This window comes from Sesamum indicum, linkage group LG4 (assembly GCF_026168435.1).
Source record: "Sesamum indicum cultivar Baizhima isolate 11 linkage group LG4, ASM2616843v1, whole genome shotgun sequence".
Classification (NCBI taxonomy): Eukaryota; Viridiplantae; Streptophyta; class Magnoliopsida; order Lamiales; family Pedaliaceae; genus Sesamum; species Sesamum indicum.
This window is the reverse complement of record NC_142660.1, coordinates 4,528,387-4,595,636: the sequence shown is the minus strand read 5'-3', so window position 1 is coordinate 4,595,636 and position 67,250 is coordinate 4,528,387. Positions and strand designations below refer to the sequence as shown.

The window sequence follows — 67,250 nt, the reverse complement described above, 5'->3', positions numbered from 1 at the left end:
TATTATGTCGCCAACAGAGGAAGGTGGAGAATTGCATGTAAGGTTGACGTAGAATACGAGTGGCTGCCCCCTAAATGCACCACTTGCATATACCTTAGACATGCCACGAAGGATTGCCCTTCCATGAAAGTACCTAAACTGCCGATCAATGTTTATGTGCAGAAGGCATGAGTGCAACCGCCCATAGCTGAATCGGGTAAGGCTGTGGAGGAAGACAAGAATAACTCATGTGGAGATATTAATCAGCAGCCTATTGTATCTGAGACTTCGAGTACCCCTGTCGCACAAGGAGTCAACGAAGGAAGGAACAAGGATAAGGAGTTAGTCATCTTTAATACTTTTGATTCACTTAACTCCCTTGATGATGCAGATGATACCATTCGGGGTCCTAACATAAGCAGCCCCGCCACGGGTGATCCATTTTGAACGCTGCTATATGGAACGTGCGTGGCCTGAACAAAAGGGACCATCAGCTGGCACTAAAAGACTTAGCAACTGAGTTCATTAACCACTAGTGCTATATGGGGATCGACAACAACAACTGGGAGGTATGTTTAGATCTGATAATTACCTTACTCTTTCACCAGATTTTATTCCCAGTGTGCAGAATGTCTGGCAACACGACATTATTGGAGTGCCTATGTACGCGATTACGCAGAAACTAAAAGCTTTAGAGCCAGTATTCAGACAACAACGGTGCAATAAAGGATATCTTTTGGAGAATGTACGCCTGGCTAAAGGATTCCTTAAGGAAGCATAGATCTTGGTTAGCGCTGAAGATAAAGTACCTGGACCTGATGGGTTCTCATCGGTTTTTCATAAAGCTGCCTGGCCAATCGTTGGTCCGGAGGTTATGAAGGCAATCTTGGAGTTCTTTACCATCAGGAAACATTGAAGCAAATCAACACCACACTTCTGGCACTTATCCCTAAGGTACATGCCCCCATGATGGTAACAGATTTTCTCCCTATTTCGTGTTGTAATGTTTTAGATAAGATTATTGTCAAACTAATTGTGCAAAAGTTGAGTATGGTGTTGGATAAGTTGATAAGCCCTTATCAGGCTGCCTTTATTACTGGTCGTAGTATTGGAGACAATATACTATTAGCACAGGAACTATTCACAGGCTACAATCAGGCACGCCTACCTCCTAGTGTGCACTGAAAGTGGATATCCAAAAAGCTTATGACACGGTAGAATGAGATTTTCTACTTGCAGTGTTACACCTATTTGGATTCCTGACTACGTTCATTAGGTGGATAGAGGAGTGTGTCACGACACCCTCGTTTTTCGTCGGGCTGAATGGGAAACCTCAGGGTTTCTTTCAGGATCGAGAGGGTTATGGCAGGGGGATACTTTATCACGATATCTGTTTGTTCTCGTAATGGAGGTTCTGCATTTGATTCTTCTGCAGATGATTGATCAGGATATGCATTTTTCCTTTCATTGGAAATGTAAACCTTCTCGATTATTTTAGCTTGGATTTGCAAATGAACTGTTGCTACTCTGCAAAGCAGATATGGACTCTATAGGGGTTTTTAAGCAAGGGTTGGACCTATTCGCCTCCTGGTCAGATAAGAGCCATCTTATCATCTCTTGATCTGCACAAGGGATACGGGAGCAACTGTTACTGATGCTCGGCTTCCAAGAAGGGCACCTTCTGATGACGTACTTGGGAGTTTCTCTTCTTTCTTCTAAAAAATCGTTAACAAACTGCTAGCTTTTATTATTGAAAATTGATCAACGCATTAAAGGTTGGGAAGGAATGAGATTATCATATGCTGGGAGGGTACATATTATTAAATTTGTTCTTATGGCGTTAAGTATATATTGGGCTTCTGCGTTCATCCTACCTAAAGGTGTTATGAGGGAGATTGAGAAGCGTCTGAGAGCTTTTGTGTGGAAGGGCACAACGACCAGTGGATATGCCAAAGTAGCATAGAGGGATGTATGTAGACCGGCATCGGAGAGGGGTCAGGGCCTAAGGGACATTGCTACTTTAAACGGTGCGTTGATGAGCAAGAAGCTGTGTAATGTTATTCGATGTGATAGAACATCAATCTGGGTAGAATGATTATATAACGGGCGACTACATGATAAATCTGTATGGACGGTCACTGACAATGGGAGTTCATTGGGCTTGGGATAGCGGACAAGCTCAGCAGTGTTATTATGGAGGGGCAATGGCACTGGCCTCTCATTACGGGCATTGAGTGCTTGGAGATTTTGCATGCATTGCTAATAATTCATGGCGAGACAGATCACATTATTTGGCGATTCGAGATGGGATGACCCACATTTTTATCTCCTTATAGGCTATTAGACCCACCGGGACCTAAGGTAGGTTGGTCTTCACTAGTTTGGGGTTTCCTGAAGATCCCCAGGAATAACTTCATCCTATAGCTTGCGATTTTGGGGAAACTATCCATAGCTGATGAACCATGGCTATCATACCTTGGCGCCTGTAAATTATGTGATGAGGGCGCAATGGAGACACATACTCATCTATTCTTTTGATGTCGTTAACAGCGATTCAGCTGCTTGTTCGATTTGAATGGCCTAATAGAGAGTGGCCACATAATGTTGAGAGGGCTGCAAGGAAATGGAGAGGAAAACATATCATTAACTTGGCTTATCATGCACTCCTTGTTGCTTGCATTTACCACATTTGGAGGGAACGAAATTTGAGACGCTTTGAGCATACGGAGCGACCACCGAGCATCATAGCCACCATCATTGTGGAACTAGACAAGGATTATCAGTGTTAATTTATCTCGTTCTGTTAGTTTATGTGCGTTATATAGATTATGGCGTATCCCTTGGCCTGTCGAGGGAGAAACCACCAGTTGAGCAATGTTGTACTATCCGATCTTGTTTTATTAATAAAATTTATATTTACAAAAAAAAAATAGATAAACTCCCTCATACATCTAAAAGATTACATATTTGGTCTAAACCTTTTACAAGAACACGTGTTTTGATATTTTTTCCCAATTAGGTGGAATAATTAAGGTTTAAGTTATTTCTATTAATAATAGTTTAACAAATATATAAAGCATTAAGTTCTTTCCCACTCACATATTCAGATTTTCTAAAATATATAAAGCATTAGTATATTCACATTAAACTAACGACTACATAGAGTGTATTTATCCTTAGTTTTTACTCCATTAAAGGAAAAATAATGAAAGCAATGCAAGCGGAAATTAAATTGAATTTAAAATCCAATTAAGAGAGCGTACTTCTTGATTTTTCGGGCATTCCATACTTAAAAACACAAATAATAAATAAAAATATGCATAAATAATTTTTGTGGCTTAAGGTAGAAAGAAAAAACTAATAAAAATCTAACCACGAAATTATACCATTTTGATTTTGTCCGAATCTGCTTTGCTCGTTGTTCCTTCTCCAGATCTGCGTTCACGCAAAGATCAACTTAGACCTCCTCTTCCTTCATCCACATCACACATCCGAAGCATAATTTTCAATACCACTGTTAGATGACTTGAGTTCTGACAGTAGAAACTATTTTTATTGAACAAAATGGATTCAATTCTCACTCTCAAATTAGTGAATCGAATTTAATTAACTTTTTCTTGAAACTTGTTCAAGAAGAACTTGATGGAGAAGGGAAGAGAGAGTAGTGGATGGATTGTGAGAGATGTGGAGTAGAGAGAAAAAGCTAATTTTTCGAAACACAAAGATGAGAGATGTCGAGAAAAACAATACACTTGGTGTGTTATACATCATCATGGCCGAGTGGGGTCTGTAGAGGAGGAGTCTCAACTCCTCTTTTGACCTAGTCACTCACTAGGACTTTATTTAGGTGGATCGAGTTTGGTTTAATTCAACAACTAAATCAATTCAAGCCCAACAAAGATCCATCTGATTTTTAAATTGACCTAATTAATTTTAAGGCCCAATAGGAATCGAATAAATTTCTTTAATCAAATTAAATAAACTAAAGTTCGAGTCCAATATTTAATTAATATAATTAACTACTTGAATTAAGCTCAATTAAATTAATCAAACAAATTAAATTGTGCTAAGCCCCAACTTTTTTTGAGGGAAAAAGCGGTTGGAATATATATTGCTAGCAAAAACAATGTTTGTACTAGGCAACAAGACAAGCAATAAAACTAGAAAAAGGAAGTCAATAATACTAATGCCCTAGTTAACAATCCAAGCTGCTAAGCCCAAATTTAATTAATTCAATTAATTAAATTCAGACTACACTTCTCAAGACATATAATAACCAAATTAAAGACACGGTCATCTTTTATCAAGCCTAAGATGCATCCATTACATGCATGTGATTATTATGGTTCCTCAAGTCTAAGTACTAAATCCAATACTATCGAGGCCGAGGGATGTAAGTCATATGTACCGTTGTCAACTATCCACTACATCAAAAAATTTATGTTCATACAATCCAAGATAAATAAAGTCCTAAAAAACAAAAGATTCAATATTGAAAGTCGAAAATGGACGTCATACACTATTACAATGATACGCTTTACAATAAGCTTTATTGTAATTTTAGTCATATAATTATAGATATTTGGCATATTTGTAAGATTTATAATTTGCGATTTGATTCATTAATTTTGTAAATTTTATGATTTGAGGATACATTTCGCCAAAAATTTGAAAATTAGTTGAAAACTACATGTGCAAATCACGAATATATCCTCAAATTTACATCAACACACAAATTGCAAGTGCTAATCTTCATCAAATTTAGAAATTTCGAGCAAAAAATGTGCTATAAAATCGCAAAACTTTTACGAAGATAATACATCAAATTATAAGTTTCATTGTTTTTAAGGTCCAAAACGCCAATTACCTCTAATTATAGGACAAAAATTTTCAATAGAGCCTTTATAATATGTAATTCAAAATGATGCCATTAATCAAACTTATTATCTGAAGGTAATACGATTTTAATCTAGAATTATTCCTTTTAAAGAAGTTTATGTATCATTTCAAACATAAAAAGTAGAAAATTACAGGATTTAAACTTTCGAAATAGTATTTACACAACAGAGAATTCACAAAATAAAAAAACTAATTTATCATGCACTGGTTTAGCGAAGTTAATCATTAGAGGCTTCCCGTGAAGAACGTGGTCTTGCACACCCTACCTCGCCAGCTTCGTGCCCTCGATTTCTTTAAAGTGAACAAAGGCGTAGTGATGCGGAAAATAGAGATTTTAACTCAAAATCTGTCACTTCTGGTGACAAATTGCCGATTGCAACTTGTTGGATGGATGAATCTCCTGCTGCAAATCTTTCACGGTCGGATAGTGATTTTGTGTAGCTTCTGCCACTGATTTAACATGTGATGCCATCAAACGGGTCAAGTACACAGAATAAGAATAATAATGGACCGATGGAGTTTCCCATGTGGATAAAGAGATTTGTGTGCAATGGGGATGTGGTGGAGTGAGGTTTTGTAAGTGTACGAGCGGGGTTGTTACTGCAATATTTTGTTGGATTTGTCTGAATTTAATGAAATTTACTGGCTCTTGGTTGTATAGTGCATTATTTGGAAATATGATAACTTTTTTCCTGAATTAAATTAAAATTCTAAATTGGTTCTATTATTTAATAATATTTATTAGACTTGTCCTCTATAAACACTAAGAAATATTAGTATGGCATTACATTATAGGGTTTAATGCAATTTCCATCCTATGGTATTGTACTAGAGTAAATTACCCCTCTATGATAAAAAATCAAATTACCTCCCTATATGTTTTAAAAATAAAGCAATTTATATCTGTGTCTAAAGAGGTAAATTATTTCATTTTAAAAACTATAAGGAGGTACTTTGCTATTTCTTTTTACAAGAAATAATTTATTCATTTGCTATAATAATTACAGGAGGTTGCTTTCATTTTTTTCTCATTATTATAAACTTTCTAGTATTTTTAATCTTAAATTGTTGATTTTTGAAGCAATTTTATCTTGAAATTTCTTTACACACTAAAGTTAATGCTATCATTTTTGCATACTTAGTGTTCAATTTTTTTCTTATCATTATATTTTATAAAATCAAACTTTGAAATTTTAAAATTATTTATTAATTGCAAGCTCTTGATATGATAAAGTTTATATCCATACTTTTCGATTGTTTATGATAATTTTATTACTCTTTTTACTATAATTATTACTCTTCTTGTTATATATTGCAAGAGCCGATTAATTCTATGCGATTTACTGCTTAAAATCTTTCATTGTTCTATTAATTTTATGGAACTTTATATATAGTAGATTCCTCCTAAAAATTTTCAAAAATATGAATTAATTTCCCAACAATTTTTGCGTTGTTTGACAATTTTTAAATTTCACTAATTGATGGATGGGTTCTTGTTTATAAAGAGATTAGTGTTATTTTAGTTGTTTGGCATTTGGGTCCATTAAGAATTAGAATTTGTGACTTGGCCCATTACTTTTTCATATTTCATGATTTGAGGACACATTTTGCCAAAAAGTTAAAAATTAGCTGGAAAAACACATGTGCAAGTCATGAATATGTTATCAAATTTATGCTAGCACATGACTTGCACGTGCTATTTTCGACAAATTTAGAAATTTCTAGTAAAAAACGTGTTAGCAAATCATAAAATTTACTAAGATAAGCTTAACTTTTTGAAGGTCCAAAACGCCAAACACCTTTAATTATAGGACCAAAATTTAATAGACTTTATAATATTCAATTCAAAATGAAGCCATTAATCAAAATTATTATCTAAAGTTAACATGATTTCAATCTAGAATTACATGATAACTAAACATTCAACTTGCTCCACAAATATTTATAAATATTCTGTATGTGTTTTTAGATATTAGTGCTTAATAATCTCATTTGATATGCAATATTTCTTTAAAAGAAGTTTATTTTCAGACGTGGAAAGTGGAAAAAAAATAGAGAAATCAAAAAATTAAAAATAAAAAATTACCAACCGGTTTAGTAAAGTTAATCATTAGAGTCTTTTCGTGAACAATGTGGCCTTGCCGACCCTGCCACTCCAACTTTGCGCACTCGATTGTAACTCAGAAAGACGTACAGACACAAGGGGAATGAGTTAATGCGCATCACTTCTCCATGAGTTGCAGACAAAGATTGTAACTCAGAATCTATCACTTTTGGTGGCAAATTACCGATCCACAAGTTGTTGGATGGATGAATCTCCCGCTGCAAATCTTTGATAGTGACATCGTGATTTTGTGTAGCTTGCGCCGCGGATTTTACATGCGGTACCATTAAACGGGTCAAGTACAAAAACAAGATAAATGATGGGTCGTTAGAGATTCCGATATGAATGAAAGTTGAATAGAAATAGATTTGTGTGCAATGGGGCTGTGGTATTTGTAGTATGCATATGGGTGTTGTGGTTGTTGTAGTATTTTGTTGAATTTGTTTGAATTGAATGGCATTTGGTGGCTCCTAGTTATACTATGTATTATTTGAAAATATTATAACTTTCACCCTAAAATTAAATTAAATTTCTAAATTGGTCCTACTACTTTTAATGATACTTATTAGACTTGTTCTCTGTAAACACTAAGAAAGATTGGTCTAGTTTTATATTATAGGATTTCATGTAATTTACCTCATGTGATATTGTAGTTGTTCAAATTATTCCTTAAGAGAAAAAAAATCAAATTACCTTCCTATATTTTTTTTTTTAAATAGAGCAATTTTTACGTTCCTTTCTGAAAAGGTAAATTACTTCATTTCAAAACATATAGTGAAGTATTTTGCTATTTTTTTTATAAAGAATAATTTGTTCATTTGCAATATTACTTATAGCAGGTTGCGTGCATTCGTGTGTAATTAATCTTTATTTATTGATTTGTTAAGCAATTTTGTCTTGGGATTTCTTTAGACACTAAAGTTAATGCTTTCATTTTTGCATTACTTAGTGTTCAGTTTTTATTCTTTTCATTGTATTTTATACTTTGAAATTTTAAAATTATTTATTAATTACATGCTATTGATATGATAAAGGTTATGTCCTCATTTTATGATTGTATATATTATGATAATTTTATTACACTTTCTACTATCATTATTACTGATTAAAATCCTTCATTGTTTAATTGATTTTATGCAAGTTGCCACTTTAAATTCCTCATAAAATCTCTTATTATAGCATAAATCACGTCAAATTTTAAATTCCTAACTAACTTCTAAACTTAGCCTATCACTTATAGATGATCTAGGTTTCATGAACAAGCCTAAGATGATGGGTTCAACTTCCATTATATTTGACTTACTTTATGTGGGTTTATTATATTCTATTTCATTATTCTTTGTATCCATATATGAATTGAATATCGATATAATTTCAAACTAATGCATTGCGATCAATTTAGTAAGATATTATTATTACCATCTAATTACTATTTCAATATATATATATATAAAACAAAAGGTTCACCCAAAAATTTTCAAGATATGAATTAATTTCCAGTCAATATATGCATTATTTGACAATTTTTAAATTTCATTAATTGATGTATTAAAATTTCTATATGTATAAATACAGGATGAAATTTAATGCTAATAATTGTACCAAAAATTTAGATTATTTTCTTATAAAGAGATTTTGTGTACGTACCGACCAAAGGATGGTGATGGCACGAGTGTGGATGATTGTATTGGTGCGTTGGATACTGTAATTTGGATTTATTTGAATTTAATTTAGTGTGGTGCCCTCCAACTATACTATGGATTATTTAAAAATTTGGTGATTTTCGTCCTAAATTAGAACTTGCGATTTGGTCCATTAATTTTACAAATTTCATAATTCTATGACATATTTTCCCAGATATTTAAAAATTAGTTGGAAAATCACATGTGCAAGTCATGTATATTCTTAAATTTAAGCCAACAAAAAAATTGCATGTGCTAATTTTGGACAAATATAGAAACTTCTGTCAAAATTTGTTAGAAAATCGAAAAATTTACTAAGATGATAGATTAAATTGTAAGTTCCACTTTTGAAGGTCTAAAACGCCGCACACCTCTAATTATAGGACAAAAAATTTACAATAGTGCCTTTATAATGTTCAAATCAAAATGATGCCACTAATTAACCTTATTATCCAAAGGTAACACGATCTTAATCTAGAATTCCTTGATAACTAAACATTCAGCTTTCAGTCCACAAATATTTGTAAACATTAATCGGTTTAGCGATGTTAATCATTAAAGGCTTCCCATGAAGAACGTGGCCTTGCAGACCTTGCCTCGGCAACTTCGTGCGCTCGATTTCTTTAAAGTACACAAAGGCGTAGAGATGGAAGGGGAAGTTAATGCTGATCACTTCTCCCTGAGCGACAAACTGAGATTTAAACTCATAATCTGTCACTTTTAGTGATAAAATGCCGGTCCACAAGTTGTTGGATGGATGGATCACCCTCTGAGAATCTTTGACGGTGCATCATGGTTCTGTGTAGCTCCATTCGTTGATTTTATACGTGATGCCATTAAATGGGTCATGTACAGAAAATAAGATAAATGATAGGTCGTCGGAGGTTCCGATGTGACTGAAAACCGAAATAGAAAGAGATTAGTGTGCAATGGGGAGATGGTGGAGTGAGGTTTTGTAAATATTTAAAAATATCATAACTTTCACTATGAATTAAATTAAAATTGTAAATTGGTCCTATATGTTACTTATTAAAAACATTCTTGTGTTTCTAATCTAACTTTGTTGATTTTTCAAGCAAATTTCTCTTGGAATTTCTTTTGATACCAAAGTTAATTTTTTTATTTTTGCATTATTTAGTATTCAAATTTTTTCTTGTCACTGTATTTTATAAAAACAAACCATGCTAATGACATGATAAGTTTATGTCCTCACTTTATGATTGTGTAATGATAATTTTACTACTCTTTCTATTATTATTAGTACTATTTTTGGTTATATATTGCAAAAGTCGATCATTTTTATACAAAAATTTACTGCTTAAAATTATTCATTGTTTTATTGATTTTATGCAACTTGCCCCTAAAAAATCCTCCTAAAATCTATTAATATAGTCAACATCATATCAAATTTTGAATTCCTGATTAACATCCTAACTTTCGGTCGACGATATCTTCAAATTCACACCTGCACATGACTTGCACGTGCCAATTTCTAACGAATTCGAAAAATTTTATCAAAATGTGTTAGTAAATATAAACATTTTGTATGTGTTTTTTGATATTAGTGCTTAATAATCTCATTTGATATGCGTATGAGTCATTCAAACATGGAAACAAGCATTATTGTTGAACAAAAAATAGCCTTAAAAAAATGTATTAACACTAACCAAAAATAAAAAAAGAAGTAGAGAAATTGCAAAATAAAAAAATCACGAAATTACCAACCTACTTAGCGAAGTTAACCATTAGAGGCTTCTTGTGAAGAATGTGGCCTTGCAGACCCTGGCTCGCCAACTTCATGCCTTCGATTTCTTTAAAGAGGACATAGTAATAGTGATGAAAGGAGAATGAGTTAATGTTGATCTCTTCTTTATGAGCTGCAAACAGAGATTTTAACTCAAAATCTGTCACTTTTGTGATAAATTGTCGATCCACAAGTTGTTAGATGGATGAATCTCCCACTGCAAATCCTTGACAGCCGCATCGTGGTATTGTGTGTTTTCCACTGCTGATTTTATAGGTGGTGCCATTAAACAGGTCAAGTACAGAGAACAAGATAAATGATGGGTCATCGGAGGTTTTGATGTGAATGAATAGTTGAATAGAAATAGATTTATGTGCAATGGGGATGTGGTGGTGTGAGGTTCTGTAAGTGTATGGGGGTTGGTTATTGCAGTCTTTTGTAAGATTTGTTTGAATTTAATGGCATTTGGTGGCTCTTGATTGTACTCTGTTATTCACTCAAAATTAAATTAAAATTCCAAATTGGACCTATATTTATTCTTGTGTTTCTAATTTTAATTTGTCGATTTTTCAAGCAATTTTATCTTGGAATTTCTTGACTCTAAAGTTAATGCTTTCATTTTTGCATTGCTTAGTCTTTATTTTTTTTTTCTTATCATTATATTTTATAACGTCAAGCTTTGAAATCTTAAAATGATTTATTAATTCCATGTTATTGATATTATAAAGTTTATGTTTTCACTGTTATGATTGTATTATGATAATTTTATTACTCTTTCTATTATCATTGTTACTCTTTTTTGTTATGTATTGCAGGAGTCGACCAAATTTTTACAATTTACTGCTTAAAAATTCTTCATTGTTTTATTGATGTGATGCAACTTGTCCATGAAAAATCCTCCTAAAATCTCATATTATAGCCAACATCATGTCAAATTTCGAATTCATGACTAACTTCTAAACATTTAATCATCGATATCCTCAAATTTACGCACGTGCTAATTTCAATCAAATTTGGAAATTTCTTTGAAAATGTGTTAGCAACAACAAATTTACTAAAATAATAGATCAAATTATAACTTTCACTTTTTAAAGGTCTAAAACGCCGAATACCTCTTATTATAGGACAAAAAAAATTCAATAGAGCCTTTATAATATTCAAATAAAAATGATCTAAAGGTAACATGATCTGAATTTCTTGATAACTAAATATTCGGCTGAGTCCACAAATATTTATAAATCTTTTGTGTGTTTTTTTCGATATTAGTGCTTAAAAAGCTCATTTGATTTGCGACATTCCTTTTAAAGAAGTTTATATGTCATTTCAGACATGGAATGCATTGAAATTACAGAACAAATAATATATTTAAGCCTTCAAAAACAGTATTTACACTAAGAAAAAACAATAGAGAAATCATGAAATAAAAAAATTAATAATCACCAACCTGTTTACGAAGAATGTGGCCTTGCAGGCCCTGCCTCACCATCTTTGCGCCCTTGATTTCTTTAAAGTGGACAAAGGCTTAGTGATGAGAGGAGAATGAATTAATGCCGATCACTTCTCCATGAGCAGCAAATGGAGATTTTAACTCAAAATCTATCACTTTTAGTGACAAATTGCCGATCCATAAGTTGTTGGATGGATGAATCCCCAGCTGCAAATCTTTCACGGCTGCATTGTGGTTCTATGTACCTTTCGCCACTAATTTTACAGGTGGTGCCATTAAACGGGTCAGGTACAGAGAACAAGATAAGTGACAGGTTGTAGGAGGTTGCCATGTGAATGACATTATTACTGTTTTGTGTTATATATAGCAGGAGTTGACCAATTTTATATAATTTACTACATAAATTTCTTCATTGTTTTATTGATTTTATGCAATTTGCTACTGAAAAATCCTCCTAAAATCTCTTATTATAGCCAAGATCATGTCAATTTTTTTATTCCTTACTAACTTCTAAACCTTCGATCAACAATATCCTCAAATTTACACCAGCACTTAACTTGCACGTGCTAATTTTGGACAAATTTGAAATTTTCTATCGAAATATGTTAGCAAATCGAAAAATTCACTTAGATAATAGATCAAATTGTAAGTTTCACTTTCTGAAGGTTCAATAGAGCCTTTATAATATTATATTCAAAATGATATATACCATTAATGAATCATATTGTCTAAAGGTAACACAATCTTCATCTAGAATTACTTGATAACTAAATATTCAACTTTGTCCATAAATATTTGTAAATATTCTCTACAAAAAATAAATTTGTAAATATTCTCTACAAAAAAATAAATATTTGTAAATATTCTGTGTTTTTTTAAATATTTGTGCTTAATAATCTCATTTGATATGCAACTTTTCTTGTATAGAAGTATATATGTCATTTCGGACATGGAAAGTGAAAAATTGAACTGTTAGTATGTGAATTTCATCCCCCTCAAACAATATATGATTAAGAAAAGCACTCTCCCATAATGTATGATTAGCTACAAGTCCGTTTTCTTTTTCCAATCAGTGCTTAAACAATTAAGAGATAAATCTGCTAGTTATAAACAGCTTCAAGTTGTCAATCAAAGTTAGCATTTCAATAGGTGCATCATATTTTAGAAAATATTGCACGCACTGCAAAACATAGAACATCGAACTACATCATTCTTCATTAATCATTCGTATTACCCTGTTAGTTTCAAAAAATTGAAAATAGAATCAAAAGAAAAACAATGGCTCCTAGTTCTTTGAGCATGTCGAACCACCAAATATCTATCTTAGATTGGATTGAACAACTAAATTTGTACGACCAATAAATTTAGCAGCATTCAACTAATTACTATGAAATCATAGCTTCTATTTCGACTAACAATCCAAAACTCAACTCTCTATCAAGTCATTTACGTTCTCATTGTAATCAAAACGAGAAAAAAGAAAGAGGTAGTAGCTTGGCATGTGTAGTTGATCTTGCTCGAAATCAGCAACCTGGAGTGAGCGACCTCACTACAGTTGACTAACCCCACCAAGACCAAGTCTTTGGGATCCTGAGAATAAGATAAGTAAAATGAGCTTGTTTGGCACGTCCCCAACAACGACCCTCCGACACTCAAGTTAGGTTGATCGAGGAAAAAGTATGCGATTAAGGGTGTAGGTCGAACTAGTTTAGCATTAATTACCTCAAAATATGGCGTCTTGGGGTATTTATAGGGCTTAACTGGATACTATTGAATGGGCGACGTGGCCTTATCCTGCTAGCTTACGTCTCAAATTGGACGATCATCGTTGTCTGGGTCTTCAAGTGGACGGCCGAATCCGGGTCGGGTCCGCTTCGACCCGCCCGGTACTAAAGTAGCGGATCCAGGGAAATAAACTAAAATGACCTTAATGAAGGGTATTTTGGATATTTCAAACATATACTCATCATTACTCCCTCACTTATTCAAAGTGCAAGTATTGCTCTGTGAAGAAGTAAATGGTCGCGTCCGTTGATCAATCTGGAGACGCGTACACGTGTTCTCATCTCGGCGCTCTGTCAGAGGTGCGATTCCCTAAGCACATTGCCTACATATAGGCTCCCCATTCAAATGAGAGGACTTACCCCACTCTCAAGCTTCTGCGATCACTACCAAGAATTCGGTTTCGATTTCGTACAGCAGCTTCTTGAGCAATCCTGTTTTAAGGTACGATGTCTTCCAGCTTTAGTTTCAATTCTAGCTCGGATTCTGGGTCTGGTTCGAGGTCGCTTGTGACCTCGCCAAACTCAGCTGAGGCTCTTGTACCTTCTTTTATTGCATCTCCTAAGAGGAATAAGAAATTCATAGTCCCCACGAAAGCCCAAGAAACAAAGAAAACCCTAGTCGAGCAGGCTGGTCCTTCCACTCTCAAAAAATTTCAGGATAGGATGACCAAAAACCCTTGGGAAGTAATAGTGAGTACTGTTAAAACGCCTGTCCATAAGATTAGGGATCGCTATTTCATTCCCCATGATTATGAAATCCTGATACCAAAATCTTTCGATCGCATGCATCGGCCTCCGTCAGGTTTTTGTGCATTTTTCGTTAAGCACTTTGACGCTGGTCTGAGATTACCTCTGTCTTCTTCCCTGCACTTGTTTTTGGTGAGGGTTTATATTTGTTCCACACTAACCTGAAGGGCCATAGTACACCAGGCGGAGGTCGAACAAAAATGTATTTCTCGCGCCAAGGGCCGACATTAGACTTCAAGGGTTCCAAATATCTACACTTAGGCTTGGCAGAAAGATAGAAAAAACCCCTATCACCTGATCGCTTGGAAGTAGTGAAGCAGTATTGTCAAAACTGGGTTCTAAATGTAAAAATTTCATGACTATTATGAAAAGAATGATGTGGCTTATGGAGTTGGGAGACAACTACATAGGTAAAAGTGTAGATATTTGGAACCCTTGAAGTCTAATGTTAGCCCTTGGCGCGAGAAATACATTTTTGTTCGACCTCCCCCTGGTGTACTATGGCCCTTCAGGTTAGTGTGGAACAAATATAAACCCTCACCAAAAACAAGTGCAGGGGGGCTGGAAGGTTACCAAATAAATAGCCTGACGGCTTATAAATACGACCCGAAGAAGCTTTGAACCGAGAAGCTTATAAATTCGCCCGTCTATCTCCAACACCCCTCCACATCATAGAGACCTTAGGTGATTTTCTATTTGAAGTGTTGATGCATCTCTTTCAGAATCGAATAACTGACTTACAACTGTTTTTCCTTGTCTTGCAGACGAATTAGTCATGAATTCACGATTGGCCTTATGACTGAAGGCAATCCAGAATAAGACTGGGGGACAACAGGTCGCTCCTCCTCCTGTCGACACTTCTGCTACAGCGACTATGTCCCCTTCCCCCCTTAGCGCCTTGATCCCCACTGGTCCATCAAATGCCGAGCAGAGTCCCCTGCCACACGACCCGATTCAAAATGACAGTGAGGGGACATCTGTTAACGAGTATAATTCGAAAGACCTGGATTTACATCTGGATGACGACCAAAGCGAAGGTCAGAATGTCGATCAGGGCCAGGATCAGGGCGATCAGGACGGTGAGGGAACAAGTTCGAAGGAGAGGAAGAGACATCACAAGCGTAAGGGTAAAATCCCTACTGAACCCTCTAACTCAGATAACCGCCGATGCTAAGGTGGGGGAACTCGTGGCCCAGCTTGCAGAGAGGGACAGAAGGGATTAAGCTCATGTGGAAGAGATGCAGACCCTGATAGAAGAAGTCCAGAAACTAAAGGGTCAGCTTACTGCCGCGGAGGTTGCATTCTCAGATGGACAAAAAGAGTGGTTTGCGGCCGGGAGAGAGGCCGGAGTGGCACAGGGCCAAAAGGAGGGTTTTAAGACTGGCCACGCACAAGGATTATAGGAAGGCCAGGCTGGTCGAATCACTTTAGAGGAGCACCATCAAGCCCTTGCCAGCTCCCGTGTTCCTGTAGCTCGAGATTTTCTGATGTCTGGCACGTTCAAAACTGTCGAACTCAAATCTGCCGACTTCTTCAACAAGGGCTATAGGACATGTGTGGCCCAGATCGAAACCTTGGGTGGCTTCGTAGATTTCTTCGATCGCAGTCGATTGGACATAACCATAGATGGGAAGCTGCAGCGATAGATGACGAGTCCTCCACCTTCCTGGACGAGATAGAACCTGATCCTTAGTGGATAGCCTCCATTTCTTGAATTTTTTGTAGCTTGGGGTCGAAAATAAAATATTCTGACTATTTTGTACTAACCCCCGAACAGAACGATCCTGTAACTATTATACCATTTTATCAATACAACACTTTTGAGATCAGTTCTCTGCTTCGCAAATTTATTATCTTCTTCATTCTTGTCAATATCTGTGTTGCATACTTAACTTTTTATCTATCGATACTTTAAGGGTGCATCTTTTTACAGATCGCACTTTATTGGACGCTTCTTTTTCAGTTGGCGTGTAGCACCCTATTCGCCACAAGGGCTATATCTACCCTAAACGTTATACTTATAATAATCCCTGTGTTTATATATATAAATGCACATAATCATCTAATCAATATGCATACGTAATCACAACATCATAACGACATAGTCAACCCACAACATCACATATATACAAATCAAAGACCACAAGTGATCCACCACAGTTGATCGTTACGCCTATGTTCTCTTTATACAAACAAAATAAGATTTGTACTCTAGCTGACAAGAGGAGAAAACAGCACACTGGCCCGACCTGCATGAGTATAGTGCGTAGACCTATTATTCAACAGTCAGACACCTCAAAGTCTACTCCTGAAAGAAAATGTCAACAGAGGGATGAGCCTGCCACTCAGTAGGTAAATAATCAGCCCTATCTATATATGTATATCAAACACAGCCCAAACAGGACAAGTAGGCAACATGCATGGGTTACAGTCAATTTAACTCCAACGTAATCAATTGTAGTACACCACATAGCTATCTCAGAATAAAATAATCAATTAAACTTTCTTTTTCCTAGTTTGCTTACCAGAAGGTGATATCATGTTTTTCCCGTTAACTCAATCTCACCGTTATATAAATTTAAGTGAATCCCCTTGATAGCCGGTTCATCAATCTCATTTCGCATCATAGCTCTTTCAATTCGCATCATAGCTCTTTTATTTCGCATCATAGCTCTTTTCACATCACATCTTTTTCATATCGCATCAAAGCTCTTTTCATTTCATTTCTTTCTCATATCGCATCAAAGCTCTTTTCATTTCATTTCGCCTTATAGGCTTTTCAACACATCAAGGGGTATTCACGTCACAATTATATTCACTTTCCACCACTCCCTCATTTCCACATATCATCATTCTTGTAAGCAACTAGTAACGTAAAATAATATATCAACATATTCTCATTTGCAGATATCCACAACACATCAAACAATAAACAAAATATTTCAACGCATTTTCTCATTCCACGTACACAATACCGTCAATTAATTCAAATCATCCATCACTCACATACTTTCAAATAAATCAATGTCAGCATGAACCACAAATTCGTATAACAGTAAAACCACAAATAATGGAGACATATATAGATAATACTAATTATTTACTTACCTCAACCTCACAACGTTTCTTTCTACTCAATTGCTAATTGTTAGTCATTTCACCTCACCTCCGTATCCTATAATGAGTTATACCACACACAAATAATATAGCAAGAATATCGCAATTTCTTTTAAATATAATATTGACTATCATTTGCACAATTTCTAATAATTCTTTAATATTCCATTTCTATCGAAATACAAATCTTCGTTTTTGTCCCTTTATTAACATACCATTTATTAACTATAATTTTTGGAATATTTTCATGAATTTTCTACCAATTTCTCGATATTATATAATTTAATTAAGCAATAATACATAGAATTGCGTATTTTGTTAACCATTCCAATGGAATTGTGTAAATTAGTATAATAATAATTAAATCTAACAAATCTAATAATTTAATTAACCAACTACATCATTTTTATATCCGATTCTATATTTAATTAGACACTATTTTAAATAGGCAAACCCGTAAAATATTCCGATTAAATGGTACATCGCTTAGTATAAACAACATTTAATAAACGGACTAATTAAATAATATAATTATATAAATTAATAAAAATTAAAGTAGAAATCTTACCTGGCGCAACCACTGAAACAGAAAACAAAATTGCAATTTTTTTAAGATTTGTGATTGTGTTGGTGTGATTGAACACACATATATATATATAAGTAGAGGAGGGGGGCGGTGGGTAATGGGCCCACCCTCAAAATCTTTTATCCTCTCTTTTTTTTTTCTTTTCTCTTTCTTTTATATATATATATGTAGATATATTATTTATTAATATATATCTGTATATATTACTTTCTAATATATATATATTATGTACATATATATATTATTATATATTTTATTATTTAATTAGAATTTTCTTAAAATACCCATTACGTCCTTCCTAATTTTCTTAATTAATATAAATTGTTCCAAAATATTATAACAAACTCCAATTTAATTCATTCAAGTGTTATTATATTTCAATTATGACCCATAATTTAGTGGCTAATTAACTAAATTTCACGAAAATTTACCAATTAATCCTACAATTATGTATTATAATATTTGGTGCGTCACAATTCTCCCCTCCTAATAAGAATTTCGTCCTCGAAATTTAACTAACTTATCGGCTCAGGGAATAAATATGGGTATTTTTCTCTCATGTTCTCCTCAACTTCCCAAGCGGCTTCCCTTGGAGAGTGATGACTCCACTTGACCTTCACCATTGGTATTTCTTTATTCTTCAATTTCTTTATACTCCGGTCCAAAATTTCTGTTGGCTCTTCTACATATGTCAATCCCTCTGATATCTCTATCTCTGGCTCATGCAAAATATAACTAGGATCGGATCGGTATCGCCGTAGCATAGAGACGTGAAACACGTCATGTATCTGCGATAATTCTGTCGGTAATGCTAACCGATAGGCTAGTGGTCCAACTCGCTCCAGAATTTCATATGGCCCAATATATCGCGGACTCAGCTTTCCCTGCTTCCCGAATCTTAAGATTCCTCTCCATGATGATACTTTTAGAAAGACTTTTTGCCCCACTTCGTATTCCATCTCTTTACGATGCTTATCAACGTAACTCTTCCGCCGATCCTGTGCTGCTTTCAAACACTTTTTAACTGTTTTTATCTTGTCCACTATTTCTTGAACTAGCTCCGGCCCTTCAAGCTGTCTCAATCCCTCAATATCCCAATAGATCGGGCTTCGGCATTTTCTTCCATACAAAGCTTCATATGGAGCCATACCAATAATGGAATGAAAACTATTATTATAAGCAAATTCCATCAGTGGTAGATGATCATCCCAGTTTCCTCTGAATTCAATTACGCAGGCTCTCATCATATCTTCCAATGTCTGAATCATTCTTTCTGACTGTCCATCGGTCTGAGGGTGAAACACTGTACTGAAATGCAATTTTGTACCTAGCGTCGTTTGCAAGCTTCCCCAGAAATGAGAAGTAAATCGAGGATCTCTATCAGAAACTATAGAGGTAGGAATGCCATGTAATCTCACAATCTCTGAAACATATAATTCGGCGAGCTTATCCAAGGAATCATTTTGACGGATTGACAGGAAATGTGTAGATTTAGTCAATCTGTCAACAATCACCCAAATAGCATCATGTCTTCTGAACGTACGTGGTAACCTAATGACAAAATCTATAGTACTCTTTTCCCACTTCCATTTAGGTATAGTCAAAGGATGAAGTTTACCAGCTAGTGCTTGGTGTTCTGCTTTTACCTGCTGACAAGTTAAACATTTCGCTACGAACTCTGCCACATTTTTCTTCATTGTTGGCCACCAGTAATAGGGTCTGAAATCCCGATACATCTTGGTACTGCCTGGATGCATAGCATACGGCATGTAATGCGCCTCGTGCATAATTTCCATTCTCAACTCCTCTACATTTGGCACGCATATACGTTTTCCATTGAATAATGTACCATCTTCTTGGATTATAAATTGATCGCTCTTTCCTTTTTGCACCTTAGCTTTCATCCTCTGTAGATATGGATCTTTAGCCTATGCATCTTTAATTTTATCGTTGAGGGAGGGCTTTACTTGTATCGTAGCTAGTAGAATATCACCACCAATGCTAAAGTGTACATCCATAGCTCTGAGGGCAGTCAAATACTCCATGTTATAGCAGATCATACCCGCAAATTGGTCCACCGTCTTTCTACTTAAAGCATCTGCTACAATGTTTGCCTTCCCGGGATGATAGTCAATGGTGCAGTCATAATCTTTCAAAAGCTCCATCCACCTTCTTTGCCTCAAAATAATTCTTTCTGTGTTGGGATATACTTTAGACTTTTGTGATCTGTAAATATTTGAAACGTCTCCCCGTATAAGTAATGCCTCCAGATCTTCAATGCATGTACTGTGGCTGCTAACTCCAGATCATGGGTCGGATAGTTCATCTCGTGTGGCCTCAACTGCCTCGAAGCATAAGCTATAACTCTCCCATGCTGCATCAAAACACACCCAAGTCCTTGTTGTGAAGCGTCAGTAAATACCACATATCCTCCATCCCCAGACGGCAAAGCAAAGATAGGTGCTGAAGTGAGTCTCTTCTTCAACTCCTCAAAACTCTGAGCACATTTGTCATTCCAATTAAATGGTGTATTCTTCTTCAACAAGTTCGTCAGAGGTTTTGCGATTATAGAGAAGTCCTTTACAAGTCTTCTATAATAACCAGCCAATCCCAGAAAACTCCGGATCTCCGACACATTTTTAGGTGGTTCCCATTCTAAAATAGACTTAACTTTTGCTCGATCAGGTTGTACGCCTTCTTTGGAAACAACGTGGCCCAAAAAAAGCAATTTCCTCCATCCAAAACTCACATTTGATGAATTTACCGTACAACTGTTTCTCTCTCAGAATCTGTAAAATTGTCCGTAAATGTTGTTCATGTTCCTCGGGACTACTCGAATATATCAAAATATCATCAATAAACACAATCACAAATTGATCAAGGAATGGTTGTAACGTCTTGTTCATCAGAGCCATGAAAGCTGCAGGGGCATTCGTCAATCCAAATGGCATAACGACAAATTCATAGTGGCCATACCTGGTCCTGAAAGCTGTCTTTGGGATTGACTCTTCCTCAATCCGTAGTTGCCAATATCCTGACCTCAAATCAATTTTAGAGAACACAGTGGCACCCTTTAGCTGATCAAGCAGATCGTCAATCCGTGGCAAAGGGTACTTGTTTTTTATTGTGATTCGGTTCAGCTATCTATAATCGACACATAATCTCATACTCCCATCCTTCTTCTTTACAAATAATACTGGTGCTCCCCACGGTGAAATACTAGGTCGGATGAACCCTTTATCCAATAGCTCTTCTAACTGCTTCTTCAATTCTTTCAATTCTGACGGAGCCATTCTATACGGTGCAATTGAAATAGGTGTCACCCCAGGAATAGTATGTATTTCAATGTCTACTTCTCGGTGAGGTGGTAGTGTCCAAGTAATTCATCAGGAAAAACATCAGGAAATTCCCTCACCACTGGAACGTCTAATACACCCGGACTAACTTTCATGGTATCGTGCACACTAGCTAGGTACGCCTCACACCCTTCTTTAATTAGATTAAAAGCAGTCACAGCAGAAATTAAGGAGTTAGGTATCACTTTTCTTTCCCCACTATAACTGTCTTCATCTGCCCATTGACTTCAACCATCACCTCTTTTGTTTGACAATCCACTAGAGCATGATTACTAGCTAACCAGTCCATCCCCAGGATGACATCAAATTCCCTAAGGTCTATTACAACCAGATCTGCATATAAAGTAACACCCTCCACCACTATATTCCCTAAGGTCTATTACAACCAGATCTGCATATAAAGTAACACCCTCCACCACTATTGGACAAGATCTCACCACCTTATTCACTAATACAAACCCACCAGCAGGCATAGAAACATGTAAATCATGTCCAAATGGTTCTAATTTAGCATGTACATGAGATGTCCTGGATCAATCAATATATGTGCACTAGAATCGCAAATAGAGAAGGAACCAGTGATAACCTCGGGTGCCGTAGGAGCTTGTTCTTTTGTGATTGCATACACCCTGGCTTGTGGTTGAGATTGACTACTTTGTCCTGTTGACGTCATGGAAAGATTTCCACTACCTAGACTGCCTCTACCTCGTCCTCTGCTCGTACCTGCCCCTTGTGTGTTTTCCCCTACATTGCTAAACTCTGAAGTCTGAGATCCTCTGGAATTATCCCTCCATGTAGGACAATCCCTCATAATGTGTCCTGGTTGATGGCAACGATAACATACAATTGGTTGAGCTCCCCAACATTCTCCAATATGTCTCCTACCGCAGTTAGCACAAGAGGGAATAGATCTTCCACTGAATGATCTGGCTGGACCTGGTCTTGCTCCAGATCTAACCGAAGTAGGCCCGCCTCTACTCGAAAATACTGAAGGAGACCTGCTAGTCTGACCTACTCCTCGGCCTCTGAACCAACCTCTCTGCGAACCAGAACCCCTAAAGGAAAATGCACCACTCTGTCCCACTGTAGGATTCAGGTTACCTGTTAATTTCTTTCATTTAGCTTCAGTAGAACTCCTTTCAATTGACGTCTCTTCTGCCCTCAGTGCCGCTTCCAGCAGTGCACCATAACTTGGAGGTTTGATTGCTATTTTCTCCTGAATCTCAAGTATCAACCCCCTTTCAAATCTGTCTCTTCTCAATTCATCGGTACTCACTTCTTCTAGAGCATATTTTGAAAATCTCACAAATTGCAGTTCATATTCAGCAACAGATAACTCATTCTGCTTTAATTCCAGGAATTCAACTTTTTTACGATTTCTGTAGACTGGTGGAGTATATTTGTCAGCAAATTCTTTCAAGAAGTCATTCCACGTCAAATTGGCTGTTGGTTCCTGCTCCCTGGGACTGTTTCCCACCAATCTAAGGCATCTTTCTCCAGTAAGGACACTGCATACCTCAACTTTTGCTCAGAAGTACACTCGATCCTGTCCAACACCCTTTCCGTGTTTCTCAGCCATTCCTCTGCTTCAGAAGGATCAGTTGTACCGGCAAATACCTTTGCCCCCTGTCTCCTTACTATTTCATAATTTTTATCAATAACTGCATCATGTAGTTGTGATTGTGGCGATGGAGCCATCCTCTGCATCATTTCCATAAACTGCTGCATAAAAAGGTTTATTTCTGGTTGTGGGGCATTTCTATTTTGGGATTCTAACTCCTAATGTTCTGATCCTGAATCATGATCCTGCACAGACTCTATTGACTCAGCTGGGCCAACAGCGTTTTCTATTGATGCCTCCATCCTATATAAATTACACACATGTGGGTAGATTCCTAATATATACACCTTAAGTATAAAATAACATTTCATCTACTATCCCAAGGAAATCTAATCCCTGCTCTGATACCACCTAATGTAGCACCCTATTCGCTACAAGGGCTATATCTACCCTAAACGTTATACTTATAATAATCCCTGTGTTTATATATATAAATGCACATAATCATCTAATCAATATGCATACGTAATCACAACATCATAACGACATAGTCAACCCACAACATCACATATATACAAATCAAACACCACAAGTGATCCACCACAGTTGATCGTTACGCCTATGTTCTCTTTATACAAACAAAATAAGATTTGTACTCTAGCTGACAAGAGGAGAAAACAGCACACTGGCCCGACCCGCATGAGTATAGTGCGTAGACCTATTATTCAACAGTCAGACACCTCAAAGTCTACTTCTGAAAGAAAATGTCAACAGAGGGATGAGCCTGCCACTCAGTAGGTAAATAATCAGCCCTATCTATATATGTATATCAAACACAGCCCAAACAGGACAAGTAGGCAACATGCATGGGTTACAGTCAATTTAACTCCAACATAATCAATTGTAGTACACCACGTAGCTATCTCAGAATAAAATAATCAATTAAACTTCCTTTTTCCTAGTTTGCTTACCAGAAGGTGATATCGTGTTTTTCCCGTCAACTCAATCTCACCGTTATATAAATTTAAGTGAATCCCCTTGATAGCCGGTTCATCAATCTCATTTCGCATCATAGCTCTTTCAATTCGCATCATAGCTCTTTTATTTCGCATCATAGCTCTTTTCACATCACATCTTTTTCATATCGCATCAAAGCTCTTTTCATTTCATTTCTTTCTCATATCGCATCAAAGCTCTTTTCATTTCATTTCGCATTATAGGCTTTTCAACACATCAAGGGGTATTCACATCACAATTATATTCAATTTCCACCACTCCCTCATTTCCACATATCACCATTCTTGTAAGCAACTAGTAACGTAAAATAATATATCAACATATTCTCATTGGCAGATATCCACAACACATCAAACAATAAACATAATATTTCAACGCATTTTCTCACTCCACGTACACAATACCGTCAATTAAATCAAATCATCCATCACTCATATACTTTCAAATAAATCAATGTCAGCATGAACCACAAATTCGTATAACAGTAAAACCACAAATAATGGAGACATATATAGATAATACTAATTATTTACTTACCTCAACCTCACAACGTTTCTTTCTACTCAATTGCTAATTGTTAGTCATTTCACCTCACCTCCGTATCCTATAATGAGTTATACCACACACAAATAATATAGCAAGAATATCGTAATTTCTTTTAAATATAATATTGACTGTCATTTGCACAATTTCTAATAATTCTTTAATATTCCATTTCTATCGAAATACAAATCTTCATTTTTGTCCCTTTATTAACATACCATTTATTAACTATAATTTTTGGAATATTTTCATGAATTTTCTACCAATTTCTCGCTATTATATAATTTAATTAAGCAATAATACATAGAATTGCGTATTTTGTTAATCATTCCAATGGAATTGTGTAAATTAGTATAATAATAATTAAATCTAACAAATCTAATAATTTAATTAACCAACTACATCATTTTTATATCCGATTCTATATTTAATTAGACACTATTTTAAATAGGCAAACCCGTAAAATATTCCGATTAAATGGTACATCGCTTAGTATAAACAACATTTAATAAACGGACTAATTAAATAATATAATTATAGAAATTAATAAAAATTAAAGTAGAAATCTTACCTCGCGCAACCACTGAAACAGAAAACAAAATTGCAATTTTTTTAAGATTTGTGATTGTGTTGGTGTGATTGAACACACATATATATATAAGTAGAGGAGGGGGGCGGTGGGTAATGGGCCCACCCTCAAAATCTTTTATCCTCTCTTTTTTTTTTCTTTTCTCTTTCTTTTATATATATATATGTAGATATATTATTTATTAATATATATCTGTATATATTACTTTCTAATATATATATATTATGTACATATATATATTATTATATATTTTGTTATTTAATTAGAATTTTCTTAAAATACCCATTACGTCCTTCCTAATTTTCTTAATTAATATAAATTGTTCCAAAATATTATAACAAACTCCAATTTAATTCATTCAAGTGTTATTATATTTCAATTATGACCCATAATTTAGTGGCTAATTAACTAAATTTCACGAAAATTTACCAATTAATCCTACAATTATGTATTATAATATTTGGGGCGTCACAATTCTCCCCTCCTAATAAGAATTTCGTCATCAACCCCTTGTGATGCAGAATTTTTGCGTACGCGACATCCCTTTTCTCTTCTATCATTGTAAGGTCAAAGCTTCGTTCGCTGTTGTTTGATTCGGGGTCATACATTGCGACCCGCTGGGATTCCTCACCGATCTCTACAGGGATTATTGCTTTAGTACCATAAACCAAGCAGAACGGGGTCTCACCTGTTGCTATTCGGGGTATTGTTCGATATACAGGACACCCGGTAACTCTTCGACCCAAGACCCCTTGTTCTCCAATCGCGTCTTTAGATGTTGCAGGATCGTTCTGTTCGTCACTTCCGTTTGCCCATTCGCTTGGGGATTCACGACCCCTGTGAAATGTTGTGCGATCTTGAGCTCCTTGCACCATTCAGTGATTTTTCTTCCCTGAAACTGAGTCTTATTGTTAGAAATTAAAATTCTAGGTACGCCAAACCTACATATGATGTTATTCCATATGAAGTTGATGACTTCTTTCTCCGAAATTCTGGCCACGGCTTCTGCTTCGACCCACTTAGAGAAGTATTCCACTGCTATAATAATAAACTTCTTCTGAGCTTGAGTAGGAGCGAAAGGTCGCACAATATCTATTGCCCATTGGTCGAAAGGACATGCTATCTTGATCGGCTCAATGGGGGTCGCCGGTTAATGGATCATGGACGAATATCTCTGGCAGCTCTCGCACTTTCTTACTAGCTCCTTTGTGTCCTTTATCATTGTGGGCCAAAAGTATCCTTGGCGCACCACCTTCTGCGCTAGCGACCTCGCGCCTGAATGATTTCCAAAACTGCCCTCATAGATTTCTCGCATCACGTATTTATCTCTTTCTTCATCCAAGCACTTCAATAGGGGTCCATTCACCGTTCGCTTGTACAACGGGCTTGATAGCAATGTCAAACTTGCGGCTCGAAATCTTACTCTTTTAGCTTTAATGGGATCTTCCGGCAAGGTTCCGCTCTCCAAATACTTTATTATTTCATCTTTCCAGGATTCAACCCCAGATATTGCCTGCACCTCCGCTTTACCCGAAATGGCTGATCGCTCTCGGACTAATGCTGTAACTTGCGATCCCTTATTCTAGACATTGCTGCTCCGAACTTGGACAAGGCGTCTGCTTTATCATTTTCTGCCCTGGGAGCTTGCGAGATGGAATACTTATCAAATTTGTCCATCCAATTCTTAACGATGCCTCTGTAGGATGTCATTATCTTTTCTCTCGTCTCGTAAATCTGTGAAAACCTCTAAGTCTCTTGCTCCGGCTTCATACGCAAGCTCTAGTCCCAGAATCAATGCCTCGTATTCCGCCTCATTATTAGTGATCGGGAACGATAATCGAGCTATGACTTCGATCTCCACCTCCTCGGGTCCTTGGATCAATATTCCAGCACCCCCATTATTGGCATTTGAGGATCCATCAACGTGCAGTATCCATTTGCAATTCTGTTCTTTGCGATCGCTAGACAACTCCATCACAGAATCTGCTACCACGTGTGCCTTCTGCGCTGTTTTGGGCTGATATTCAATGTCATATTGCCCCAATTTGACCGCCCGTTTTATTAATCTTCCTGAAGCTTTCGGCCGAGACATCACATGTTTTAAAGGGTGATTGGTCAACACCACAATCTTGTGCGATTGGAAATATGGTCGCAGCTTGCGGGCTGTGATAACCAGCGCGAGTGCCAACTTTTCCATCTCTGAATATCTCAATTTCGCTCCTTGTAATATTTTGCTGATATAATAAATAAGGCTTTGACTCCCTTCTTCTTCCCGCACTAGCACTCAGCTGACAGCGCTCTCGGACACAGCTAAGTACAGAAACAGCGCTTCCCCTTCCTTAGGATTTTCGAGCAAGTGGAGGCCTTGTCAAATAATCTTTGAGATCTTACAGAGCTTTTTTGCACTCTTCGTTCCACTCGAAATTTTTAGTCTTTCTCAAGATTTTAAAGAAAGGTAAGCTCTTATCAGCAGCTCTAGAAATAAATCGGTTCAGTGAAGCAATCTTACCCATCAACTTCTGTACTTCCTTGATTGTGGTCGGCGATCTCAGGTTCATGATGGCTTGAATCTTCTCGGGATTAGCTTCAATTCCTCGTTCACTGACCATGTATCCCAAGAACTTGCCTCCTCTTACCCCAAATGTGCATTGGTCCGAGTTCAACTTCATTCCATACGTCCTCATGATGTTGAATGCCTGTTCGAGATGTTCGAGGTGATCCTGCGACCTCTTGCTCTTGACCAACATGTCATCGACATATACTTCCATGGTCCTGCCGATGAGCTCGTGGAACATCTTATTCACCAATCGCTGATAGGTCGCACCTGCGTTCTTCAAACTGAATGGCATTACGTTATAACAATAAATTCCATTATTGGTAACAAAAGATGTCTTCTCCCGGTCTTCCTTGGCCATAAAAATTTGATGATAACCTAAACATTTCGAACCCTGCTGTACAATCTACCATGACATCAATCCGGGGTAAGGGATAATGATCTTTCGGGCAGGCTTTATTCAAGTCGGTGAAGTCCACACACATCCGCCACTTCCCTGAGGACTTAGGGATAAGCACCACATTAGACAGCCAATCAGTATATTGAACTTCAGATACATACCGGCTTCGAGTAGCTTGGCGACCTCCTACTCTATAATTTTGTTCTTCTATGCCCCAAAGGACCTCTTCCTTTGTTGGACCGATCGTGCTGTGGGACCGACATTCAACCTGTGCACGATCACTTCAGGGTTGACACTTGTAAAGTCTGAGGGGCTCCACGCGAACATGTCTACGTTCCTTCTCAAGAATTCGATCATGACTGTTTCCTTTTCTCCCATGTTTACCCCAATTCTCGTGGTTCTCCCCTTATACTCACCACTGGGTTGCCGCAGCTCCGTGTCTTCCCCAGTCTTTCTTTTCTTCTGACTGAATCTCCTTTCAGCGACAAGTTCTAACATTTTCGAGCTTCCTTCTGGTCGTAGGCCACCTCTCCTATTCCATTCTCCATGGGGAATTTTATTTTCATGTGATATGTCGAGATGACTGCTCGAAATAAATTCAGACCGGGTCTGCCCAGAATAAAATTATAAGCAAATGGGGTATCGACTACCAAAAATTTTAGCATCAGGGTTTTTCGCTTCGGCTCTTCACCCATGGAAGCTACCTCAATCATTCCCAGCGAAGCTACCTCACTCACTCCAAAACCGACCAAAGGAGTCTTCATAGGTTCCAAACAGGCATTCTCTAGACCCATCTTATAGACCATGCTCTTGAAAATGATATCCGCAGAGCTCCCGCTATCAACCAGTACTTTGTGAACAGTGAAATTCGCTATGTCGAGCTTGATGACCATCGGATCGTTCATGTCTCCACTATCCGCTGGTCTATCTAAACTGTCGTAGGAGATGGATTCTTCTTCTTCTACTTTCAATACAAACTCCCTCTCTGCTCGACCCCAATGTTCGGGCCCATCTCTTTCTCGTTCTCTGCAAATCTCCTGCGCTGGACCCTCCAGCAAATGTATATATCACACCCTTCGTTGGTGCATTGCTTCTGCTAGCTGGGGCCTTATCCATTCTGGAAGGGCCAGGATTTCAATCCCGGCTCCTCGACCTGCTCCTCCTTACTTCATCTTTGTTGATCTTGCAATTGGCATGGACCTGATCTCAGAAATACCCCTGTCTCACCAACCTTTCTATCTCATCCTTTAGCTGAAAGCATTCCTCCGTATTGTGTCCCCTCTCAGGATGAAATATGCAATACTTGTTAGAAAATTTCTTAGAGGGGGTATACCTGGTGTGCCTTGGCCACTTCAACACATCTGCATTTTCGACCATCATCAAGGTTTTTTCACGCGACATGGCCAATGGAGTGTAGTTGTGGTATTTGGGCTGGTACTTCGGCTCTTTGGGTCTGTCATTCTTAGCCCTGCTTCCACCGCCTTCTCTAACGTCTCGCGGTTGTCTGTATGCCTGCTCGCGCTCTCTTCTCTCAAAATCCTTCATTGCATTCATTTCTTCCTCGTTTATATATTTATGAGCTAAAGCCATCAGCTGCTCCACATCACCCGGGGATCGCGCGCGAGCGCAGATGTAAATGGACCCTTCTTCAAACCGAGTATCAGAATGCTCACAATCATGTCAATTCTCAGCTCCTGAACCTCCAACGTTTCATTGTTGAATCTCCCCCATGAAGTTCCTCAGGGTCTCGTCCTCCCTCTGACGGATGTTGAACAGGTGGGTTGCCGACCTCTTCTGTTTTTTCTTGCTCGCAAAATGGAAGCAGAATTTCTACACGAGCTCTTCATATGATTCAATACTCTCTCGGGGCAAAGTGGTGAACCATTCTTGCGCCTTCCCCGAAAGTGTGGTGGCGAACAACTTTGCCATGATGGGACCTAGCTGTCCGTATAAATTCATCACCATCTCGAACGGTGCAATATGCTCATGTGGATCCTACGTACCGTCATACCTCTGCAAATCAGGCACTCTAAATCCTGGTTCAACCACCTGAATCAATATATCATTGTTGAATGGAGAATTCTTGTTGTGGGAGACTATCTCCCCTCGTTTCTTCAGTTCATCAATTTATTTGCTTAGGAGCTCTATCTGCTTTTCCATGCTTTCAACCTCCGCTCATGATATTACGGGCTCCCTCTTTTTTGCTCGGACATGACTACTAGAACCGGCCTCCGACGTCGCTGTCCTCTAACTTCGATGTTCCGGCTCACTTGGCTCTCTAGACTGTCTATGCGGCTCTGTGTTTTCAAACAGCTGCCTTCTAGCAGTTTCTTTGAACAACTAAATTTGTACGACCCATAAATTTAGCAGCATTCAACTAATTACTGTGAAATCATAGCTTCTATTTCGACTAACAATCCAAAACTCAACACTCTATCAAGTCATTTACGTTCTCATTGTAATCAAAAGGAGAAAAAAGAAAGAAGTAATAGCTTGGCATGTGTAGTTGGTCTTGCTCAAAATCAGCAACCTAGAGTGAGCGACCTCATTACAGTTGACTAACCCCACCAAGACCAAGTCTTTGGGATCCTGAGAATAAGATAGGTAAAATGAGCTCGTCGGGCACGTCCCCGACAACGCCCCTCTGACGCTCAAGTTAGATTGATCGAGGAAAAAGTATGCGATTAAGGGTGTAGGTCGAACTAGTTTAGCATTAATTACCTCAAAATATGGTGTCTTGGGGTATTTATAGGGCTTAGCTGGATACTGTTGAAAGGGCCACGTGACCTTATGCTACTAGCTTACGTCTCAAATCGGACGATCATCATTGTCTGAGTCTTCAAGTGGACGGCCGGATCCAGGTCGGGTCGGCTTCGACCCGCCCGATACTAAAGGCGCCGATGCAGGGCAAAAGACTAAAATGCCCTTAATGAAGGGTATTTTGGATATTTCAAACGTATACTCATCAGTAGTTGTATCCTGTTTCGTGGGAAATAATGGTGATGGTCATGAAACTGCAGTGGCAATCCAGCATCTCTGGAATCCAGGCTCAAGAAAGAGGTAGACACGCTATCCATACAACAAGCTTTTATAAGTGAAAATCTACTTTCTTATGCATATATATTTTTTATGTGTCCAGCTGTTAATTGTAAAGTTGACACGTGTCCAAATTGGTTGAGGTTCAACGTGCATAGTGGGCTGGTTCGGTTCAAGATCAAGATGAACCAGCCTGAAAAAGTCCACCCTAGGACCGACCCGCTACTACTCATGGTCGGTCTTAGGGCAGTCTTGGAGCTCTAACTGTGTCTTAATTGTGTCCATTTTAAACCCAAGTTCAGTCCATGGACCGGCCCGATTGAGGACCAAGCCCAAACCAATCCCGCATTAGGTACGCATGTGTTTATTTTATTTTTTTATGATATTGAAGTGTTCTTATATAGAATTACTTAAATTTATAATTATCTTATGAAATAAATAAATAATAAATTAAATCATGTAAAAATTTATGTATACAAAAATAATAGTTAAGAATATATAATCTTTTTAAAAAAAGGACCAACAAGCCCGGTCCAAGGCCAGGTGGTCCCAAGCCACTGGGTTGGGCTAGTCCCATGTATTGATTCCTGGGACCGACCAAGGACCAGCATGGTCCCAAGAAGGCCTAGGCCAAACCAACCCCCTTTTAATTGGTTCAATTCGGTCTTGGGTTGGGTTAGCCATGCCTGGCCTATTGTGCATCTTGAGTTGGGGTTAGTTAGGTTGTTAGTTGATTATTCCTTTTTCCTTGCTGTTTCTGGACCTATTTTTAAAGTCGAGCTTCCTTGAGCTCACTACAGACAATAATTGAATACAATCAATACACTGAAAATTTTGCTCATAACATTCCGTGGCTTCAACAAATTTTTTCACTGCAAGTACAGTTTTCAACATGGTATCAGAGGCTTCTTTTGAAGACCTCTGCATACTTCTCTCATCAATGTACAAAACTTGTTCGATTATATTCCTCAATGGCACCTAGAGGTTCAGAGGTAATGGAAGGGAATGTTGTGGAGACTCAGACTGCTCCGGTGAATCAAAGTGCAATTGTAAACCAAACAACGGTAGATATGACTCTTACTGAAAACATCAAAAAATGCGAGTGGATCGGCCCAAGAATGCGCAAGTGGAAGCGGTAATGCGAAAATTCATAAATAAAAACAAAATATAATAAAACCATAATTCTAAGGGGTGTACCCTTGAAATATCTGAGGATTCGATCTAATTTATCACAATACCAATAAAGTTAAACGGGGCTAATGGTAAAAGAACAAAAAATGAGAGGGACATAAATCATAAATCATAAATCAAAAGTTACCTCTTTGATTTGATTTACTTCGAATCTCCTTCATTTGGTTTGTTCACACAAGGCTTTAACGTAGAGGCCCTCTAAAGTTACGTCCATACCACACTAGAACAGGGATCCCTCAACTCAATTTGCTATAAAATAAATTGGAAAAAAAAAAACAAGTGTGTATTGGAAAGGGGCAGCCGAGTGGATGTATTAGAATGTGTCTAGGTTCATCCTATCATCCATAAGGTAATAAAATCCTTTATTTCAAATAAAGGATGATTAACATGGCACTTTCCAAAAGTGAATTTGTTAGTCAATAATTTCCTTTTTTAAGATTTTCCACCAACTTAGTTATGGGCTTTGCATTGGCCGATTTTATTAAATAAAATACAAGGCCCAATAATTTTAATTAAATCCAATTTTACTAAAGTCAACTTAATTAAGTCCATCATATATTTAATACGGATTAAATATATGAGTCCAATAAGCTTTTATTAATTAAAAAGTCTAACTTATTAAATAATAAGGGCAAGCCCAATAAATTAATTTTATTAATTTATTCTCGGGCTCTCCCATCCAATGGACCCCTCTCATTAATAAGTTTTCATCCTTCTACCCATGAATATTGCCTTTTCATCAAACGTATCGACTGATGATTGAATTGGTCTTTTGGTCTATGTCGATAACGTTCTCATTATGGTCCTTACAGAAGAATTGATCTCTCAAGTTAAGGTCTATCTTGACGATATTTTTACTATCAAGGATTTAGGAATTTGCTTGGGCTCCAAATTGTGGGATCTGCTCACGAAACCTCCATTACGCTTCCAAGTATATCTTAGATATTATTACTGATTGTGGGCTTCAGCAGACACTTTCCGCCGCTACTCCTGTGCCGCAGGGCATGAAATTACATTCTCATACTAATGCTTACTTGAATGGTCCTAACCTTATCCCCATTTAGTAAGTTGTTTGCTCTATTTCAGCTTCACGCGCTTTGATATTTAACATGGCATTCAACAACTTAGCCAATTCCTCCAAAATTCATGTGAGGCTCACTGGCATGTGGTGCTGCATTTGGTTTGCTATTTCAAAGGGTCTCCTATAAAAGACCTTCTCTTTCCTTCCTATCTTGTAACCTACTGTGTTGCGGATTGGCGTTCTTGTGTGGATTTGCACCGTTCGATGATTAGGTTTTGCATTTTTCTTGGAGATGCCCTTGTGTCCTGGAAAATGAAGAAGCAGTGTACAGTTTTCGATCATCTACTGAGGCCGAATATCATAGCATGAGGCCTATTATTTGCGAATTCAAGTGGATCTCATATATCCTTTGTGATTTTGGGATTGTTGTCCTACGCCAATTCCTTTGCATTGCGATAATCCAACCGCCTTACATAGCACGGGCAATAAGGTGTCTGATGAACGAACCAAGCACTTGGACATTGACGGTCACATTGTTCGTAATTGTTACAAAGAAGGGCTTCCATGTTGCAAACAACTTGCTTACACGTTTAACAAAATTCTTTTGGGAGCTACCTTCGATTCTTTATTGTGCAAGTAGGGTTTGGTCTCCGGTGATCGACGTTCAACTTCTGGGGAGGATGTTGGAAATGATTGTGATGGCCATAAAAGTGCAACTACAGTATAGCATCTCCAGGATCCAGGCTGAAGAAAGAGGAAGATGCGCTATCCATACAACATGTTTTTTATATCTGAAAATGTATTTCACATGCATATATAGTTTTTATGTCTAGTTGTTAATTCTGACAGGTGTTCAAGTTGGTTGGGGTTAGTTAGGTTGGTAGTTAGTTATACATTTTTTCTGCTGCTTTTGGACCTAAACTTACAGACAAGCTCTCTTGAGTTCACTTCTGAGTAGTGATGGCAATGGGGCAAGTCTGGTGCGGGTTTGTTCTTGCCCGGACCCGGACCTTCCCCTCTTCGTAAACCCCGAACCCGTACCCTACCTCCCCTGGAAAAACCCCGACGCTCCCCTATCCCCTTAAAAGCCCAACCCCGCCAAACCCGTCCTGCAAGCCCACCCCATATCGCATGATTCTAATTTTTTATTTATTTAATTAAATAGTATCAATTTCAATTTAATAATTTAAAACTACACACTCTTCACACGGAATTCACGTTGACGCTGCGGCCGATGAGGATGAAGACGATATGGTGGCGGGGATAGATAGCGGCGAGTTGGGGAATGTTGTTGACGAACATGGAGGGCAGGCGAACAGCAACAACGTTGCAGCAACTGATGAAAGATTGGACGGGGAAGATGCGTCGGCCCTTAATCAGTCCCCCATGGAGTTTCAGTTTACAGATTTTATTATTTTGGCCAATAGAGTAATCGACAAAGGGAATGACGAATTTGTTCGCGCACTGAATGATCTCCACTGGCGTTGGGCGACAGGAATTCGCAGGAGCTGCGGTTTTGCCGTTTGGTAGGCTTGATGTCTGAACAGGCAGCGGAGGATCCTCCTTGCTTGGCGTCGTCGCTGTAGATCTCTGAAAATAGGGTTACTGCAGATTTGAATCTGAGGGTCTCTGTGGTGCTGCTAGCGACGCAAGATGAAACTTCCATGGTTGCGCAGGCGATTACTCCTAGCCCAGATCGGATACAGAACATTGGAGAACCGGAGACGATGATGATGATCCCTACTACGAATACTGCAGACACTGCATAGATGGCTCCGGTGACTGGATGGGCTGGAACTGCTAAAACCGCCACTGCAACGGTTTCGGCCGTTAAAGTAACTCTGCCGAAATTGCCTACTGCCGACGCTGTTTTCGTTTATGCTGCGCTAGTGTACATGACTGCGGCTGCCACATCACAATTACCGACGTCTTCGCCCACCGAAATCTTCGTTGGTAATGTGCCACTGCAACCTTGTTCGAACTTCATGAATTATTACGATAAAATTACCAATATTTTCCATAATTCGACTCGAAAAATATTTACTTATGTTCCACCTATGATGAAAAATAGCAATATTATTGTACAACCCATGATGGATATGGTTCGAGATGGTTCATGTCGCTGGAATGCGAGAGCAGTGGGTTATTTTTTGGGCAAAAGACTGTATTTTCATCACGTAAAAGACTATGTCAAATCTATTTGGCCATTGTTAACAGAAGTCACGGCCATGGCAAATGGATTTTTCTTCTTTTGATTCAAAACTATAGTGGCAATGGAAGAAGTTATAGAGGGCGGACCATGGTTGTTCCAAGGACAACCAATTGTATTGCAGAAATGGGAGTCGGGCATGGTCTTACGTAAGCTGAAACATACCCAAGTCTGAGTTTGGAATAAACTTTGACACCTGCCAGTTTAATTGTGGACTAATGATGGCTTGAGTATGGTTGCAAGTGGCATTGGACGACCTCTTGATCCGCATGCATGAGACTGGATTTTGCTCGTGTATGTGTCATGCTTGACATCAATGCCAAACTCCCGAAGCATTTGGTTATTATGTCACCAATAGAGGAAGGAGGAGAAATTGCATGTAAGGTTGACGTAGAATACGAGTGGTTGCCCCCTAAATGCACCACTTGCATGAGCTTCGGACATGCCATGAAGGATTGCCCTCCCGTGAAAGTATCGAAACCGCCGATCAATGTTTATGCGTAGATGGCACGAGTGCAGCCACCCATAGTTGAATCGTGTAAGGCTGTGGAGGAAGACAAAAATAACCCAGGTGGAGATATTAATCAGCAGCCTATTGTATCTGAGACTCCGAGTACCCCTATCGCACAAGGAGTCAACGAAGGAAGGAACAAGGGTAAGGAGTTAGTCATCTTTAATACTTTTGATTCACTTAACTCCCTTGATGATGCAGATGATACCATTCGAGGTCCTAACATAAGCAGCCCCGCCACGGGTGATCCATGTTGAACGCTGCTATATGGAATGTGCGTGGCGTGAACAAAAGGGACCATCAGCTGGCACTGAAAGACGTAGCAACTGAGTTCAGGTTACAATTTATTGGCCTTCTTGAAATGTGTGTAAGAAATACTAATATTGATCGTATATAATCTTTCTTACTGCCTCAATGGAAGTGGTTTGTTGATCCTGTGTCTGTTGGAAATCGTATATGGATTGCATGGGTCGATACTATTCTTGATGTTAATGTGATAGAGTTGGGTGATCAATTTGTACACTGTCGTGTAACTGTTAGAGCACTCCATACGAATGTGATTATTACTGTTGTGTATAGTGCCAATGAAATTGCTGAGCGGTGTGAGTTGTGGCGATCACTGGAGGTGCTTGCGGGTCGGTGTGTGGATGACCCGTGGATAGTAGGATGAGATTTTAATGTTTTTCGTGACCTCAGTGAGGTGTGTGGTAATTTTGGTGATATCACATTGGCGATGGATGAATTTAATACATGCGTACAAGATACGGGATTGCTATAAATGCCTATGCAGGGTGAATGGTACACATGGCATAACCGGATTTCGAATTCGCCAAGTTTGTGGAAGCGTTTGGATCGGATGCTTATACATAACATAGGGGCTTGAGCGTTTCCCTAACTCATACTATTCAAACCTCACTCCACACACCTCGAATCATTCACCATTGGTGCTATATGGGGATCGACAACAACAACTGGGAGGTATTTTTAGATCTGATAATTACCTTACTCTTTCACCAGATTTTATTCCCAATATGCAGAATGTCTGGCAACACGACATTATTGGAGTGCCTATGTACGCGATTATGCGGAAACTAAAAGCTTTAGAGCCAGTATTCAGACAGCAACGGCGTAATAAAGGAGATCTTTCGGAGAATGTACGCCTGGCTAAAGGATTCCTTGAGGAAGCATAGATCTTGGTTAGCTCTGATAGACAAAATAACCTCTTTCTACTCCTGGAACACCTTTGTCGTTTGCTATACGCTAAGGCGGCAAAATTGGAACAAATCATGTTACAGCAGCAAGCTAAGATGCAATGGATGAAGGATGGGGATCAATGCTCACGAGTCTACTTTTGCAAGATAGCTCAGTAACGTGCCACTCGAAGAATCTTGCAAATAAATGATGAACATGGGACCACCTACTCAGAGCCAGGAGCGGATATTCATGAGTTTGTCTCCTTCTATCAGGCTCTGTTAGGAGGAGAAAGACGGAGGCAGGTGATAGATTTTCGGTATCTGAGGCCATGGGCTAGACATGTCCCCAATGAGGAGGAAGGGCTTCAGCTCCTTAGACCCGTCATTGTAGTTGACGTCAAACAGACAATGTTTGACATTGCTGAAGATAAAGTACCTGGACCTGATGTGTTCTCATCAGTTTTTCATAAAGCTGCATGGCCAATCGTGGGTTCGGAGGTTATGAAGGCAATCTTGGAGTTCTTTACCACTGGAAAACATTGGAGCAAATCAACACCACACTTCTGGCACTTATCCCTAAGGTACATGCCCCTACGATGGTTACAGATTTTCGTCCTATTTCGTGTTGTAATGTTTTATATAAGATTATTGCCAAACTTATTGTGCAAAAGCTGAGTATGGTGTTGGATAAGTTGATAAGCCCTTGTCAGGATGCCTTTATTCCTGGTCGTAGTATTGGAGACAATATATAGTTAACTATTTACAGGCTACAATCAGGCGCGCCTACCTCCTTGATGTGCACTGAAAGTGGATATCCGGAAAGCTTATGACAGGGTAGAATGGGATTTTCTACTTGTAGTGTTACACCTGTTTGGATTCCTGACTACGTGCATTAGGTGGATAGAGGAGTGTGTCACGACACCCTCGTTTTCCGTCGGGCTGAATGGGAAACCCCAGGGTTTCTTTTGGGATCGAGAGGGTTATGGTAGAGGGACCCTTTATCACGATATTTGTTTGTTCTCGTAATGGAGTTTATGCATTTGATTCTTCTGCAGATGATTTATCAGGATATGCATTTTTCCTTTCATTGGAAATGTGAACCTTCTGGATTATTTAGCTTGGATTTGCAGATGAACTATTGCTACTCTGCAAAGCTGATATGGACTCTATAGGAGTTTTTAAGCAAGGGTTGGATCTATTCGCCTCCTGGTCAGATAAGAGCCATATAATCATCTCTCGATCTGCACAAGGGATATGGGAGCAGCTATTACTGATGCTCGACTTCCAGGACGGGCACCTTCCGATGAGGTACTTGGGAGTTTCTCTACTTTCCTTTAGAATATCGTTAACAAACTGCTAGCCTTTATTATTGAAAATTGATCAACGCATTAAAGGTTGGGAATGAATGAGATTATCATATGCTAGGATACAGATTATTAAATTTGTTCTTATGGCATTAAGTATATATTGGGCTTTTGCATTCAACCTACCAAAGGTGTTGTAAGGGAGATTGAGAAGCATGTGAGAGCTTTTAAGTGGAAGGACACAACGACCAGTGGATATGCCAAAGTGGCATGGAGGGATGTTTGTAGACCGGCGTCAGAGGGGCGTTAGGGTCTAAGGGACATCGCTACTTTAAACCGTGCATTGATGAGCAAGAAGTTGTGTGATAGAACATCAATCTGGGTAGAATGGTTATATAACGGGCGGCAACGTGATAAATCTGTATGGACGGTCACTGACAATGGGGGTTCGTTGGGCTTGGGACAGCGGACAAGCTCACTGGTGTTATTATAGAGGGGCAATGGCATTGGTCTCTCATTATGGACATTGAGTGCTTGGAGATTTTGCATGCATTACTAATAATTCATGGCGAAACAGATCATATTATCTGGCGATTCGAGATGGGACGACCCACAGTTGTATCTCCTTATAGGCTATTTGACCCACCGGGACCCAAGGTAGGTTGGTATTCACTAGTCTCGGGTTTCCTGAAGATCCCTAGGTATAATTTCATCCTATGGCTTGCGATGTTGGGGAAACTATCCACAGCTAATGAACCATGGCGCTCATACCTAGGCGCCTGTATATTATGTGATGAGGGCACAATAGAGACACATACTCATCTATTCTTTTGATGTCGTTATGCCAGAAGATACCTAATAGCAATTCGGCTGCTTGTTCGATTTGAATGGCCTAATAGACAGTGGCCACGAGATGTTGAGTGGGCTGCAAGGAAATGGAGAGGAAAACATATCATTAACTTGGCTTATCGTGCACTCCTTGTTGCTTGCATTTACCACATTTGGAGGGAATGAAATTTGAGACGCTTTGAGCATACGGAGCGACCACCAAGCATCATAGCCACCATCATTGTGGAAGATATTAGACAGAGGATTATCAGTGTTAATTTATCTCGTTTTGTTAGTTCATGTGCGTTATATAGATTATGGCGTATCCCTTGACCTATCGAGGGAGAAACCACCAGTTGAGCATTGTTGTACTATACGATCTTGTTTTATTAATAAAACTTATATTTACCAAAAAATAAAAACAGATAAATTCCTACATAGATCTAAAAGATTATATCTTTGGTCTAAACCTTTAACAAGAATACGTGTTTTGATATTTTTTCCCAATTAGGTGGAATAATTAAGGTTTAAGTTATTTCTATTAATAATAGTTTAACAAATATATAAAGCATTAAGTTCTTTCCCAATCACATATTCAGATTTTTAAATGTATAAAGCATTAGTATATTCACATAAAACTAACGACTAGATAGAGTGTATTTATCCTTAGTTTGTGCTACATTTAAGGAAAAATAATGAAAGCAGTGAAAGCGGAAATTAAATTGAATTTAAAATCCAATTAAGAGAGCGTATCTCTTGATTTTTCGGGCATTCCATACTTAAAAACACAAATAATAAATAAAAATATGCATAAATGATTTTGGTGGCTTAAGGCAGAAAGAAAAAACAAATAAAAATCTAACCACGAAATTATACCATTTTGATTTTGTCCGAATCTACTTTGCTCGTTGTTCCTTCTCCGGATCTGCATTCACGCAAAGATCAACTTAGACCTCCTCCTCCTTCATCCACATCACACGTCGGAAGCATAATTTTCAATACCACTGTTAGATGACTTGAGATCTTGCAGTAGAAACTATTTCTATTGAAGAAAATGGATTCAATTCTCACTCTCAAACTAGTGAATCGAATTTAATTAACTTTTCTTGAAACTTGTTCAAGAAGAACTTGATGGAGAAGGGAAGAGAGAGTAGTGGATGGATTGTGAGAGATGTAGAGTAGAGAGAAAAAGCTAATTTTTCAAAACACTGAGATGAGAGATGTTGGGAAAAATAATACACTTGGTGTGTTATACGTCATCATGGCCGAGTGGGGTCTGTAGAGGACAAGTCTTAACTCCTCTTTTGACCTAGTCACTCTCAAAATCGGCTAGAATTTTATTTAGGTGGATCGAGTTTGGTTTAATTCAACAACTAAATCAATTCAAGCCCAGCAAAGGTCCATTTGATTTTTAAATTGACCTAATTAATTTTAAGGCCCAATAGGAGTCGAATAAATTTATTTAATCTAATTAAATAAACTAAAGCTCGAGTCCAATATTTAATTAATATAATTAACTACTTTAATTAAGCTCAATTAAAATAATCAAACATATTAAATTGTGCTAAGCCCCAACTTTTTTAAGAGGGAAAAAGCGGTTGGAATATATATTGCTAGCAAAAACAAAGTTAGTACTAGGCAACAAGACAAGCAATAAAACTAGAAAAAGGAAGTCAATAATACTAAAGCCCTAGTTAAACAGTCCAAGCTGCTAAGCCCAAATTTAATTAATTCAATTAGTTAAATTCTGACCACACTTCTCAAAACATATAATAACCAAATTAAAGATACAATCATCTTTTATCAAGCCCAAGATACAACCATTACATGCATGTGATTGTTATGGTTCCTCAAGTCTATGTACCAAATCCAATACTATCGAGGCCAAGGGATGCAAGTCATATGTACCGACCAGGCCTCAAAGGATGACACCTTGTGAGCCAGTTCGGTTGAATTGATAACCGTTGTCAACTATCCACTGAACTTGCATAAACGTTCTACATTTGTCGTCGATGAAATACAACACAAACCTAATGGATGCATCACTCAGTACAAGTCTTGATAGAGTCCTCGATGTCTGTATCAAGATGCTCAACTTGAAACATTTTAAACCCAACTCTCAAAAGTTGGTTTCATAACTGTCAATCAATGCGCAACCCAACTACATGGATTGTAAGATTGACTTGTGGATTTTGTTGCAATTTTAAAGCTATAAAGCATAATATATAAACAATAAACACATTTCAAATGAATTCTAACTATATTAATTTACTCCAATATTAAATTCAATAAAAAATTACTAAATAAATTACGAAAACACCAATCTAATTAATTATCCAGTTACCAATTCTAACAAAAACTACATCAGAAATTTATTTTCATACAATCCAAGATAAATAAAGTCCTAAAAAGCAACAGATTCAATATTGAAAGTCGAAAATGGACGTGATACACTATTACAATGACACGCTTTACAATAAGCTTTATTGTAATTTTAGTCATATAATTATAGATATTTGGCATATTTGTAAGATTTATAATTTGCGATTTGATTCATTAATTTTGTAAATTTTATGATTTGAGGATACATTTTGCCAAAAATTTGAAAATTAGTTGAAAACTACATGTGCAAGTCACGAATATATCCTCAAATTTACATCAACACACAAACTGCATGTGCTAAGTTTCGTCAAATTAGAAATTTCGAGCAAAAAATGTGTTATTAAATCACAAAACTTTTACGAAGATAATACATCAAATTATAAGTTTCATTTTTTTAAGGTCCAAAATGCCAATTACCTCTAATTATAGGACAAAAATTTTCAATAGAGCCTTTATAATATGTAATTCAAAATGATGCCATTAATCAAACTTATTATCTGAAGGTAATACGATTTTATCTAGAATTATTCCTTTTAAAGAAGTTAATATGTCATTTCAGACATAAAAAGTAGAAAATTACAGGATCAAAATCATATTTAATCTTTGGAAAACAGTATTTACACAATAGAGAAGTCACAAAATAAAAAAACTAATGAATCATGCACTGGTTTAGCGAAGTTAATCATTATAGGCTTCCCGTGAAGAACGTGGTCTTGCACACCCTGCCTCGCCAGCTTCGTGCCCTCGATATCTTTAAAGTGAACAAAGATGTAGTGATGCAAGGGGAGTGAGTTAACACTGATCACTTCTCCATGAGCGTCAAACAGAAATTTGAACACAAAATCTGTCACTTTTGGTGACAAATTGCCGATCACAACTTGTTGGATCGATGAATCTCCTGCTGCAAATCTTTGATGGTCGGATCGTGGTTTTGTGCAGCTTCGGCCGCTGATTTTACATGTGATGCCATTAAACGGGTCAAGTACACAGAACAAGAATAATAATGGACCGACGGAGGTTCCCATGTGAATAAAGAGATTTGTGTGCAATGGGGATGTGGTGGAGTGAGGTTTTGTAAGTGTATGAGCGGGGTTGTTACTGCAATATTTTGTTGGATTTGTCTGAATTTAATGAAATTTACTGGCTCTTGGTTGTATAGTGCATTATTTGGAAATATGATAACTTATATCCTGAATTAAATTAAAATTCTAAATTGGTTCTATTACTTAATAATACTTAATAGACTTGTCCTCTATAAACACTAAGAAATATTAGTATGGCATTACATTATAGGGTTTAATGCAATTTCCGTCCTATGGTATTGTACCTAAGTAAATTACCCCTCTATGATAAAAAATCAAATTACCTCCCTATATTTTTTAAAAATAAAGCAATTTATATCTATGTCTAAAGAGGTAAATTATTCCATTTTAAAAAATATAAGGAGGTACTTTGCTTTTTCCTTTTACCAGAAATAATTTATGCATTTGCTATAATAATTACAGGAGGATGCTTTCATTTTTTTCTCATTATTATAAACTTTCTTGTATTTTTAATCTTAAATTGTTGATTTTTGAAGCAATTTTATCTTGAAATTTCTTTAGACACTAAAGTTAATGCTATCATTTTTGCATACTTGTGTTCAATTTTTTTCTTATCATTATATTTTATAAAATCAAACTTTATATCCATATTTTATCATTGTTTATGATAATTTTATTACTCTTTTTACTATTATTATTACTCTTCTTGTTATATATTCAAGAGCCAATCAATTCTATGCGATTTACTGCTTAAAATCTTTCATTGTTTTATTAATTTTATGCAACATGCCGTTGAAAAATCCTCCTAAAAAATCTCTTATTATAGCTAAAATCATGTCAAGTTTTGAATTCCTGACTAAGTTCTAAACTTTCGGTCAACAATGTCTTAGCCTATCACCCATAGGTGAGCTAGGTTTCAAGAATAAGTGTAAGATGATGGGTTCGAATCGCACCAAACAAGTGAGTATTTGACTCACTTTATGTGTTTATTATAATTTATTTTATTATTCTTTGCCATATTAATATATGAATCGAATATCGATATATTATCAAACTAATCAATTTATTAAAATTTATTGATGAAATTATGTGATTACCATATATAAATATATAATAGATTCATCCCAAAAATTTTCAAAAATATGAATTAATTTCCCATCAATTTTTGCGTTGTTTGAAAATTTTTAAATTTCACTAATTGATGGATGGGTTCTTCCTTATAAAGAGATTGGTGTAATTTTAGTTGTTTGGCATTTGGGTCCATTAAGAATTAGAATTTGCGACTTGGCCCATTAGTTTTGCATATTTCTGATTTGAGGACACATTTAGCCAAAAAGTTAAAAATTAGCTGGAAAAACACATGTGCAAGTCATGAATATGTTATCAAATTTATGCTAGCACATGACTTGCACGTGCTAATTTTTGATAAATTTAGAAATTTCTAGTAAAAAACGTGTTAGCAAATCATAAAATTTACTAAGATAAGCTTAACTTTTTGAAGGTCCAAAACGCCAAACACCTTTAATTATAGGACCAAAATTTAATAGACTTTATAATATTCAATTCAAAATGAAGCCATTAATCAAAATTATTATCTAAAGTTAACATGATTTCAATCTAGAATTACTTGATAACTAAACATTCAACTTTCTCCACAAATATTTATAAACATTATGTGTGTGTTTTTAAAGAAGTTTATTTTCAGATATGGAAAGTAGAAAAAAATAGAGAAATCAAAAAATTAAAAATTAAAAAATTACCAACCGATTTAGCGAAGTTAATCATTAGAGTCTTTTCGTGAACAACGTGGCCTTGCCGACCCTACCACTCCAACTTCGTGCACTCGCTTTCTTTAAAGTGCACAAAGACGTACTGACGCAAGGGGAATGAGTTAATGCCCATCACTTCTCCATGAGTTGCAGACAGAGATAGTAACTTAGAATCTGTCACTTCTCCATGAGTTGCAGACAGAGATAGTAACTTGGATGGATGAATCTCCCGCTGCAAATCTTTGACAGTCACATCGTGGTTCTGTGTAGCTTGCGCCGCGGATTTTGCATGTGGTACCATTAAACGGGTCAAGTACAGAAACAAGATAAATGATGGGTCGTCAGAGATTCCGATATGAATGAATGTTGGATAGAAAGAGATTTGTGTGCGATGGGGCTGTGGTATTTGTAGTATGTATATGGGTGTTGTGGTTATTGTAGTATTTTGTTGAATTTGTCTTAATTTAATGGCATTTGGTGGCTCCTAGTTATACTATGTATTATTTGAAAATATTATAACTTTCACTCTAAAATTAAATTAAATTTCTAAATTGGTCCTACTACTTAATGATATTTATTAGACTTGTTCTCTATAAACACTAAGAAATATCAGTCTAGCTTTATATTATAGAGTTTCATGCAATTTACCTCATGTGATATTGTAGTTGATCAAATTATCCCTTAAGAGAAAAAAAATCAAATTACCTTCCTATGTTTTTTTTAAATAGAGCAATTTTTACGTTCCTTTCTGAAAAGGTAAATTACTTGATTTCAAAAAATATAGTGAAGTATTTTGCTATTTTTTTATAAAGAATAATTTGTTCATTAGAAATATTACTTACAGCAGGTTGCGTGCATTCGTGTGCAATTAATCTTTATTTATTGATTTGTCAAGCAATTTTGTCTTGGGATTTCTTTAGACACTAAAGTTAATGCTTTCATTTTTGCATTACTTAGTGTTCGTTTTTTATTCTTTTCATTGTATTTTATACTTTGAAATTTTAAAATTATTTATTAATTCCATGCTATTGATGTATTAAAATTTCTATATGTATAAATAAAGGATGAAATTTAATGCTAATAATTGTACCAAAAATTTAGATTATTATCTTATAAAGAGATTTTGTGTACGTACCGGCCGAAGGATGGTGATGGCACGAGTGTGGATGGTTGTATTGGCGCGTTGGATACTATAATTTGAATTTAATTTACTGTGGTGCCCTCCAACTATACTATGGATTATTTAAAAATATGGTGACTTTCGTCCTAAATTAGAACTTGTGATTTGGCCCATTAATTTTACAAATTTCATGATTCTATGACATATTTTTCCAGATATTTAAAAATTAGTTGGAAAATCACTTCTCCCTACGTGACAAACAGAGATTTAAACTCACAATCTGTCACTTTTGGTGAAAAAATGCCGGTCCACAAGTTGTTGGATGGATGAATCACCCTCTGAGAATATTTGACGGTGCATCATGGTTCTGTGTAGCTCCAGCCATTGATTTTATACGTGATTCCATTAAATGGGTCATGTACAGAGAACAAGATAAATGATAGGTCGTCGGAGGTTCCGATGTGACTGAAAAGCGAAATAAAAAGCGATTAGTGTGCAACGGGGAGGTGGTGGAGTGAGGTTTTGTAAATATTTAAAAATATCATAACTTTCACTGTGAATTAAATTAAAATTCTAAATTTGTCCTATATGTTACTTATTAGAAACATTGTTGTGTTTCTAATCTAAATTTATTGATTTTTCAAGCAAATTTGTCTTGGAATTTCTTTTGATACCAAAGTTAATTCTTTCATATTTACATTATTTAGTATTCAATTTTTTTCTTATCACTATATTTTATAAAAACAAACCATGCTAATGACATGATAAAGTTTATGTCCTCACTTTATGATTGTGTTATGATAATTTTATTACTCTTTCTATTATTATTAGTACTATTTTTGGTTATATATTGCAGAAGTCGACCATTTTTATACAAAAATTTACTGCTTAAAATTCTTCATTGTTTTATTGATTTTATGCAACTTGCCCCTAAAAAATCCTTCTAAAATCTCTTATTATAGTCAACATCATATCAAATTTCGAATTCCTGATTAACGTCCTAACTTTTGGTCGACGATATCCTCAAATTAACACCAGCACATGACTTGCACTTGCCAATTTCTAACAAATTCAAAAAATTTTATCAAAATATGTTAGTAAATATAAAAATTCACTAAGACAATATATCAAATTGTAAGTTTCACTTTTTGAAGGTTCAATAACGACAAATACCTCTTATTATAGGACAAAACATTTCAATAAAGCCTTTATAATGTTCAAATCAAAATGATGCTATTAATCAACCTTAATATCTAAACGTAACAACACGATCTTATTATCAAATTTTTTTACAACTATACATTCAACTTAGTCCACAAATATTTTTAAACATTTTTGTGTATGTTTTTTGATATTAGTACTTAATAATCTCATTTGATATGCGACATTCTTTTTAAAGAAGTCTATGAGCCATTCAAACATGGAAAGTAGCAAAATTGTTGGACAAAAAATAGCCTTCAAAAGCTGTATGAACACTAATAAAAAAAAAGTAGAGAAATCAAAAAATAAAATAATCAAGAAATTACCTACCTGCTTAGCGAAGTTAATCATTAGAGGCTTCTTGTGAAGAATGTAGCCTTGCAGACCCTGGCTCGCCAACTCATGCCTTCGATTTCTTTAAAGTGGACAAAGTCATAGTGATGAAAGGGGAATGAGTTAATGTTGATCTCTTCTTTATGAGCGGCAAATAAAGATTTTAACTCAAAATCTGTCACGTTTGTGACAAATTGCCGATCCACAGGTTTTTGGATGGATGAATCTCCCGCTGCAAATCTTTGACAGCAGCATCATGGTATTCTGTGTCTTCCACCGCTGATTTTACAGGTGGTGCCATTAAACAGGTCAAGTACAGAGAACAAGATAAATGATGGGTCATTGGAGGTTTTGATGAGAATGAATAGTTGAATAGAAATAAATTTATGTGCAATGGGGATGTGGTGGTGTGAGGTTCTGAAGTGTAAGGGGGTTGGTTACTGCAGTCTTTTGTTACATTTCTCTGAATTTAATGGCATTTGGTGGCTCTTGGTTTACTCTGTTATTCACCCAAAATTAAATTAAAATTCTAAATTTGTTGGACCTATATATTATTTATCATAAACATGCTTGTGTTTCTAATTTTAATTTGTTGATTTTTCAAGCAATTTTATCATGAAATTTCTTAACTCTAAAGTTAATGCTTTCATTTTTGCATTGCTTAGTCTTTATTTTTGTTTCGTATCATTATATTTTATAACATCAAGCTTCGAAATCTTAAAAATGATTTATTAATTTCATGTTATTGATATGATAAAGTTTATGTCTTCACTTTTATGATTGTATTATGATAATTTTATTACTCTTTCTATTATCATTGTTACTCTTTTTTGTTATATATTGCAGGAGTCACCCAAATTTTTACAATTTACTGCTTAAATATTCTTCATTGTTTTATTGATTTGATGCAACTTGTCCATGAAAATTCCTCCTAAAATCTAATATTATAGCCAACATCATGGCAAATTTCGAATTCATGACTAACTTGTAAACATTCAGTCAACCAATATCCTCAAATTTACGCCCGTGCTAATTTCGGTCAAATTTGGAAATTTCTTTCAAAATGTGTTAGCAATAGCAAATTTACTAAAATAATAGATCAAATTATAACTTTCACTTTTTGAAGCTCCAAAATGTCAAATATCTCTTATTATAGGACAAAAAAATTCAATAGAGCCTTTATAATATTCAAATCAAAATGATGCAATTAATCAACCTTATTACCTAAAGGTAACAAGATCTTAATCCTGAATTGCTTGATAACTAAATATTCGGCTTAGTCTACAAATATTTATAAATATTTTGTTTGTGTTTTTTGATATTTATGCTTAAAAAGCTCATTTGATTTGCGACATTCCTTTTACAGAAGTTTATATGTCATTTCAGACATGAAATGCAGCGAAATTACAGAACAAATAATATATTTAAGCCTTCAAAAATAGTATTTACACTAACAAAAAACAATAGAAAAATCATGAAATAGAAAAAATAATAATCACCAACCTGTTGACGAAGTTAATAATTAGAGGCTTCTTGTAAAGAATGTAGCCTTGCAGGCCCTGCCTCACCATCTTTGCGCCCTTGATTTCATTAAAGTGGACAAAGGCTTAGTGATGAGAGGGGAATGAGTTAATGCCGATCACTTCTCCATGAGCGGCAAATGGAGATTTTAACTTCGAATCTATCACTTTTACTGACAAATTGCCGATCTATAAGTTGTTGGATGGATGAATCCTCAGCTGCAAATCTTTCACGGCTACATTGTGGTTCTATGTACCTTTCACCGCTAATTTTACAGGTGATGCCATTAAACGGGTCAGGTACAGAGAACACGATAAATGACAGCTTGTAGGAGGTTCCCATATGAATGAAAAGCTGAATTGGAAGAGATTTGTGGTGCAATTGGGATATGGTGGAGTAAGGGTTTGTAATTAAGTGGATGGGCAGGTGGTTACTATAATATTTTGTTGCATTGTTTTGAATTTAATGGAATTTGGTGGCTCTTGGTTGTACTCTGTATTATTTAAAATCTTAAAATTATTTATTAATTTCATGTTATTAATATGATAAAGGTGATGTCCTCACTTTATTATTGTATTATGATAATTTTATTACTCTTTCTATTAACATTATTACTCTTTTGTGTTATATATAGAAGAAGTTGACCAATTTTATACAATTTACTGCTTAATCATATTTTAACAGATTCAAGTTATTCAATCAAAGTTAGCATTTCAACAGGTGCATCATATTTTAGAAAATATTGCACCCACTGCAAAAAATAGAACATCAAACTACATCATTCTTCATTAATCATTCGTATTACCCTGTTAGTTTCAAAAAATGGAAAATAGAATCTATAGAAAAACAACGGCTCCTAGTTCTTTGAGCATGTCGAACCACCAAATATCTATCTTAGATTGGATTGAACAACTAAATTTGTACGACCCATAAATTTAGCAGCATTCAACTAATTATTGTGAAATCATAGCTTCTATTTCGACTAACAATCCAAAACAAAACACTCTATCAACTCATTTACGTTCTCATTGTAATCAAAAGGAGAAAAAGAAAGAAGTAATAGCTTGGCATGTGTAGTTGTATCCTGTTTCGTTGGAAATAATGGTGATGGCCATGAAAGTGCAGCGGCTGTCCAGCATCTCCGGAATCCAGGCTCATAGTGGGATGGGTCAGTACAAGACTGACATGAACTAGCCTGAGAAAGTCCACCCTAGGACCGGCCCGCTACTATTCGTGGCCGGTCTTAGGGCAGTCTAGGAGCTCTAAGTGTGCCCCAATTGTGTCTATTTTTAAACCCATCTTCAATCGATGGACCGGCCTGGTTGATGCCCGAACCAACCCGAAACCAATCCCGCATTAGGTACGCATGTGTTTGTTTTATTTTTTTATGATATTGAAGTATTCTTGTACAGAATTACTTAAATTTATAATTATCTTTATGAAATAAATAAATAATAAATTAAATCACATAAAATTTATATATAGAAAAATAATAGTTAAGAATATATAATCTTTTTAAAAAAAAGGCCCAACAAGCCCTCGAGCCACTGGGTTGGGCTGGTCCCAAGTATTGATTCCTGGGATCGGCTAAGGACCAGCATGGTCCGAATCAGGCATAGGCCAAACCAACCCCTTTTTAATTGGTTCAATCTGGTCTTGGGTTGGGTTAGCGAAGCCTGGCCTATTGTGCATCTTGAGTTGGGGTTAGTTAGGTTGTTAGTTGATTATTCCTTTTTCCTCGCTGTTTCTGGACCTATTTTTAAAGTTGAGCTTCCTTGAGCTCACTACTGAGAATAATTGAATACAATCAATACACAGGAAAGTTTGCTCATAACAATCTGTGGCGTCAACACATTTTTTCACTGAAATTACAGTTTTCAACCTGGTACCAGAGCCTTCTTTTGAAGGTGTCTGCATACCTCTCTCATCAATGTACAAACCATGTTCGATTATATTCCTCAAAGGCGCCTAGAGGTTCAGAGGCAATGGAAGGGAATATTGTGAAGACTCAGACTGCTCCGGTGAATCAAAGTGCAATTGTAAACCAAACAACGGTAGATATGACTCTTACTGAAAACGAAAAAAGTGACTGGATCGGCCCAAGAATGCTCAAGCGGAAGCGGTAATGCGAAAATTCATAAATAAAAACGAAACATAACAAAACCATAATTCTATGGGGTGTACCCTTGGAGTTTCCTAAGATTGATATAGTTTATCACAATGCCAATAAAGTTAAATGGGGCCAATGGTAAAAGAAAAAAAATTGAGAGGTATATAAATCATAAATCAAAAGTTATCTCTTTGATTTGATTTACTTCGAATCCCCTTCATTTGGTTTGTTCAAATGTAGAGGCCCTCTAAAGTTACGTCCATACTCTAAAGTTACATCCACTAGAAAAGAAATTGGAAAAAAAAAAAACAAGTGTGTATTGGAGAGGGGCGGCCGAGTGGATGTATTAGAATGTGTCTAGGTTTATCCTATCATCCATAAGGTAATAAAATTCTTTCTTTCAAACAAAGGATGATTAACATGACACTTTCCAAAAGTGAATTTGTTAGTCAATAATTTCCTTTTTTAAGATTTTCCACCAACCTAGTTATGGGCTTCGCATTGGCCGATTTTATTAAATAAAATACAAAGCCCAATAATTTTAATTACATCCAATTTAATTAAAGCCAACTTAATTAATTTCATCATATATTTAATCCAATTAAATATATGAGTCCAATAAGCTTTTATTAATAAATAAGTCTAACTTATTAAATAATAAGGCCAAGCCCAATATAAATTAATCGTATTAATTTATTCTTGGGCTCCTCCATCCAATGGACCCCTCTCATTAATAAGTAATTCAATTACTTATGAAATTAATTTCTAATTAATTCGTCGTTCCTTCTCCGTGATTTGTGTGTGACTCTTTAGGTTTACCTTTCAACTAGACTTGGGCTGGTGTTAAACACTATTATTAATTAAATCTAATTTAATTAGTAATTCTCGATCAACCTTTGATCAAGAAATTCCATCACCATAAGTGGCCGTCTAGCAACGGTCTATGGCACTAGAGACTAGGCGAATATCCATACAAACTTTTAGACTCTTGAGTCCATACGGGTGTGGTCCTTCTTTCTACCGTCTGTCGGCCTTAGTCTTAGGGCATGGAATTGGGTGTCGGTTCCTATCCTGGACTAGGCGTCTATGCTCAATATAGAAACCTTTGTTTCCTATTCGATCAATTAATGGCCATAATTTTATAGAGCGTAAACGCATCTCCAAGTGCATAGGAGATACCTCTGTCACGTTTTGACAGGGAATGAATCCTCTTCTTCGAACTCACCGTTCTCGCTACATGCTTTGACTGTACTGGACAAGGCTTATGATGACCATGTTTGGGACGATCACCTCTCACACAAATCTAAGATACAGTCATCGCATTCACGTGACTGCGTAATTCCTCAAGTCTGAGGACTACTCCTATACTATCAAAGCCCGGGATTTGAGTCATATCGACCAAGCCTCCAAGCTTCTATATGATCATCCCCGCGAGTCAGTTCAGTCGATTCAACACCTAACCAATCGACCAATTAAGATTGCATAGATGTCCCTCGTATGTCGCCGATGAAACACGACATTCATCAAATGAATGTGACTCTTAGTGCAAGTCTTCATAGAACACTCGATGCCCATTCTAGAGGTCCTCAACTTGGAACATTTTAGACCCAACCCTAGACAGTTAGTTTCATGACCGCCATCCAATGCGCAGTCCAACTGTTTTACGGTTGTTAAAGTGGTTTGTGGGCTTTGTTGTGATGTTTGAAAGAAATTCAAATAAATGTGTAATGAGCACAACAAATGAAATGCTAATAGCGAATACTCATTTTATTCACTGAATAATATTATATAAAATTGAGTTATCGACAGAATAGATTACAAGTATGCTAATCTAATTGGCTTTCAGGTCACATATTCTAACACTTACAGCTTTATTCATCCGACCATCCTACCTGGATAGCAGCTCTTGCTGCAAAAATGAAGCTAGAATTTATATATATGGAAGATTGGTCCGACCTGCCGAAGTTTCAGAGGAGTTTAAGAAATGGAATCGTATTCATTCCATGTTGAAAACTTGGATCCTAAATTCTATTTCAAAGGATATAGTTGAGGCATTCATGTATATGAGTTCAACAAGGGATTTGTGGATGGAATTAGAAGCTCGATATGGTGAGAGCAATGTCCATCAATCTATCAATTACAACGTGAGATCAGATTCATCGTGCAAGGAAATAAGTCAGTGACAAATTACTATACCAATGAATGAAATTGTGGGATAAGTTGGCCTGCTTGGCACCAACTCCTAGATGCGCATATGTTGGATTCTACCGCTTGTGATGGAAATAAACCTAATAAACTTTCATTAGTTTATTTTAGTTGTAACTCTAGCCTATCTTAGCAATATCATGTAATAATGACGTTTGGTATAACGGACAATGCCATTTGTCCAAGAACTCAATGACGCATATTTCTTCTACTACCCTGGTCTCTGCTTCTTAAAATGTCATCTATAATATCTGTCCCTTAGCTAAACTTCATAGATTACCATTTCATTCCAGCAACATTCGCTCCAACTTCATCTTTGATCTTATCCATGTCGATATTTGGGACCTTATAGCAACACACATTCTCTGGGTGTCAATTTATTTGATGGGTGTCGAATCCACCAAAAATAATTCCTACGAACACTTTTGTAGATGTGTGAGTAGGGTCGATCCACAGAGATTGGTTTTAAATTAATTCCTTCAAAAAGGAAAATAATTAGGGGGAGTTTTGATTGTGAAGAAGAATAAAACTAAAAAGCTAATAAAATTAGAAGAGATAAATATAAGGAAGAGTATTCCAGTCAAAGACAGGACCACGCTTAATTCCACGGTTGATCATAGATGCAAAGATAACAATTATTCATGATAGATAAATTGGTTATGGCCATTTGGTACGACCTAACAACCTCACATTTCCTTACCTTGTGGATAGCCAAGGAATGTCCGTTGACTAAATCCCTAATCAGTAAACAACCTTGGGAATGTTCTCAAGATTTAATTTACCAACAACATTAAGAATTAGAAAGGCCCAATTCTAAACAATAAATTCCTACGAGGATTTATTTAAGTTAGATTGTGCATTCCCCACAATATAATCGAAAACTTCTACATAATCAATTATGTTATGTAACCACTAGTTATTGAATTAAACGAATAATTACGGATTTGCATGTTCAATTTGCTAGGCAAATATTCTTGACAATAAATCAGATTATTTGTAATAAAAGCACAGAGAACAACACAAATACCAATATGAATAAAAGTAGAAAGCATAAATTAGATCTCACAACTCGTTGGATTTAAGCGTTCACCAAGTCTTCATCCGGAATGAGAGGACTAGCTAGACATGCTAATGGAAGAACACATGAAAAGCAAAATAGGAAAATATTATAAAAGCGTAGACAAATAAAAGAGTTCAAAAGTTGTCTCTTAAAGTGAATTACATCACCTATTTTATAATAGCTAGATACCTAGTTCTACTAGCATTAGAAGTAGATTCCTAGTTGAACTAAAAGACTTATAGAGATAAAATTATAATCCTAGTTAAACTCTTCCTTCATCAGAGGTAGTCCAAGCAGCTCCGAACTCTTGCCAAAAATTGAGTTTGAGTCTTGTTTGAATTTCCATTTTGGTGTTTTTCTTCATTTTCCATTTCTTTTATCCTAATGCAGCAAAATAATATTTAATTTGGAGCATTTGGTCACAAAATAGGCTAAAATATTATATGAAATAAGCACAAAATGCGATCCTATTAAATATCCCCCCAGTTAACCCCTTGCTCGTCCTCGATGCAAAGAAATAGAGATAAAATAGTTGAAGAAGTTCATTCCAAACTTTATGGATCGTAAACGAAAGTAACAAGCAAGAATCTAGTTAAATGTTCAAAGAATGGTACATCATATGATAAAAGACAATTCAACAAACTTCAAACAAGTTTTCACAAGATGATCTTCATGAAAACTAAGCATGGAGAACAAGTGGACTATGCTCTCATATCTCCCAATCTCTCAAGTGTTTTTGGTTGAGTGTTTCGCTCAAATGCTTGATATGAAAATGGTTCACCATAGGCTTGATTATACACCAAAATCTCAACCACTTATAAATGTGCACACACTTGAATCAAGAGGTCTTATATTTTGGTTGTAATAGGGCTTTGGTTTGGGGGTAGGAAGAATAAGGAAATATGAGGTGAAAATCCATGGAACTAAATTAGAGCACCAAATAATAGATGTAGGAATTCAAGCTTTTCAAAATTGATTTATCTCATGCTCTTTCATGTGCCACTTTCCTCGACTTCAGCTATGCCTTTCCTTTAAAGAGAGAAAATATATTTTTTTCTTCTTGCCTTCCTTTTTTTTTTTCTTTTTCTCTTTTTTTTTTCTTGCCTTCCTTTTTTTTTCTTTTTCTCTTTTTTTTAAGGCATTTTCTCTCTTTTTTTTTTCTTTTAATTAAGGCATAGAACAAGATTTTCATGTGACATGTTAGCTCCCACTTAATGTCAAAACATATACTTAGAACACATCTTTATTTCCTTGACGCTCTACTAGTCCTTGGAAGGGCCAAATAAGGATAATAAAAAGACGGTAGAGTTTGTTTATACTTGGGGTTGCATAACAAGGAATTATGGCGTATAAGGCTCAAATGGGCTTACTGAGGGGAGTTGTATGTAGGTGGTGTTTTTAAGCTAAAGGGGTTTTTATCCTAGTGCCTTTATCATTTTCAAGTGTATGCATAAAGATGTGGCCTCGATATGGTTCAAAGCAAGTTCTAGGAAGACAAAATCATGAAGCATTACCTCTCGAGAAAAGAAACAATGTAGATTTTTATGAGTGTATAGGCTCAAAATTCCTCTCTAGGTAGGTTATGTCCACCAATTTTCCACATTAAATTTTCAAATTAAATCACCATTTGCAAAAATAAGTACTTAACCGTAAGTTGTCAGGAGTCATTAGATGCACATCCTTATCACACATTACCAAATTATTACTTGATTAGCCTAAGTCTTTGATCATAAAGCTAGTGTGAGAACAATGTAAAATATATTTGCTTCAACAAATATGGAAGGGGTAGCAAGCATCAATCAAAACAATTAATCCACCAAGACTCATTTTCTATCAAAGCAATCAAAACACCCTCCCCTCACTTAATTCCACATTGTCCCCAATGTGGTAAGCATGCATATTTAGGACGATAAAATAAGAGAAAGGGAGAAAGAGAGCGTCCCTTAGTGATTCGAGGGTAGGTGGTGGAACTGCGGGAGCTCGAGAATTGTGAGACCTTGAATGAGAGGGAGAGTCCCTTGTGGATGCTCATACCTTTTGACCTACAAAAATTGATTGTAGTGGTATCACAACATTCACAAGAAGTTAGATAAGAGAGAAGAAAAATAATAATAATAATAATTGAGAAAAAAGAAAAGGACATGGGTTGCCTCCCAAGAAGTGTATTTCTTTAGTGTCTTTGGCTAGACGTTGTTGTGCCTCAACTCAAATGAGTTGGACATTCTAAATCTACTTCTTCTATGTAATGCACCCAGTGATGGTGTGGATTTAGGAGAACTTGGCGGTCCATGGATGACTTCTTCCTTGAACTTATTTTGTCATGAAAGACTTTGTTCTTGTAAGTTCTTGGACTCGAGGTGGGGCTTTTGGTAATTGTTGTCTTAAATGCTCCTCCACCATCGAACACAGCATTTTTTTGCACCAAAGGATCAATAAAATCAACGAAAAATATAGAATGCGCATCATTAGAATATTCCATGGCACCACCAATTCTAAAGCTCATAACCTCATTATCAAATTCCATAGAGAGAATTCCAGCATCAACATCAATTTTGGTTTTTGAGGTTTTAAGGAATGGTCTTCCAAGCAAGATGGATGTAGAATTGAGAGAAATATCCCCCCTCATATCAAGCACATAAAAATCAGCAGGAAAAACCAATTTATTAACTTGCACAAGTACATCCTCAAGAACTCTTTCGGGGTCAACTACGGAATGATCGGCAAGTTGAAGAATAACCCCCGTTTCTTTCAATGGGCCAACATTTAATGATTCAGAAATGGTAAGAGGCATAATATTGATAGAGGCACCCAAATCACACATTGTTTTTTCTATTCCAATCTTTCCAATTTTGCAAGGGATAGAAAACGTACCTGAATCATTGCATTTAGGAGGTAGTTTTCTTTGAAGAATGGCAGATACATTTTCTCCCATACTTACCCTTTCATTATCTCTCAATTTAGATTTGTTGGTGCACAATTCCTTGAGAAATTTTGCATAGCGAGGTACTTGTTTAATTGCATTGAGTAGGGGAATATTTACCTCAACATTGAGTAATGTTTCAAGGATATCCTTCTCCTCTTCCTCCTCTTTGGACTTGGCCAATCTCTCCGGGAAGGAAGGTTTGGACATGAACACCTTGGAATTGTCCTCGCTGACTTGGTTGGGTTTTTCAATTTCTTTTGGAAGAATTTCGAATGCATCCTCTGTTTTTCCCTGTTGTGCGTGCCCACGCCTAGTGCTATTTCGAGTTGTAGCTCTTTTTCACTGCACAAGGTAATAGCACTAACATTTTGTTTAGGATTACTAATAGTTTGGGAGAAAAACTTACCTTGAGACTCCAAACGGCTAACGGAGGAGGCCAGATGGCTCATTTGAGATTCTAAATTTTGTATGCTCAAGCGAGTTTCTTGTTGGAATTGTTGGGTGCTCAAGGCGAGTGTCTTCACGATATCCTCCAAGGACGTACCATTATTGGGATTGGTTTGAGGTGGTGGTGGTGGTGGTTGGTGTGGAACTCTTTGAAAGTTTTGAGGTTGATTGTCATACCTCAAATTTGGGTGATCTCTCCATCCAGGGTTGTAGGTATTGAAAAATGGGTCATGTCTCCTTTGTTGTTGGCCCAAAAATCCACCGACGGCGTCAGCATGTTCGGTTGATTCTTCGTGAAGTGTAGGACAAGCGTCGGTGTAATGTCCCGAAGATGTACATATCCCACAAGTTTTGACTTGTTGAATGCTTTCCCCTATAAATTTTTCAACAAGAGAAGTAAGTTTATCTAAACGTTCATCAATCGAAGTACTTACCTCGTTTACCCTTTGTGGGGGGTTGTCGTTTCTACTACCGAATTGTTGATTATTAGCCGCCATGGTTGTAATTAGATTGCGTGCTTCGATAGGAGTTTTCTCATACAAAGCACCACCACTAGCTGCATCCACCAAGCTTCTATTTGCCTCAGACAATCCTTCATAAAAATATTGAATTAGAAGATGGTCGCGGATTTTGTGATGAGGGCCACTCTCCACCAATTGCTTGAATCTCCCCCAATATTCATACAAACTTTCACCGGAGAATTGACGTATTCTACTTATTTCCTTCCGAATGTTTGTAGTCCTTGAAGCGGGGAAGTAGTTCTCAAGAAATAGTTTCTTGAGCTCGTTCCAATTAACAATAGATCCCGAAGGTAAGGAGTAGAGCCAATCTTTTGCTTTATCGCCCAATGAGAATGGAAAGGCTCTTAGCTTGATTTGTTCTTCGGTGACTCCTTGAGGTCTCATGCCGGAACACACCACATGGAATTGTTTGAGGTGTTTGTGTGGGTCTTCACGTGCAAGACCACGAAAAGTAGGAAGTAAATGAATTAGGCTAGATTTAAGTTCAAAATCAACATTTAAATTAGGATATTCAATGTAGAGTGGTTGTTGATTTAAGTCAAAGAAAGTCATTTCTTTGATCGTTCGTTCTAGATTTTGAGCCATGACTTCGTCTTTAGAGTCGTTAGACGTGGACACGTCTAACTCAGACTCTACTGCTGGTTTGGAAGAAGTAGAAGGCTCCTCCTTGTGTTGCTTGATTTCTTTTTGGAGTCTACGAGCGGTCTTCTCGATCTCTGGGTGAAATTCAAGTTCACCTATACGCGAAGAACGTGGCCTAAAACCAAGTAACTAGAAAAAGAAATTAATTTAAAGACACCAATCCCCGGCAACGGCGCCAAAATTTGATGGGTGTCGAATCCACCAAAAATAATTCCTACGAACACTTTTGTACATGTGTGAGTAGGGTCGAATCCACAGAGATTGGTTTTAAATTAATTCCTTCAAAAAGGAAAATAATTAGGGGGAGTTTTGATTGTGAAGAAGAATAAAACTAAAAAGCTAATAAAATTAAAAGAGATAAATATAAAAGAAGAGTATTCCAGTCAAAGACAGGATCACGCTTAATTCCACGGTTGATCATAGATGCAAAGATAATAATTATTCATGATAGATAAATTGGTTATGGCCATTGGTACGACCTAACAACCTCACCTTTCCTTACCTTGTGGATAGCCAAGGAACGTCCGTTGACTAAATCCCTAATCAGTAAACAACCGTGGGAACGTTCTCAAGATTTAATTTACCAACAGCATTAAAAATTAGAAAGGCTTTCTAACCAATAAATTCCTACGAGGATTTATTTAAGTTAGATTGTGCATTCCCCACAACATAATCGAAAACTTCTACATAATCAATTATGCTATGTTACCACTAGTTATTGAATTAAACAAACAATTACGGATTTGCATGTTCAATTGGCTAGGCAAATATTCTTGACAATAAATCAGATTATTTGTAATAAAAGCACAGAGAACAACACAAATACCAATATGAATAAAAGTAGAAAGCATAAATTAGATCTCACAACTCGTTGGATTTAAGCGTTCACCAAATCTTCAACCGGAATGAGAGGACTAGCCAGACATGCTAATGGAAGAACGCATGAAAAGCAAAATAGGAAAATATTATAAAAGCGTAGAGAAATAAAAGAGTTCAAAAGTTGTCTCTTAAAGTGAATTACTTCACCTATTTATAATAGCTAGATACCTAGTTCTACTAGGATTAGAAGTAGATTCCTAGTTGAACTAAAAGACTTATAGAGATAAAATTATAATCCTAGTTAAACTCTTCCTTCATCAGAGGTAGTCCAAGCAGCTCCAAACTCTTGCTAAAAATTTGAGTTTGAGTCTTGTTTGAATTTTCATTTTGGTACTTTTCTTTATTTTCCATTTCTTTTGTCCTAACTACAAAATAATATTTAATTAGGAGCATTTGGTCACAAAATAGGCTAAAATATTATACGAAATAAGCACAAAATGCGATCCTATAATTATTCTCACTATTGTTGATGATTTTAGTAGAGCAACTTGTACATTTCTAATAAGACACGAGACTCTATATCTTACAAAAATTTTGCATCTTGTTCAGACACAATTTGACAAGAGAATAAAGTGTGTGAGATCAGATAATGGCTGGAATTTCTCAACGAGCAATGTCAAAATTCTTTCATATCCCTGGGATCATTCATCAAAAGAGTTTCACGTACGCACCACAACAAAATGGAGTAGTGGACTGTAAGCATAGGCATCTTCTAGAGGTATGATGTTTCAGGTTTTACTTCCTAGGAAATTTGTGGGTGATGCCATTCTTTCAACTACTTATCTCATAAATAAGTTCTACTCTCGTCTTCTTAATTGTAAAACACCATTTCACATTCAATACAACAAGCCAACCTCGTATGAACACCTTAAAACATTTAGTTGTCTTTATTTTGTTGTCAATAAATCCAAATTTATCGGCTTGCCTCTAAATGTATCTTCTTGGGTTACCCCCTGGTCAGAAAGCATATAAAGTCTATGATCTCGAATCTTACCACACATTTGTGTCTCGCGATGTTAAATTCCATGAATATGTGTTTCCTTTTGCTCATGTTAATCCTACTCCTGCACACTGTCCATTGTCAAAGATTCCACTTGCCGCAAATGCTGTTGACCCCATACCTCCGACAAATTTATCCCTACCCAAACCATCTCTCCTACCTTCTTCCCATTCTGATTCTACTACTATCCCTTACACACAACCTAGACGGTCACAGAGGGACCATCAGCAACTATCTTCACTTAATGACTTTGTATGTCATATAGATGATCGTGCCTCTACACCAACTCTCAGAAACTTTACCCCTACATCCTTGAAATTTATGGCATCATTATCTATTTTGTAGGAACCATGGACTTGAAAGCTGGCTTCTATTAGTACCCCATGGGTGAATGCTATGAACCAAAAGCTTATAGCCTTTGAGAACAATGACATGGACGTTGGTCCATTGCCTAAAGGGAAGAAGACCATTAGTTGTAAGTGGGTTTTAAATTGAAATGGAAATATGATTATTCTGTTGATCGTACAAAGCCCGACTAGTGGCCAACGACTACACCAAGATTGATTACACTAAGAGCTTCTGACCAATTGCTAAAGTTGTTACGGTGCGCTTCGCTTGGCTGTTGTTATAGACTTTCGATGGCCCATGCACCAGATTGATACAAATAACGACTTTCTTCACGGTCATTTGCAAGAAGAAATTTATATGACTCCTCTTAAAGGTTATGTTGTTGATCCAGGCCATGTTTGCCGCCTAAAACGCTCATTATATGGTTTGAAAGTATGATTCGGATAAATGGAATCGAGAATTCTCCAACCAACTTTGTTTGGTTTTCATCCTTCTACCCATGACTATTGTCTTTTCACCAAACGTGTTGACTGATGATTGCATTGGTCTTTTGGTCTATGTCGATGACTTTCTCGTTATGGTTCCTACAGAAGAATTGATCTCTCAGATTAAGGTCTATCTTGATGATATTTTTACTATCAAGGATTTAGGAATTTCCTTCGGCTCCAAATTGTGGGATCTGCTCACAGCACCTGCATTACGCTGTCCAAGTATATCTTGGATATTATTACTGATTGTGGGATTCAGCAGGCACTTTCCGCCACTACTCCTTTGCCGCAGGGCATGAAATAACATTCTCATACTGATTCTTATTTGAATGGTCTTAAACCTTATCCTCGTTTAGTGAGGCGTTTGCTCTATTTCAGCTTCACGTGCCCTGATATTTCACATGGCATTCAACAACTTATCCAATTCCTCCAAAATTCATGTGAGGATCACTGGCATGCGGTGCTGCATGTGGTTTGCTATTTGAAAGGGTCTCCTACTAAAGACCTTCTCTTTCCTTCCTATCTTGTAACCTACTGTATTGCGGATTAGCGTTCTTGTGTGGATTTGCACCGTTCACTGACTATATTTTGTATTTTTCTTGGAGATGCCCTTGTTTCCTGGAAAATGAAGAAGTAGTGTACAGTTTCTCGGTCCTCTGTTGAGGCCGAATATCATAGCATGGGGCCTACTATTTGCGAATTCAAGTGGATCTCGTATATCCTTTGTGATTTTGGGACTGTTGTCCTACGCTCATTCCTTTGCATTGCGATAATCCGACAGCCTTACATATCACAGCCAACAAGGTGTCTGATGAACGAACCAAGCACTTCGATATTGATGGTCACATTGTCCGTGATTGTTAAAAAGAAGGGCTTCCTTGCTCTTTTTGTTCGATGTTGCAAACAATTTGCTTACATGTTTACCAATATTCCTTTGGGAGCTACCTTCGATTCTTTGCTGTGCAAGTAGGGTTTGATCTCCGGTAATCGACATCCAACTTCTGGGGAGGATGTTCGAAATAATGGTGATGGCCATGAAAGTGCAACTACAGTATAGCATCTTCAGGATCCAGGCTGAAGAAAGATGAAGACGCGCTATCCATACAACATGTTTTTTATATTTGAAAAATACATTTGTTATGCATATATAGTTTTTATGTCCAGCTGTTAATTTTGACAGGTGTTCAAGTTGGTTGGGGTTAGTTAGGTTGTTAGTTAGTTATTCATTTTTCCCACTGCTTTTGGACCTAAACTTACAGACAAGCTCTTTGAGTTCACTTCTGAGTAGTGATGGCAACGGGGCGAGTCTGGTGCGGGTTTGCCCTTGCCTGGACCCGGACCTTCCCCTTTTCGTAAACCCCGAACCCGTACCCTGCATCGCCTGGAAAAACCTCGACCCCACCCCATCCCCTTAAAAACCAACCCCGCCAAACCCGTCCTGCAAGCCCACCCCATTTCGCATGATTTTAATTTTTTATTTATTTAATTAAATAATATCAATTTCAATTTAGTAATTTACCATAGATTTTTTTTATCTACAATGAATTATATAATACAACGAATATATTCAATTAATATTTTATTTTTTCAATAAGCAATATTAATTTATATTTAACCAAAACATTTATCTAATTTTTTAATTTCACCGATAAGTAATCTCCAATTTTGATTAACATAGTTTTAACTAAAATAAATTATATAATACAAATAGTACATTCAACTAATATTTTCTATAAGTAATACTAAATATTATTGTAAAGTTAGGTAATCTAACATAACTTTTTTATCTAAAATAAATTATATAATACAAATACTACATCCAACTATTTTATTTTTGATATTTTGCATATAGAGTTGGATATATGCAAAATTATTTAAAAATTTACCTATAACATCATAATTTTCTATTAATAATGTATTAGATATGAATAAATAAATAATAAAAAAATTTAAAAAATAGACCGGGGTGGGTTCAAAATGGATCCGATACAAAACCCATAACCAATGCACTCATGGATCTACTATTCGACGCTGGTTCAGAAAACTTTTTATTAATAAAAAATATTCTTGTTCTTATTTCATAAATACTTTTATTAGTAAGATTTTTAAATTTTTTATATACTAAAATTATATTAGTATAATATTAATTTTCATATTTTCTTAATACAAAATAAAGAGAAGGGTTATTCAGTAAGCTTACAAAAAATATTCTTTTCTTCTCAATCTGTTTTTCTAGTACCAAACAAGTAGATGTATGTGAAATTTACGCCACTTCCAATTATACCAAATAACTTGAAGAAAAACTATTATTTTTTTCTTTCCCATCCCCCGTTTACTTTCGTTTATCTCTCATTTGAACCAAATAAACCCTTAGTTAACATAAATCAAGTGAAAAAACTTGCAAAAGTCTTAAATGTTGGGCATATGCCTCTAACATGTTGTTTTGAAGTCAGAGCGGACTAACAATGGGTTTTTTATTGATTTCTCTCGGAAAAACATGATTTGAAGCTTGAATTTCTTGAAATCCTGCTATCGTAAAAAGACACACCATCTGTGTACTATAAAAAATGGAGAATTTCAGATGAGCATTGATAGGGTTAAATAGATGAGTTATAAAGCATGAGATCAACCATAAAAATCATAAATTACAAAAAAAATAGATAAGTTAAAAGCAGAATGGAGTGCATGCGAACTACACACACTACTACATCTAAAACTACACACTCTTCACACGGAATTCACGTTGACGCCACGGCCGACGAGGATGAAGACGATATGGTGGCGAGGATAGACGACGGAGAGTTGCGGAATGTTGTTGACGAACATGGAGAGCAGGCGAACAGCAACAATGCTGCAGCAACTGATGACAGATTGGACGGGGAAGATGCGCCGGCGATTAATCAGTCCCCCATAGAGTTTCAGTTTGCAGATTTTATTGTTTTGGCCAATAGAGTAATCGAAAAAGGGGAGGATGAATCTGTTCGTGCACTGAATGATCTCCACTGGCGTTGGACAGCGAAATATGGAGAAAGCGACAGGAATTCGCAGGAGCTGTTGTTTCGCCGTTTGGTGTGCTTGACGACTGAACAGGTGGAGGAGCATCCTCTTTGCTTTTCGTCGTCGTTGCAGATCTCAGAAAATAGGGCTACTGCAGATTTGAATCTGAGGGTCTCTATAGTGCTGCTAGCGGCGGGAGATGAAACTGCCATTGTTGCGCAGGCAATTACTCCTAGCCCAAATCGGATACAGAACATTGGAGAACCGGAGATGATGATGATGATCACTGCTGCCAATACTACAGCCACTGCACAGATGGCGCCGGCGACTGGACGAGCTGAAATTGCTAAAACCGCCACTGCAGCAGTTTCGACTATTTAAGTAACGCTGCCGAACTGCCTACTGCCGACGCTGTTTCTATTGATGCTGCGCCAGTGTACGTGACTGTGACTGCCATGTCACAATTCCAGGCTCAAGAAAGAGGTAGACACGCTATCCATACAACAAGCTTTTATAAGTGAAAATCTACTTTCTTATGCATATATATTTTTTATGTGTCCAGCTGTTAATTGTTAAGTTGACACGTGTCCAAATTGGTTGAGGTTCAACGTGCATAGTGGGCTGGTTCGGTTCAAGATCGAGATGAACCAGCCTGAAAAAGTCCACCCTAGGACCGACTCGCTACTACTCATGGTCGGTCTTAGGGCAGTCTTGGAGCTCTAAGTGTGTCTTAATTGTGTCCATTTTAAACCCAAGTTCAGTCCATGGACCGGCCCGATTGAGGACCAAGCCCAAACCAATCCCGCATTAGGTACGCATGTGTTTATTTTATTTTTTTATGATATTGAAGTGTTCTTATATAGAATTACTTAAATTTATAATTATCTTATGAAATAAATAAATAATAAATTAAATCATGTAAAATTTATGTATACAAAAATAATAGTTAAGAATATATAATCTTTTTAAAAAAAGGACCAACAAGCCCGGTCCAAGGCCAGGTGGTCCCAAGCCACTGGGTTGGGCTAGTCCCATGTATTGATTCCTGGGACCGACCAAGGACCAGCATGGTCCCAAGAAGGCCTAGGCCAAACCAACCCCCTTTTAATTGGTTCAATTCGGTCTTGGGTTGGGTTAGCCATGCCTGGCCTATTGTGCATCTTGAGTTGGGGTTAGTTAGGTTGTTAGTTGATTATTCCTTTTTCCTTGCTGTTTCTGGACCTATTTTTAAAGTCGAGCTTCCTTGAGCTCACTATAGAGAATAATTGAATACAATCAATACACTGAAAATTTTGCTCATAACATTCCGTGGCTTCAACAAATTTTTTCACTGCAAGTACAGTTTTCAACATGGTATCAGAGGCTTCTTTTGAAGACCTCTGCATACTTCTCTCATCAATGTACAAACCTTGTTCGATTATATTCCTCAATGGCACCTAGGGGTTCAGAGGCAATGGAAGGGAATGTTGTGGAGACTCAGACTGCTCCGGTGAATCAAAGTGCAATTGTAAACCAAACAACGGTAGATATGACTCTTACTGAAAACATCAAAAAATGCGAGTGGATCGGCCCAAGAATGCGCAAGTGGAAGCGGTAATGCGAAAATTCATAAATAAAAACGAAATATAATAAAACCATAATTCTAAGGGGTGTACCCTTGAAATATCTGAGGATTCGATCTAATTTATCACAATACCAATAAAGTTAAACGGGGCTAATGGTAAAAGAACAAAAAATGAGAGGGACATAAATCATAAATCATAAATCAAAAGTTACCTCTTTGATTTGATTTACTTCGAATCTCCTTCATTTGGTTTGTTCACACAAGGCTTTAACGTAGAGGCCTTCTAAAGTTACGTCCATACCACACTAGAACAGGGATCCCTCAACTCAATTTGCTATAAAATAAATTGGAAAAAAAAAACAAGTGTGCATTGGAAAGGGGCAGCCGAGTGGATGTATTAGAATGTGTCTAGGTTCATCCTATCATCCATAAGGTAATAAAATCCTTTATTTCAAATAAAGGATGATTAACATAGCACTTTCCAAAAGTGAATTTGTTAGTCAATAATTTCCTTTTTTAAGATTTTCCACCAACTTAGTTATGGGCTTTGCATTGGCCGATTTTATTAAATAAAATACAAGGCCCAATAATTTTAATTAAATCCAATTTTACTAAAGTCAACTTAATTAAGTCCATCATATATTTAATACGGATTAAATATATGAGTCCAATAAGTTTTTATTAATTAAAAAGTCTAACTTATTAAATAATAAGGGCAAGCCCAATAAATTAATTTTATTAATTTATTCTCGAGCTCCCCCATCCAATGGACCCCTCTCATTAATAAGTTTTCATCCTTCTACCCATGAATATTGCCTTTTCATCAAACGTATCGACTGATGATTGAATTGGTCTTTTGGTCTATGTCGATAACGTTCTCATTATGGTCCTTACAGAAGAATTGATCTCTCAGGTTAAGGTCTATCTTGACGATATTTTTACTATCAAGGATTTAGGAATTTGCTTGGGCTCCAAATTGTGGGATCTGCTCACGAAACCTCCATTACGCTGTCCAAGTATATCTTAGATATTATTACTGATTGTGGGCTTCAGCAGACACTTTCCGCCGCTACTCCTGTGCCGCAGGGCATGAAATTACATTCTCATACTAATGCTTACTTGAATGGTCCTAACCTTATCCCCATTTAGTAAGTTGTTTGCTCTATTTCAGCTTCACGCGCTTTGATATTTAACATGGCATTCAACAACTTAGCCAATTCCTCCAAAGTTCATGTGAGGCTCACTCGCATGTGGTGCTGCATTTGGTTTGCTATTTCAAAGGGTCTCCTACTAAAG

At 36.7% G+C, this 67,250-nt stretch overlaps 2 protein-coding genes and 1 long non-coding RNA gene across 3 annotated transcripts; all 3 read right to left on the bottom strand.

Annotated features, from left to right (window-relative positions):
- Positions 1-16,449: 16,449 nt before the first annotated feature.
- On the bottom strand, positions 16,450-18,122 carry LOC148788289 (uncharacterized). Its single transcript, XR_016065325.1, has 2 exons — positions 18,072-18,122; positions 16,450-16,694 (listed from the first exon to the last, which is right to left on the bottom strand). It is a non-coding gene; the product is annotated as an uncharacterized LOC148788289 (long non-coding RNA).
- Positions 18,123-26,839: 8,717 nt separating this feature from the next.
- Positions 26,840-27,352, bottom strand: LOC148788288 (uncharacterized). Its single transcript, XM_088879970.1, has one exon. The coding sequence runs from the start codon at positions 27,350-27,352 to the stop codon at positions 26,840-26,842; it is 513 nt and encodes a 170-aa protein (XP_088736096.1).
- Positions 27,353-27,542: 190 nt separating this feature from the next.
- On the bottom strand, positions 27,543-29,663 carry LOC148788287 (uncharacterized). The gene is made up of 5 exons (XM_088879969.1): positions 29,337-29,663; positions 28,814-29,146; positions 28,494-28,718; positions 28,088-28,377; positions 27,543-27,993 (listed from the first exon to the last, which is right to left on the bottom strand). Exons 1-5 carry the CDS (start codon positions 29,661-29,663, stop codon positions 27,543-27,545), a joined length of 1,626 nt encoding a protein of 541 aa, XP_088736095.1.
- Positions 29,664-67,250: the final 37,587 nt, after the last annotated feature.

Coding starts and splice junctions, on each gene's coding strand:
- LOC148788288 (XM_088879970.1), bottom strand. CDS start 27,352: ATGGAAAAGTTGGCACTCGCGCTGGTTATCACAGCCCGCAAGCTGCGA.
- LOC148788287 (XM_088879969.1), bottom strand. CDS start 29,663: ATGAATGCAATGAAGGATTTTGAGAGAAGAGAGCGCGAGCAGGCATAC. Junction 29,147..29,336: donor AGGATGAGATAGAAAGGTTG/GTGAGACAGGGG, acceptor GGTCCAGCGCAG/GAGATTTGCAGAGAACGAGA. Junction 28,378..28,493: donor GGAGAACCACGAGAATTGGG/GTAAACATGGGA, acceptor GATCGTGCACAG/GTTGAATGTCGGTCCCACAG.